Source organism: Thalassophryne amazonica, chromosome 14, assembly GCF_902500255.1.
Source record: "Thalassophryne amazonica chromosome 14, fThaAma1.1, whole genome shotgun sequence".
Taxonomy (NCBI): Eukaryota; Metazoa; Chordata; class Actinopteri; order Batrachoidiformes; family Batrachoididae; genus Thalassophryne; species Thalassophryne amazonica.
In genome coordinates, this window is record NC_047116.1 from 56,375,805 (window position 1) to 56,447,893 (window position 72,089).

General features: G+C 41.9%; 2 protein-coding genes across 3 annotated transcripts in view; both read right to left on the reverse strand.

Annotated features, from left to right (window-relative positions):
• Window positions 1–265: 265 nt before the first annotated feature.
• ccnt2a (cyclin T2a) lies at window positions 266–38,022 on the reverse strand. 2 transcript variants are annotated; one of them, XM_034185817.1, is made up of 10 exons: window positions 37,823–38,022; window positions 25,560–25,641; window positions 25,344–25,472; window positions 25,004–25,064; window positions 22,256–22,318; window positions 20,896–20,941; window positions 9,588–9,751; window positions 7,411–7,481; window positions 1,231–2,533; window positions 266–1,084 (listed from the first exon to the last, which is right to left on the reverse strand). In XM_034185817.1, exons 1-10 carry the CDS (start codon window positions 37,978–37,980, stop codon window positions 1,014–1,016), a joined length of 2,148 nt encoding a protein of 715 aa, XP_034041708.1. In that variant the 5' UTR covers window positions 37,981–38,022; the 3' UTR covers window positions 266–1,013. The 2 variants fall into 2 exon arrangements, with proteins under 2 accessions (XP_034041708.1, XP_034041709.1); XM_034185818.1 differs by lacking the exon at window positions 25,560–25,641 and adding an exon at window positions 37,151–37,222.
• Window positions 38,023–48,274: 10,252 nt separating this feature from the next.
• The window catches only part of acmsd (aminocarboxymuconate semialdehyde decarboxylase), a 39,209-nt gene continuing 15,394 nt past the window's right edge, over window positions 48,275–72,089 (reverse strand). Inside the window, exons 6-10 of the mRNA XM_034186487.1 lie at window positions 66,812–66,905; window positions 66,440–66,535; window positions 56,457–56,629; window positions 50,632–50,730; window positions 48,275–48,412 (exon numbers count right to left, since the gene is read on the reverse strand). Of these exons, the coding sequence (XP_034042378.1) occupies window positions 48,329–48,412; window positions 50,632–50,730; window positions 56,457–56,629; window positions 66,440–66,535; window positions 66,812–66,905 (546 nt within the window). The 3' untranslated portion in view covers window positions 48,275–48,328. The remainder of the gene's footprint in view (window positions 48,413–50,631; window positions 50,731–56,456; window positions 56,630–66,439; window positions 66,536–66,811; window positions 66,906–72,089) is intronic.

Here is a 72,089-nt window from a genome sequence, read left to right on the forward strand (position 1 = left end):
TTTTTTTTTTTTTTTTTTGAGGCACAACCTGAGACTTTGCTCAAGGTCTACCTGGAGGTCCAAAATTAGTTTTTGGTAGAAATTGCATCACAGAGACAACAGGCCTGGATGTGCCTGTGTTGTTGAGGGTTATGTATGGGTCAACTGTCATTTCCAGTGATGTGAATGCAAAAGTACAGTGCCCTCTGTAGGCAATCTCCAAGAAGCACATGCCACAGGAATGCTGCATTCATGCTCCTGGTGCCCAATTTCTTGATTTATTTTTAAAGATAAAATAGTTATCTTGTCATACTTACAAGCAGCAACAAACCTGAGTAGTCGTATATCTTTTTTACTTTAAACATACAAAAACGTATGTACAATTATCTCCATTTTCTGTAAACAGCAAGTTAGCGTTGTTTTAAATCCCTTTGATTGAAACATGCAAATCATATGCAAATACAAACCAAACAAAGGTATTTCGGGAGATGAAATTTTACACCTTAAAAAATAAGCGCAACATAAATGGAATGCCATCATCTCCAGCTGGCCACAGATTTCCTCCACACAACTCCAGAAATGTGTTCGAGTTAAATAACTAATTCAAATAAACATAAGAAAATGAAAGTGCACCCCTTCCATGCATTATTATTATTTTTTTGTTTTAATAATACAGGCAATACTTCTGTTTTGCGACATGGAGATTAGGGTGTACTCCCCTATGACAACAACCACTGGATAATTCCTAGACCCACGTGAACAGGAAGGAGGCAAAAGCAGCAAATTGACTCACAGACAGACACAACTGAGTGTCACCACTCAGTTCTGATGGTCAGGAAGCACTGGTTTTCATTTTTCAGGAATTAAATCCAACATGTCTGCAGATTCTTTTTTTCCTTCTTCTTCTACCATTCAGTAAAGGGTTTATCATCTCAGGGCACTTAACAAGGAATACAGCATATTCTGCACAAGTCTAAACTGTGGGTAGTTTGTTGTCATTTCTGTGTGCTGGTCGCGGCTGCGGAGCGGTGGACTCAATGTCTCTGGTCTCCCAACTCATGTGACAAGTCACTAGGCGGATACTGCTGTGAGGTCCGTAGCCCACCTGGGTGTGACAGGAAGGGAGGAGGAGAAACAAGAATAAGGAGGAGGGAGGGAGGTAAGGAGGTTAGCCATAGAGACGCAAGCCAGACCAGACACACTGCAGTACAGAAGGGGAGCAAGAAGGGAAAAGGGAAGAAAAAGAAGTACCTGCAGCAACACTGCTACCCTTGGAGATTTTGCTCACTTTGGAGCAAGAAGACGAGGATGAGGAAGAAGGGTGGTGGTTGACTTCAGCGTGTGGCCTCTTGCGGGATGACGATGTGGTGGACACCGGAGCAGCGGGGGCCCGTTCCATGCTAACAAGTCCCAGTGGACTCTGCAGCAGCACCCCACCTCCTCCGTGACCCTCGGGACCTCCTCGCCCGTTCCCGCTGTGTGTGTGACCGTGGCTATGCTTGTGGTGGCGGTGTGAGGCGTGCTCTGCTCCACGATACTGTTTGTCCTTGCTCACTAGAGGACTGGAATGTTTACTCTTGTTGTTGGCTGCCATGCCTTCGTCTGATGAGCTGTTGCGTTCAGATGACGAAACCTTGAGTTTCATCTTCAAGTCGTCCTTGCTTAGTTGTCCACTTTTATCTAACTGAGAGCTACTGGCAGACCCAGGAACGGCCAGACGAAGTTTGAGTGAGCTCGCCCCTTTGTCCCGTTTATCACTGTGGTGACGTCTATCTTGTCCTGTGGATGAGTGAGAAGGGACCTTTTTCATTGGGGAGGCAGTGCTGATGCTGCTACTACCATAGGCATGCTGGGATATTTGGTGGGTCTGTGAATGTTTTCTATGGTCTAACTGGCTTGCAGAGAATGGTGCGCATGTGGAGATGGAAGAAGAATCCTCCCTTGCATCGCACTCCATTAGTCCACCATGTTGCTCTTGCCTGCGTTTCTGTCCAGCTGCTACCAGCTCTGCAACATGTTTCTCTCTGTACTTCTCAAGGGAGAGCTTCTGAGCTGGAGAAGGCTGTGGTGGAGGGAGCTGAGTGGCAGCGAGTTGATGCTTTCCTGCTACACTCCCACCAGCTCCTTTTTGTTCATGCTTAACAGGGTTGAAGTCCATTTTCTCAGTCTTGTATAAAGGTGGATGATGAAGCAAAGAAGATGTGGAGGTTGGTAAGGGCAGTGTTGGCCCTTGGTGAGGAACGCTGACTGAATCCTGTTTTAAACATGTGGAAAGGTAAACTGCTTGACTTTGGTTGCCCTGGGGCCATTCGCTGTGGCAAGATGGATTGTACGTGCCAGCCATCGCGTCCAGAGACAGGGGCACACCTCCAGACTGGCCAGGCATGGACACAGGGAAGGCAGAGCCTGACTTGGAAAAGTTTGGGTTTGAAAAGGAGACTCCAGGGAGTGAAGAATCACTCAGGTTATGTTCTTGGAGTATGGAAGGCCCAACAAAGGAATTATCTCCCATCTGGGCAGTTTCAGTCTTGGGCTTTTTAGCAGCTTGTGTGGCCTAAAACAGAGCAACAGCAGATTTGTGAGACTAAAGATTACGGCTTTACGTGCTTTCAAATGGGGATAAATAGCAGCTTTACTACATCTGTCTTGCGATATTTAAGTTTAGACACAGCTGACTGTGAACAACCAACATCTTTTGCAACACTGCATGATGATTTACCCTCTTAAGAGTTTGATAATCCTCTCCTTTGTTTCAATTGACATCTCTCGTGTTGGAGCCATGATTTATGTCAGTCCACTTGGTGCAACAGCTCTCCAAGGTGTGATCACTCCTTTTTAGATGCAGACTAACGAGCAGATCTGATTTGATTCAGGTGTTAGTTTTGGGGATGAAAATTTACAGGGTGATTCCATAATTTATTCCTCAGAATTGAGTGATTCCATATTTTTTCCCTCTGCTTGGTCTAAAAAAGTAACCGTTACTGACTGCCACGATTTTTTTTCCTGATTTCTTAGTGTTTCTTAAAGCCAGAAAGTTGCCATCTGAAATGACTTTAGTTTTGTGTCATGTCTGTGATCTGCTTTTTTTTCTACAAAATTAAATAACTGAATGAACATCCTCCGAGTCCGGTGATTCCATAATTTTTTGCCAGGGGTTGTACATACATTATCCCGCAGCACATCAGATATTTACTGGGGTATATTTTAGAAGTGCGTGTGTAAAGAAAACCAGATGAGAAAGCGATAAGTTGTATCAAAAATTAATCCTCATATTTTCTTTTGTCCAACTACTTACAGGATCTGAAAGCAGGGGTGGTGGCCAAGTGGTTAGTGTACTTTATTTCAGTGTGGAAGGTTCTAAATTCAAACCCCACCCCTGCCACATTTCTCCATGTAATGTGGCATTGCATTAGGAAGCCTGTGCCAAATCAACATGCAGATCTACCTTGCATCTGCTGTGGCGACACGAGGGAGCAGCCGAAGAGACGGTCCCACCGAATAATGAAGGATGAAGAAGGAGCCACGCACCGTTTTTTTTGTTTCGTGAGCTATTGTGGCAGTATAGTGGCTCAGAGTGGCTCTTAGAGGCATTATCTTCAGTTAACGAGGTTCCTCTCTGAGCGTGGCGCTAATTTCAAGATGTTCAAAATTTAGCAACAACAGTGTGGCGCAGTTTGTGTTCGAGTTACTGCGACGGCTTAGAGGCATTTGCATGGTGCGAGTCTGCAAAAAGTCCATTATCCGTGCGCCTGGCACCTTCGCAGCACCTGAGAGGCTATTTTTGGAACAGCTCTCCTCTTGTGCACACAATTCCACCTGCTCTGTGCGCTGGACTCTATATAAAATAATTATTTTGTAGTGGATTAATCATTTTCTGCCAAACCTTGGATGCTGAAAACACCTCTTCCAGAATCAGAGGACTGTTTCATCTGGACGCTTTTTTTTTTCCTCTCTTTCCTGCTCCATGTGGAATGTATTTTGAACAGCTTAAGGTCATTATTTTTAATGTTTTTTAGAGCTTGATAAAACAGTTACTTGCTGTAAAAGTATGTCTGTATGTTGATGTCTGTTGTATGTAAAAGTATGTTGATTTAATATTTTGTTAATGGATCACAGGAGCTCCGCTGTGTGGGCGCACTGACGCAGTGACTCATCATCATGCTTCAAACGAGCATTTAGGCAGAACTCCAGCTCACAAAAGAGTGATATTTCAGTCAATATTGGACAAACACAAAGTTAACATTTGGGTGACTGCATGAAAGTGGAAGTGTGTTTAAAGTCATGGAAGATAACTCCAGTGGAGCAGCTAAGAGCAGGAGCTGTGCAGCAACACAGGTGGAGAGCGCGCAAAAGACCGATTTTGAAGACATAACACAAAGTTAAAAGTTGTATCATGATAACTTGTAAGCTGCGGAAGAAATAAAGAAATATATATATATATATATATATATATATATATATATATATATATATATATTTGAAAGTGATCCACAGGTGTATATAATAAAACAGCCACCTCATTCTGTATGCAGAACGGCACCGCGCGCAAAAGAGCGCTTTTGCAGAAATAAACGGACGAACACAAAGTTAAAAGTGGAATCACGTTGTAAAAATGACTGTGTTTAAAGCCAGGGAAAAAATAAAGCCAGCAAGCCATGGATGGAAAGGAAGCCACTTAGAAAGAGCACAGAGGCGGCTGTCCATGAAAGGACAACAGCAGGGCGCGCACAAAAGAGTGATTTTGCAGAAATAAACGGACAAAGTTTTGTGTGTTTAAAGCGCAGAAGAAAAGCCAGAGAGCCGCGGAGCCAGTGAGGAGCACAGAGGCGGCTCTCCAGGAACCCGTGGTTCGGGTCTAGCTGGTCTGTTGGTGGACAGGTGGACAGCAGCCTGGCGCATAGCACACAACTGCGGAACTGTGCTGGAGTGTCCATTTTTGGACTGCGTTTAAAAAAAAAAAAATGACATCTTTAAATGCTGCTGTGAATCTGTGAATTGAAAACCCACACTTTGAAGGGACCAGGTGTGGGAGGGCTGGAGGTTTGGACAAAACTCATGCCTAAACATGCGCCAACATGGTATTATCATGGCGCTATCATGGCACTACGTGGATTAGTGTGGCTGATGCGAGCCATTCGAAGCTGTATTGACAGGTCGGTCGTGGCTCACTAGAGGCTGCTACGCGGCACATGCGGGGTACAGAGAGGCACATAGTGGCACCTTCATAGTGGATACGTGATATATCAAAACGTGAGTCATTCTTCAAATAATCACCCCACACCCATGCGTGGCTCCTTCTTCAGCCTTCATTATTCAGTGGGACCAAGGCTTTACTCACTTACAGGGTCTGAAAATGGAGGAATGATGCATGCAGGTGTCTATTTCCTAAATGGTTACTGTAACATGTTTGTTAACCCGTTTATGCCCAGATTTTTTTTTATTAAGTGGAAAAAGTTGCATTAGTACCTTTGAGATTTTTTATTGTGAATAGAAAATGACAGTAATACACGTCAGCAACAACTGTTGCCAGTGGGGCAAAAAGGGTTAAACCTCTTGAATTACACTATTTACAATACAAAGATGGTTTTATTTCAACTCCATTATGTTGGTGTACATCCTGTATAATGGCAAAATTATAAAAATGGCCAATGTCCAAGTACTTATGGATCTGTCCATAAAACCCACGACAGTAGATGGTGACACTGGTTACATGATTAGTCGATTAACTCTAATAATTCGATTACAAAAATTGTTCGAGGCAGCAACTTTCATTTAATGGCAGGCCTGTGACTTAGGGGTTCCTGGGCTGTTCCAAAGCATCAAAATCAATTTCCTATCAGCTGAAGGTGAAAATTTGGGTCTTCTTTCAGACTTTGGCAAAAGTGCTACACTTACCAGTAACTTACATCAAAGTACAACTGCACAGATTATCATGGAATCTTGTTTAGAAATGACTCCAAGAGACATTCCTGACTGTGACAATGATCTTTCAGAGATCTGTACTGACATCCTTGGATACTTTCCATATTACTGTTGTACCAAGTGATGACAGCAAGCCAACAGACATGTCAGAAATTTCAACACCACTAATTCCTAATCTAAGTGGCTGTATGGCAGGGGTCACCAACCCTGTTCCTGGAGGGTACCTGCCTTGCATGTTTTCTAACTCTCCCTGTTCCACTCCCAGGGAATTAACTCTATCAAGTGTGCGCAGCCAATCAAGAGCTGGAAAACACTGCTCTAAAAAAAAATAATAATAATAATCAGGTGTGACTTGAGTAGGCAGATGTGGAAAACATTTGGACAGGTGCCCTCCAGGAACAGGGTTGGTGACCCCTGCTGTATGGAGTGACACTGTGGGTAAGTGGTTAAAAAGGTACCCAGGGAGGGTGTACCCTGCCTTTGGTCCAGTAACTGCTGGAGGAGGAGTACTCACATCCAGGTAACCAGCTGAGTGATTTGGAGTGATGAAGTGGAAAAATTAAGAGCACTCTTTAACAAGTAGGGTATACAGCTGCTCCAACAATCAAATCAAATAATTTAGAGGGCTGCAAATGAGGTATGCTTATGAACTCTACACTTCAGATTTGTCTGCAGGATTCCACTGTGTGCGTGCACTCCTGCATACCTGTGGCTTTTTCACACCAGATTTCACGACTCATGTTATTTCTGGATCAAGTCTCCATGTTTAGACGTTAATATATGCATTTTTACTCTGTTACAAACTTTGATGGGTAATTTGGTAATCAGCAATCATGACAAGTTGTGACAAGCTGAACCAAATTTACTTAGTAGAGTTTGCAAAGAAAAAGCAGAATTACTGAGGCAGACCTCGCACCCCAACTACTAAACATTTTACCACTTTGTTCCTTAGCCTAACCATATAGGGCACTAATGCCCACTAATTATCTTCGGATCCCAACACATCAAGTCTACAAGTGTTTACAACTTCCTCTGGATGGGTCACCAGTCTAACACACATTACTTCACCAGCCAACACCGTATCCATTTACAGCTGGATGGACTCTGACGATGTAGATTTAGCGTCTTGTCCAAGGACAAAGGCAGGTAGTGTAAGCAGGATTCAAACCCAGGTCTACATATGTATTTGTTGTAGACCATATAAGTATTGCTTGATGTAATTTCAGTTTCGAGCAGATGCGGGAAAACAAGTGGAAAATCTGCATCATGTCAGTCCATCCAGCTGTAAATGTGTATCAGTACTGGTTGGACTTTTGCCCGCTTTACACTCAGGTACAAGGGGAAAAGCACTGACCTGAGGAGCCGCACATCCTGTGTAGAACTTACTAAGTAATGCACAGAGACAGCTAAATGTAGCACTTTATTTTAAAATAATGAACAGATTTTTCTTTTAGTCTATTATACATTTGATCCGTAAACTGAATGAAGCAAAGCAGAAATATATCCTACCCTCCAGTTGCGTATCCTTTTTAATCGGCTCGGCGTCTTCTCCAGAATCTGCAGAAACTCGTGTGTCAACTCTGTAAAGACAAATGTGTATTACATAGCTGAGTAACTGCATAATATTGCCAACATTTTACCACAAAGGCAAAGGGCTGGGATTGTCCAATTTTAAAAAACAGATTCAATGTAACCATCATGTTTACACTTAGAACTGTATTCTGAGCTTTTCAACGGGTTAACACATTTAGATGCAACTGAGTGAATGTAGGGATGAACGATTAGTCGAGTAACTCGAATAATTTCGATTACAACATTGTTTGAGGCAAATTCTGTGCTTCGACGCGTCGTTTAACGTTGTAGTACATATGCCAGGCCTGTGTGTGGCGCTGTAACGCCCCCCCCCCAAAAAAAATCAATAAAACAAAAAACAGAACAAGACTAGAGCATGCGCTCAGGCCGTGTAAGCGCTCATCCATTTCATGCCAAAAGGTACCACTTTCCAACATGAAAGACTGAAATAAAGCCTTTGAGGAGAAAGATGGTCCACACTGATCATGTGAAATAGCTTAGTGAGCATTTAAAGAAAAAGTGTGGTTGTTTTTAAAAAACACTTTCGTCTGCTGGCTGCCTCTACGGGGAGTGGACTATTCATTGCGGCGGTCGGCTGCTGTCTTCTCTGCCTGTGTGAGGGGCTCTCAGGACTCCCCTCACACCGGGTTAGTCACAGCTCTGTCCCCAGCCACACTAAGTCTCAGCAGAATTCCACTCTTTCTTCTGTGTTTTGCTGATTCACACTGTTTCTTTCACTTTTTGGGGAACACAACACTTCACAAACACAGTAACTTCAATAAAATAATAATTTTAAAAAACTGACTGAGAGGCTTGCATGTTCAACCTCTAGCTGAAATGCATCTGCTGAATCGCAGCGAAAGAGGGATTAAAAAACTTAAAAATGGTTAAATTTTACAAGTTGGGGAAAACAAAAAACAGAAAGCCACATCCCATTGCCATTTCAGCAAAATGTCAAGACTTTGGCTTGACTTTGGCTGAGCTGACACCGGGAAAGATCCAAAACTTGTAAAGATGTGAAAAAACAAGGCACACACAGGCGACAGTGGTAAGGAAAAACTCCCTCTGATGTATTGAGGAAGAAACCTCAAGCAGACCAGACTCTAAGGGGTGACCCTCTGCTTGGGTCATGCTACAAACACTTAACACAAACTCAAATCCCATTATCATAAACATAAGTGAACACTGTCTTCGTCTACATACATATTTACATACATATACAGTATACATGTATACACACACATATACATATATACACACACATACACAAATGAATGTTACTGAACAAGTTCACAATTACAACTGACAACACAAAACTCATCGTACTTCATTAGATACATATCTTGAAAACATTTTTTTATATTGATTTTTAAACTGATTGCTATTTGGACATCGTTTGAGTTCATCCGTCAGGTTATTCCATAATCTAGGGCCACACATGGAGACACAGAAACCTTTCCTGGTCGTCCGAGCGCCAGCAATTTTAAAATGATACAAGCCCCGTAAATTATATTTTCCTTCCCTCTCAGTAAAATATTCCTGAATTCTAAATGGCACTTGTTTATTTTTCACTTTGTACATTAATTGAACAGTCTTGAACGAAATCATATCATTAAGTTTTAATATTTGAGATTTAATGAACAATGGGTTGGTGTGGTCTCGATAACCTGCATTTATGAATTGTCCTTAATGCTCTTTTTTGAAGAATGAATAATGGTTGCAATGTAGTTTTGTAATTGTAGCCCCAAACTTCAGCACAATAAGTAAAGCAGGGTGTAACCAATGAACAATACAGAGTATGCAGTGCTCTGCAATCAAGAACATGCTTTACTTTATTTAATTTACCCATGAAAACAGAAAGGGATACACTAAATTTGACAATCTGTGTGACGGCGCAGCGGGATTGTGCCATTGCTTAGGAAGAGCCCTGGACTGTTGATGTTATTTAAAAACGCAAAAGTACTTTTTATCCGATTACTCGATTAATTGCCAGAATAATCAATAGAATACTCGACTACTAAAATAATCGATAGCTTCAGCCTGAGTGAAATGCATTAATTTGACACAAATGACACACTGCAATATGACAATGGGAAACATTATTTCAGTCTTACCATCAAGCAGCTCCAGAGTGACAGAGTTGTCTACATATTCCCACCAGTGTTTCCCATCCGTGGAAACTGGAATCTCCCAGTTGGACCATTTACACGCCAGATGGATACATACACAGGCGATAACTGTGGGCTTGTACTGGAGGCAGAAGGTAGTCAGGAGTAGACTGCACAGTGTGTGGATGTATGAGCATGTAGAAAATGTATGTGTTGTGTGCGCGCATGTGTGTGAGTATAAATGTCAGATATGCAGGGGTATGTGAAGAGATGCGTTGTGTGCAGATTTGGGCCGGGCACGGTCAGGATCGGTCCAACATACGAAGGGAAAAAGAAACCACAAGGAGCACACAATTTTAATTTTGGGGGAAAACATGTCAATATAGAAAAACTTAGCAGAATAGTTCAAAGGTAAGTCATTTGAGTTCACAACAACGTAACAGCCTCGAGTCTAGTAACACCAAATTTTTGTGCAGTTTACAAAAAACTATTAACTAGTTAAAAGGACAACATTCTCAGTGTTTTTACGACTAAGGATCAATGATTTTGGCTAGTTTAAATATTGGGGCAATAAAGCATGTGTAGAAAGAGGAGACCAAATAAAAACTATTTACACCCGTATCTGTCAAGATCTTTTAAATAAATTATGGTTTTCTTAAAAGGTAAAATGTCACTTAGACGGCAATATTTGACATACTTCATGTGTGATGGCAGATGGAAACGTGTTAAGTCAGTTCAACAGCATATGTCACATTTCAGATCACTTAAAAAAAAATGGCTACCATCCAAGTACTTTCAGCAAAAATGCTACCAAGAATAAATAAAATTGTCACTGTCATTCTTGTGGTCCATTTTATCACTGTGTACATGTTCACAGTGAATTAGACTTAATATCATGGAAAACATACTGGCAATAAAGTAGGACCACTCCACTGTAAAACCAGATGGATGGTAACCATGCACATTAATAAAAGCACAGTGTCTGGAGTATTGCACCTTCAAATATAGCCAAAAGGCACATTTAATACCATTTGTCAAAACCAGTTATCAAACCTAGGGCTGCACGATATTTCTGTATCTGTATTCATCAATAAAGAGCTCACATTGGCAAATTAAATCACTTATGCAGGGTTTTCCCCTCTGAGGGTAGAAGCACAGCCTTCTCTAGTGCTGTTATGGTAGATACATTTGAAAGGTTTTGCCAAAATAGTAGTTCTTCTAACCCCATGTACCCATTTGCTCTCCCCCAGCAAATCTGCCCCTACCCCTAAAACCACGTTTCTGCAAAAATCTATGTATGTATGCAAGTTTATGTGTATGTATGGAGAGAGGGAGGGGTGAGGGGGAGAGGCAGAGAAAATTACAAATTTTTATGTGAATTCAGTGTTTTAGGAGTTTGCAATCAAACAATCAGCTGTATAACACTCATACACTGTGCGAGGAGACTCCAAGCACAACTGTCATTTTGTTCTGGTGTCATTTGTTTCAAACAAGGAGTAAATAAATGAAAAGACACCAGAAAAAAAGACTGTATTCAGAGTATAATAAATAATCTTGGCACCAATTATTAAAGTAATATTAAAGAAGTTTATTTCTCATTTTAACAGCTTAAGCTTGATGTAGAATGATAAAAGTTGTATATGCAACCACATTACTTCTATTTTGTTTCTGATTCATTCATGCTTTCATTTTCTGAAGCTTATCCGAGTCCAGGTAACAGTGACAGCAGACCAAGCAGCTCATTCCACACTCGCCCATTAACAGCCAAAGCCTGTAATTATTGCTGGTGTTCACAGATGTTCCAAAGCCAGCTGGAACATATAATTACCGCAACGTATTATGGGTCCTCCTCCTCTCAACTGGAGGTGCCAGGAGGACCTCCATGGGGAGTTGCATATAGCTACAATCTTGTTCTTTCGGTCATTACCCATCTGGCTCAGCTCTTTCTTCACCATGATGGTTTGGTACAGCGTCCAAATGATCTTGGGTGATCAAGCTGTCTAACTCACACTATCTTACCTCTACTCATGAACATGACCCAGAGATACAGTGAGGCAAATAAGTATTTGATCCAGTGTTGTTTTTGCAAGTTTTTTAATAATTTAAAATTTTTAATTAAATTAATAATTTATTAATAATAATTAATAATTTAATCTCCTCCAGCACTGTTTACAGTGCGGGTGGGGAGCTGTTGACCCTGACTGGGGATGTTGTCGGGCAGTGGAAGGAGTACTTCAAGGATCTCCTCAATCCCATCGTCACGTCTTCCGAAGAGGAAACAGAGACTGGGGACTCAGAGGCGGACTCATCCATTACCCAGGCCGAAGTCACCGAGGTGGTCAGAAAGCTCCTCGGTGGCAAGGCTCCTGGGGTGGATGAAATCCGTCCTGAGTACCTTAAGTCTCTTGATGTTGTGGGGCTGTCTTGGCTGACACGCCTCTGCAACATCGCGTGGCAATCGGGGACAGTGCCTCTGGATTGGCAGACCGGGGTGGTGGTCCCTCTGTTTAAGAAGGGGGACCGGAGGGTGTGTTCCAACTATAGGGGGATCACACTCCTCAGCCTCCCCAGTAAGCTCTATTCCAGAGTAATAGAGAGGAGAATTCAACCGATGGTCGAAACTCGGATTCAGGAGGAGCAGTGGGGTTTTCATCCTGGTCGCGGCACACTGGACCAGCTCTACAAGCTCCATCAGGTGCTCGAGGGTTCATGGGAGTTTGCCCGACCAGTCCACGTGTTTTGTGGATCTGGAGAAGGCGTTCGGCCGTGTCCCTCGGGGCACCCTGTGGGGAGTGCTCCGGGAGTACGGGTTCCGGGGTCCTTTGTTTAAGGGCTATCCGGTCCAACAACAACAACAACAGTCGTTTTCCCAAGCGTTTCGAGCCAAGTTTACATAGCTTTGAGGAAACATCCCAGCGCGCACTTGAATGGAATGTAGTTGCACACATTAAGAACAGTGCCGCAGATTAATTGCAAAGTTTACATAAGTGTGATGTCGTGTTATGATGACTCGTTTTAAGTGATAACTGTTCATTTTGATGCAGTCACTGTAAAAACAGCAGCTGCCCTCCACTGTGAGAAGACTTGGTGCGCATGCACATCCATTAGTCATGAATGCAGCCTATTAAAAACAGTCTCTTCTAGAGGCTCATCTTTGTGGACGCTTATAAGTGTTGTCATTAACGTAACTGAAAAATTTAAGAAATACATCTGTGTGATCAGGCAGCCTGAAAAACAGCAGAGAGCTCCACATTCGTGGTGGGAGCTATAACGGGGTTAAAACGGTGTGCTGCACAGCGTGCTGTACAGAGAACAGACTCAGCACTCATTGAAATCCAAAATCCAACATACTCTCTCAAATTAAATAAAATTAACAAAGCCTACCAGCTCCGTTGAGGAGAACAAAATGCAAAAGGAAAAAAAAAGGATCAGGGCACTCACCCACTTGTAGAACGATTTCCTAGAATAAATATGTAAAGTCCACCCCATCAAAGAAGTCATTGCGTACGGACCATGCGCAATTGCCAGCCAGCGAATAATGCACAACTCCACACCATCAAAGAGGTGCCGACTAGGAACATCATGCACGGATGGTGCGCGATCACCAGGCAGAGAACAATGTCCATGCCCAATCCATCACAGAGGTCCCGACTGGAACAGTCACACAATGATGCCGTGTGGTCATTAGCCAAAGAACCATGTCTAGGTCCACGCCATCCTCCTGCGGACAGATGTCCACCACAGTTCCGCTGTGTTTAAGTCCACCTCTGTGCATGGGAGGTGGCCATGGCTGCCAGCATGAGACGTTTTCCCATTGCGGTCCTGACTTAGAAGAAGAAAAAGGATAATCCCAGCTAGTGCGAACAGGTGTGTCTAGCCCACTGATCATGAGCCACAGCTGTACACGTTAGGATCCAAAATCTGACAGACTCTCACAAAATTAAGAGTTTTGGGGTGAAGCATGTCATTAGTGCAGCAGATAATATTTCCAGAGGAATCCTTCAAATCTGGTTACAAGCACCAAAGTTTGACTGTGTATACCTTTTAGGGCTGCCACAACTAGTCGACTAGTCACGTCAACGTCGACTAATTAAACCATCGACAACTAATTTAGTAGTCGACGAGTCATTTATTTTATTTAAGTCTGTTTTTCTCTCAATTCATAGTTTTAGGCAGCGAGTCATCCTGCCGTCATTTGAATGTTCAAACTTGGATAAGACGGCCAATTAAAACAGTGGCCGTCTTGTTCAACGCTGTCTAAAATGCGCAGTTTACCAGAGGAGCTGATGGTGTGTGTGCGCGCGCGCGGAGTCAACTCGCTGCAGATTTCGAACGGAGGCACGAGAATTTACATTCTGCCGAGAATCATCAGTGCATGTGACACAGCAAGCGCGGAGCAGAGAGAGGGGATTTTAACCCAAGTGAACATGTTAAGAAAAAAAAAAAGTGGAACTGCCTTTACTTTTCTCTGCTCTTTCTCTACCGGTGTTTTTGCTGATGGCACCGACCTGTTCACACCATGTGCGCGTCATATACTGAATTTATGAGATCATGAGATGAAATAAATAGTCAAATATCCTTAAAAAAATGAGAATATATAAATGAACTGAGGAAAAAATTACGAATTCACGGGTGAAAAAACCCTGCTGTGGAGAAGCTGCAGTGATGTTCAGAGGCACAGATCACAAAAAGCAGGTGAGAACTCTGAACTTTAAGAGGTGTTATTTTACAAAGGTATTTATTTGTTCAATCTAGTGTTCAAGCACAAAACGTGACTGATGAAGAGAAAAAAAATGACTTCATCACACTAAAATGAACTGGAGTCGGAATAAAAATACAAGCTGCTGATTTTTGTTATTTTTCAAAATTATTATAGGCTGCAGCTATATGTTTTATTCATTTCAAAGTGAGTTACCTCTTATTATATTCTGATTTCTTTATACAAAAATATGGAGAGTCAAATCAGCCTGCATTGCTCTGTTCAGTTTATATCAAAGTTTTCCTGCACATGTCTGTGTATTTTTCCTTCTTTATAAGAGTTTGGTGTATGCATTTGCTCCACAAAGTTTTAAAACACAATAGAATGTTCACACTTTTCTTTATAGCAGTTCTGTAATTTCAGAAATGCAACAGAAACAACCACAAATCAGAAAAAGTTGGGACTATAAGTAAAATCAATCAATCAATCAATCAATCAATTCAATCAATCAATTTTATTTATATAGCGCCAAATCACAACAAACAGTTGCCCCAAGGCGCTTTATATTGTAAGGCAAGGCCATACAATAATTACGTAAAAACCCCAACGGTCAAAACGACCCCCTGTGAGCAAGCACTTGGCGACAGTGGGAAGGAAAAACTCCCTTTTAACAGGAAGAAACCTCCAGCAGAACCAGGCTCAAGGGAGGGGCAGTCTTCTGCTGGGACTGGTTGGGGCTGAGGGAGAGAACCAGGAAAAAGACATGCTGTGGAGGGGAGCAGAGATCAATCACTAATGATTAAATGCAGAGTGGTGCATACAGAGCAAAAAGAGAAAGAAACACTCAGTGCATCATGGGAACCCCCCAGCCGACTAAGTCTATAGCAGCATAACTAAGGGATGGTTCAGGGTCACTTGATCCAGCCCTAACTATAAGCTTTAGCAAAAAGGAAAGTTTTAAGCCTAATCTTAAAAGTAGAGAGGGTGTCTGTCTCCCTGATCTGAATTGGGAGCTGGTTCCACAGGAGAGGAGCCTGAAAGCTGAAGGCTCTGCCTCCCATTCTACTCTTACAAACCCTAGGAACTATAAGTAAGCCTGCAGTCTGAGAGCGAAGCATTCTATTGGGGTGATATGGTACTATGAGGTCCCTAAGATAAGATGGGACCTGATTATTCAAAACCTTATAAGTAAGAAGAAGAATTTTAAATTCTATTCTAGAATTCACAAGAAGCCAATGAAGAGAGGCCAATATGGGTGAGATATGCTCTCTCCTTCTAGTCCCAGGTTAGTACTCTAGCTGCAGCATTTTGAATTAACTGAAGGCTTTTCAGGGAACTTTTAGGACAACCTGATAATAATGAATTACAATAGTCCAGCCTAGAGGAAATAAATGCATGAATTAGTTTTTCAGCATCACTCTGAGACAAGACCTTTCTAATTTTAGAGATATTGCGTAAATGCAAAAAAGCAGTCCTACATATTTGTTTAATATGCGCTTTGAATGACATATCCTGATCAAAAATGACTCCAAGATTTCTCACAGTATTACTAGAGGTCAGGGTAATGCCATCCAGAGTAAGGATCTGGTTAGACACCATGTTTCTAAGATTTGTGGGGCCAAGTGCAATAACTTCAGTTTTATCTGAGTTTAAAAGCAGAAAATTAGAGGTCATCCATGTCTTTATGTCTGTAAGACAATCCTGCAGTTTAGCTAATTGATGTGTGTCCTCTGGCTTCATGGATAGATAAAGCTGGGTATCATCTGCGTAACAATGAAAATTTAAGCAATGCCGTCTAATAATACTGCCTAAGGGAAGCATGTATAAAGTGAACAAAATTGGTCCTAGCACAGAACCTTGTGGAACTCCATAATTAACCTTAGTCTGTGAAGAAGATTCCCCATTTACATGAACAAATTGTAATCTATTAGATAAATATGATTCAGACCACCGCAGTGCAGTGCCTTTAATACCTATGGCATGCTGTAATCTCTGTAATAAAATTTTATGGTCAACAGTATCAAAAGCAGCACTGAGGTCTAACAGAACAAGCACAGAGATGAGTCCACTGTCCGAGGCCATAAGAAGATCATTTGTAACCTCACTAATGCTGTTCTGTACTATGATGAATTCTAAAACCTGACTGAAACTCTTCAAATAGACCATTCCTCTGCAGATGATCAGTTAGCTGTTTTACAACTACCCTTTCAAGAATTGAAGATAAAATGAAGATAAAAATAAAAATGTTGCACTATTCCCAGTTTCTCCACTCGCAGAAGCCAAACATTCTTCCAGAGTTGTGTCTTGGTGGCTTCCCATACTTGTCTACTTCTAGCATGGACATTTAGTTTTTGAGAACTGCCTACCTGACACACATTTAATATAAAGTACTACACTGTTTGTATTTCTGAATGATTGATGTAAATGAAGTCTAAGAAATAGTCACTGATTTGGAAATGTTCATGTTTTCATCCTGACGTTTCTTGGAAAATGCTGCAGGCCTTAATTTAGGAAATTATGTACGATCCGACTAGTTGACTAATCGCAAAAATAATCGACTAGTCGACTATCAAAATAGATTCATTAAAGTACAGATTAATTTTCCATTCAGTCCATTCAGACTTCATACATATTTAGTTAAGAATCAAAGGTCTTTCGTTCACTGATTTTAAAATGAAGGATGAAGGAGCACAGCTATCTATCACTGGGCCCATCCTGTTTTGCTTTCCTCACTAGCCTCCTTGTTTGCTCTGTTTTTGAGAACTACGTGCTGCAAAGTTAGATTCACGATACAGCAATGGTTATCAACCTAGTCTTCAAGTACTACCTATCCCCGACTGGGTAAGGAAGTTTAGAGTCCCTCCACCTCTTATTGTTAAGTATTTGTGTTAAGATGTTAGTGTTAAGCCGTGGTTGACAACCCACCCTACTTGGACGTGCGTGCAGACTACTTGCAAAAACATGGGCTATATTTGGAGATCCGTACGTCGTAAATCTGATAACTAGCTTTAACTTTTCAAGGCAAGTAAACACTCGTACAACTGACCGCTGCAGGCTGGACATGCTCATCATGCATCGCCGGATGCCGAAAACACCCTGCCGCTCCGGTCCCACTCATAAAAAAAGAAAAACCGTAGTGGCCGGTGGCATCCGCAGAAAACGTACGGCGAAAAAAAAAACGCGCGGTGGGTTGTGACCGGGGCTTTACTGATGCAGCAGAGTACTTAGTTATGCTTTTTAAATATGCTCTGTGGGTTTGTCATGTTTTAATTTTTTTATTTTTGTTTTTTGTGCGTATCTTGTTATATACAAAAACATTTTGTAAAAAAAGTACTACCAATCCTACACCTTTTCCATCTCTCACTGGTCTGTCAGAAGGTAATTGGCTCATTCATGTATAGGGATGGGTGTTAAGATTTTATCGATATCGGTGCCATTATCGATTCTGCTTATCGATCAGATTCCTTATAGATTCCCTTATCAATACCTCTTGTGAATTTTCTGTGGACTGAACGTAGGCTTTACAGGTTTTCCATGTCAACATTTTATTGAGCCTTAAAGTAAATAAATATGAAACTGGTAACAGAATCCTTGATTTCTGGACATAAAATCTACATGGTGGATCCTTGATCGCTGGACATAAATAGAAATAAACAAAATCTGTAGTTTTTGTCAAAAGCATTACCTTTCAGACATTAATGTCATGAATGTAACTCCATAGCCTCACAGCTGAGCTCAGCTGGCTGCACTGCACGTCAGCATCAATGTAATTCATAAAGAATGCAGGAAGTCTCATTTTGGGAGGACAAAGTCAACTGTAGTTTATTGATTGTATTACAACATTTGGAAAGAGGTGTCATTTGATTTAAAACAGTGATTCATTTTGACATTATTAATTCTGGCCAGACTCTAACGTGACTTGGCAGAGAGTGGTGCAGTGTTTGGAGCTGTGCGAATGGAGCTGAGGACAATTCTCGTTTCTTGCCTGCAACAAGAGTCCCAGTCAATCCGTACATCTTTAAATGGCTTTGAGAGGGGCTAATGAAGCGGACTTAACACATCTGAAAACCATCGAAGCAGAGAACCAAAGAAGCAGCGGGTCATAGTACTGCTTCGTTGGTTCAAGCTTCAAAGCAGAGCTGTTATAGAAGCGGTTGATTACAGACCCGCTGCAGGATCTGCAATCAACATAGAGAATTGATCATTTCCCCGACAAACACCCTCAAAAACAACGGCCGCTCTGAAAGACCCATAAAGGAATAGTTAAGCAAAAAGGCTATTGATGTTGGTGGATCGAATCATGTCTTAACGATTCTCAAAGAGAACCGGTTCCTGATACCCATCCCTATCCATTTATTTCTTAGTTCTTGATTGGCTGCACACATGAGTTAAACAGTTTGTGACAGAGCAGGGACAGATAAAAAAAATATATAGGTTACGTGGTACTTGAGGACCAGGCTGAGAACCACTGTCATACAGCACAAGCCCTGTGACAGAACTTACAGTGTACGATAATACCTGCATAACCTTTTATGTGATAAAGTGTCATATTGAGAGAGAGAGAGAGAGAGACTTTACTTTTTCCAAGTTTGGTTGGCAATGATCCTCCTCTCCTGGTTTATAACATCAAGCATAACTGTGCCTAAGACATGCAGAAATTTTTGCATGTGTCTCTCTCCTGTTTCTGTCAGCCATGCTGCTGTGTTAGCAGAGGAAGGAAGAGCGAGAACACCAGTCTACAGACACAAGTACATGCTGAGTGGAATGAGAACTGTAAGACTGCAGACTGTTTGCTGGAATGCATTAAAATCCACTCACTGTCCAGGCTTACTGGTGTTAAAGTGTGATGGTTTTCCACAATCTTCTACAAATAGTCTTGGTTACGTACGCAACTGCATGTACATGTACCAGTACAGTAGTGTTGCTCAGCTGTACCCTTGGTAAAACTGGCTGGCTTTAGCATAACAACGAGAGCAACAATAATCCAAGCTGGATTCAAAACAAATGCACCGGCGGCCTGCAGTACTGTTTCTAAGGCTACCGAACACCCAGATTTAAAAATCCTCCAGACAGATGAATTTGACACCTGTAAAATTTATGTCCTTAACTGACAGCAATGTTCTGATTTGCACAATCAGCAGTGATATGACTTTTGAACTTCTTTATATAAGATCACTGTCCACTAAATTGACAGTACCGAACTGTAATTCCAATAGTCACCTTTGCGATGAATGGGTAAGTCATGTTAAATATTCCATTTGTGCCCCACCCTACCACCAAAATACACATTTATATTAAGTGTATTTTCAATTTCCCAATTCAAATTGCAATTTAGCATTCATGGTTCAGCTCACACAATGGCAAGCCCAATGTCTGAAACTGAGAGCATCATGTCACCTTCCGATCGTTAATTTTTTTTTCTTTATCATAAACAGTTGTTGAAAATTTCTTTGAAATATCGTGATATAATTTTAAAGCTATTTTACCAATCCCAATAAATCAGCAGTTATTTTCAACAAAGACCAGCTAAATTGATTTTAAATGGTTAAATAAAGGGCCAAGTAAAATAAATAAATTTCTATAATTCATAAACTGTTTATTTTAATTTTTGGAACACCCCTTGAATTAAACCTAAGTCTGTACTGCAAACGCATCTTGATTGTTTCATTTTAACTCCATTTTGGTGATGTAAAACACAAAATTACAAAAATGGTCATCTTTAATTTGTATGGACCAGACTATAACATTACAAAACCCTGTTACCACCTCTCAATCACAAGTGACAATCACAGTATTTCCCATAATAATTGCAATATTTTTTCATCAAATCGTGCAGCCCTAGTTGAAGTTGTATAAGCTAAAATACATGTTCTTTTCACAACAGCAAACTTTAAAAACCTTTTAAGGACCCAACATGCCCGCTAAAAGATCACTTTTGTCAATCAACACAACTATCAACTACATTTTATAATATGTCTCAATGAAATGTCAAAAAACAAAAGAAATAAGTTACAGAATAGCTATATAACACGTTTCTTACACTAAGCACTGCAGGTCCATAATGGGCCATTAAGAGGTTTAAGTTCTCTCTCTGCACTTTGAGTGTTGTACAGATCCAAAAAGAAAAAAGCATGTCAAAACAAGAAAATCTGAGATAGTTGACAGCACTGAGAAAATGCATTTTAAACAGATTCGTTAACAAAAAATTAATCTGTGGTACTTACCGGAAGGACCTCTATGAGAAATGTTTACATCTTTGAAATCTTTAGCTGTTATTCAGGCTACCAAAGTGTCTTTGTTTTAGAATTATGCACTTTTTCGAAACCAAACAAACATGTGGGGTTCAAGCGCACCACTACACTTCGCATTTTGCATTCAACCCATCTGCGCCAACTCGTGGGCCCTTGTACAATACACCGCACTGCAACTGGGGCCAGTAACGCTGTAAACCACACTGCCCCACTCCAATCAGGGGAAAGGAGCTGAGGTAAGGAGGCAAGCGTCCCAACAGCCACCAGTGCAAGTAGGGCCCGTTGGACACTGAAAGGGTACCCTGCATTACAGGAAGCTATGGTGTGCAGTCAAAGTGCAACAAAGGAGTGGCTGGATAACAACCTGTTGGTAGCCATATAATAGGATGTCTGTGCCAGATCCTTGCTTGCTGTGGGGATAAAATAAGGAAAAAAGGACAAGAAAGAAACATGCATTAGCACTTCTACATGGTAACTGTTTTTAAAGTAAGTAGGAAAACAAGTAACTATTTACAACTTAGTTATAATCTACAATTCAAAGCACAGCAGACCCACTCCATAGTGAAAATATGCAGAACTTTCTTTTTTTTTTTTAAAGAAAACCACAACTGGTGTGCGTGTTTGTGGGTATTTGATTAAGAAAGTGTGTGTCCAAACTTTTGAATGGCACTGTATTTGAGGACAAAAAAAAAAAAAAAAAAAAAAAAAAAATCTAACAAGATGTGTGCATATTTTATTAAAGACCTGATTACTTTGTAGGTTGATAGTCCAATGCACATTTCAGAGACAAATGGGACATAATCAACAAATCAAATAATCAACACATTCTTGGAAAACAAGAGATACTTCACCTCAAAATAATTTGAACTGTAGCCAGAAAAGATAGTGAATTTTTAAAGTAATGTTTAAAATAATGTAACATTATAAGTTTGATGTTTTTTAAATCATGCTTAATTTTTTAACAGGTCTTATTTATGACAGTGATGGCTTTGGCAGATGATGTAAATGCAACTAACAGCAAATAATTGAAAGATGGGACTTTATTCAATGAAGACTAAAAAGACTAAAAATAATAGTAATCACCCTATCAATTTGGTTACTACAAACACCTAAACCCATTTTGTGGATCTCAGACTATACATACAAAATTCTGAGTACATAACACTTTTAAATCTTTACTAATGCACTTTCTTTGCAATGCAGCACATTTAGCAAATTTTGGTGACCTAATATTCATAAAACCTCACCCATCTATCACTTTGAGGGAGCTTTACTAGTCATGTGGTTTTCTAAATTGTGGTCACACTGTTGTGGATCCAGCCGTTGATGCTCCTACACTGACATGCCAATTTCTTGGAGGGGAAGATTTTCTTTTGTTTTAATAAAATTTAACAAGATGGCACATGCTATCATGTGAATTGATGTTCATGATTCTAGATGTGCAGCAAATTATCAACACAAAGAAACATCCCTACTCATGGCAAGACTGGTTTTACTTGATCAACTACAACCACCATGTGAGAAGTTTTTAACTGCATCATAAATGAGCTAACACTGAAACAATTTAAAACAGACAAATTTATAAATTTTATATGCATGTGGCTTTGGCTTAATATTAAAGATCATCAAAAAAATCAGATGTGTGGCTGCATAAAAGTGAAAATGATGTGAATGTACAACAGACAGGAGTAGAGGGCAGAAAGAGCAAAGAAGAAAGCCTCTACCTCTCACTAGCTGGGAACATTTCACCACATCAGTGTGTGGGTGATCAATAGTTATTTCAAAGCCTGAAAAAAAATACATGACAGATGAGATCAACACAGGCACAGATGGGAGGTGACATGTCATTTTATGCTTCACCAAATCGACCCAACTGTGTTTTCATAACAGCTCACAATCAAATATGCAATCATTTCCAATATATGTGAAAAGTGCAGACAATTATGTACAGACCAGGTCTAACTAGGGGCAAAGGAGCCATTGCAAGAAGGAAGGAGCTACTGTGGAAAAAAAAAGTGTTAATTTTACATTTTCAGCTAATGTGATTTATGTTGCAACCACAGAAGACACAGCCCTAATGCTCATGAATACAGTAAAACTCGCATATAATGGATTCAGGTGAACCCGCAAATTTTGTCTGTTATCAAAATATGTATATATGTATAATATGGACAAAATCTGTTTTTCTAAGTCCATTGTGGAGTGGTATCTTCGAATCTTAAAGCCGATTTATGTTTCTGCAACTCTGTAACTTTGTGGCCTTGCAATGATGTTGACACGCATGTGACCCTTTAAAGTTCTCTGTTGCGTCTTTATGCAATTTGCCGCAGGGACAGTGGAATTTCTGGATTAATTTGTCCCTCAATGAGCTCCATTTCTTTATGCAATCATCAACCTCCAAACCAACAGTACGGTATGAACAATTTTCCTCCATGAATTGCAGGTCATTTGAGCATCTTTTTCTGACTTTTTGTTGTGATGTTGCTCATATTTGTGGACTTTTTGCCAAACATATTTGATCCATAATCAAAATGTAATTCTGCGAGCACACTGTTAAAACTATTAAAATATGACAGGAAAGGAAGGAGTGAAACCAGAAAAGTGACCATTCACAGCCCTTGCAGTGTCCATCATTTAGCAGGTGCGCGTCAGGCTCTCGGAAGGGTTCACAGCCACGCAGAGGGCCCTGACCTAAAGCGGTTTGGCTCGCCACACCCAGGGATAGGTGTGAAACCTAACACTATATTACAGTGCAGGCAGCAAGTAGCATTTTGTTAATAATCACCAGCCTTGAATTACGCCCTGCCTCTTTTAGGTACTGGGTCTGAGCACGGTTTCAAAAAACAAATGGCCAGGCTTTTAATCAAGGAAATACAGTACCCACTTTCTTTGAATCGGAGAGTATCAGTACTGAAATTAATTTCGTACCTCTGTTCCTGGGTATGTCCAGACTGCTCTGTCTGGTACATGCGAGGGGTTTTTAATGGAATTACATTGCGATCGGATGGGACATTTTGTCCAATGTGACTGAAAATCCATTCTGCAAAATCTGTTATATACAGTGTTTGTTACATGGAAAATCAAACAAAAACATTAGTACTTTTGCTTTTGTCCGGTGAGTGTGAATATCTGGTTTATACAATGACTGTTTACATTCTATTATTTAGATCATGTGACTTTTTACATGGTGGCACGTCAATCGACCCCAGAGGGTTAAAAAAAAAAAAACTAGAAATGGACAGGTCTCAGTCTGTGTTTCATGGCCATTCAAGTTTTGCTGGTCTTTCTGTATGAGATATTTGTCAATACCTACATACAGGGGAACACTTGCTTGTTGCCGATGTCTCGATTTCCTAAACTTGACATATTCTTTCTGAATGGCCTCCCGTTCATTGTATTTTGTTCATACTACAAGGCAATTTGCAATGTGAGTGCATAAGAGAGCCACGAGTTCTTTCTTCCAATTTCCACCTATTTCATAGTTCCTTTTTTTGTGTGAAATTCTTTCAAAACGTCTACTTTCTAAATCTTCAATTATGACATTGCTGATGGCTCTTGTGTTTTGGGTACTTGTAAACTTTGACCCAGTCCAGCATGCAACCGCTGGACTGAGATGCTGACTTGGCTAGTTAATCTATTAAGAAACACCTCCCACCATCACCAGGACCCCGCCCCAAACACATGAATGGAATGCACACTGCCTGTTTGCCATGGACAGAGTGAGAGAGAGCGGAGTCACCCAATCTCTAAAGTTAATTTAATTTCTGAATGCTTCACAGTAGTCACAGCCACCCCTTCAAACAACGAACTTTTTTCCTTTAAAAAAAAAAAAAAAAAAAAAAAAAAAAAAAAATCAATCAATGCCATTGAAGGCGTCAGTTTTCTACTGCTAGTCCATCCCGATCTGTGGCCACACTATCAACTTTCATACACAGCCTACACAATATCGTATACTACAAGTTTCAGCATATCCCACGACCCTGTGGCTTGATTTCTGAACATACAGTAGGTCACAGATTACACAGATTACCTAGATTAACTTTGGAATTAATTTTTTCATCATTTTCTCGTACACCTGCACATACTTTATGCCATTCCTTTATTCTGTTTAGCGCAATTTATCAAAACAACCCAAAAGCTTTTCACTGACATGCGTAAGAAATCATATGACGGATGCAAGTTACAACAATGTACTGTTGTTCCCAAAGTTACATGGTACCAACAACCATGTACTGTGAGAATATATTGCAAGATTCCTTCAAACTAAGTCACTAAAGCAGAATACAATAGGAGATTGCATGACATGTCACCTTTCCATGATTTACAGAAGATAATGCATTTGACAAAGCCCACAAATCAGGTGCAAGAAATCAGTTATCAATTGCACTTCTTCTTCTACTTCTTATCGATAAAACATTGTTTATAACAAAGTGTGCTCTCTCAAGTCATCCACTCCAGTCAACACTACTTACCAAGAGTCTGCAGCACTATGGATTCAAGTATCACCAGCTCTTGAGCTTGCTGGAGGTATGCCTGAAGTTTGATAGACAGCCATTACATAACAATTTGTAATGAGTCTATTATTCTAAGCTCCTAATAACTGATTTCAAATTGGCTAAACTCCCAAGCTGAGAGGCTCGTTTCAATATCAGTGTCAGTATCAGTTGTAGCTGCAGGCCAGATGATGAAGCCCTGTGTGCAGGGCAAGAAACTTGGCACAGCATGTTACACATAGGAAAACCATTGCCACTTAGAAAACCAGAAACAGACATACAAAGAGTGAGAAACGTGCAATGCACTAATTCAACTTACATTACTTTTTGTGTCTAGAGGCAGCTCTTGGGGGTTTAAGCAAGCATGTGCAACTTTGATCACATGTTCGAGCTTTCGAGGTTGCTCCTCCACTTTAGCAGCCAAGAATAAGGTGGTAGGAGAAATTATCTGCACAAAAACAGAAAGACATTAAAACAACTGAAATGCAACAGTGCACTGCACATCAATGGCTGTGTCTGGTGTGTGAATACTTACATTCCTGTGAAATTTGGTAAAAGAGTGGTGCATATAAAATCTATGCATGTAAACAATAGCTGTATTTATTGTTAATTGAGAGCTGGAAGATTTGGTCAAGGAAGGTTGGTATGAATAGAAATTCACAGAACGTAAAAGTAACACTATACAGCAGAGAGCTAGGACATTAAATTAGCCACCCTCTCCACTCATCAATCACAGCTACATCCTAACACTGGACACTGATTCATGCTTCTGACACCAGCTGTGCTTTTCTCCACATCGCTTTTTCAGTTTAGTAGGAAATTTAGTTTAGCAGCAAATTTCCTAAATATATGTCTAAATGTTACAGACACGACTGTGTAACTGATGGACTGAAACGTGTGAAGTGAATTTGGTATGGAAGCATCCAAATAGGAAGTGAGGTAATATCTTAAATGGAGCGGCTACAGGCATGAAATTCATCTCAATCTTAAATAGCTATAGATTAGAGATGAGTGAGTACACCACTGTCTATATCTATATCTGTTCAACCATCTAAATGATCTGTATCTGTACTTGTAGTGGGCGGGGCCTAAACCAGAAGTGGGCGTGGTTCAACCCAAAATGGCTGGGGCTTAAATTAGTAAATTATTTTAAATCCGAAATTGATATGGATTGATTAGATGTTGCTATATTTAGATAGATATATACTTTTTTATGTCCCCATGGGGAAATTTGTCTTGGACTTCTCAAAAATCATGACCCATACAAAGATACAGAACAACACATAAACAGTTCATAACAAATAAATAAATACATAAATAAAGAATAAAAATAAATAAAAAAAACATACAAATACTAAAACCTCCTAATGTGCCCGATTGCTACATCTATTCAGTCTGCAATGGGGGACTCTGAAACGCCAGCCCGATGGTAGCAACTCGTATTGCGTGTGCAGAACATGGGAGGAGTCAGAAAGAATTCTGTCCGCTTGCTTCATCACGCACTGATCAAAAATTGACTGAGGATTGTTATACTGTTTCAAACCAATGATTTTCATTGCTGTGAAAACAAGGTAGTTTAATTTTGATCTTAGGGACACAGGAAGGTTCCCAAACCAAATGGTTATGCCATATCTTAGAATGCTTTCAAGAACTGCCTGATAAAACAGTAACATAATTTTTTGGTCGACTCCATGAAAACGCAAACGTTTTCATTCAAGCGGGAACATAACCAGTCAACATGAGTGTTCCATGTAAGGGAACTGTCTATACAGACACCAAGATATTTGTACGATTGCACCTGTGTGATTGGTTGCTGGTGTATAATTACAGGGTTGTGATTGCCAACTAACTTTGGATCAAAAATGACTTCCTCTGTCTTTTTAACATTTAAAGTAAGGTAACTGGAATCACACCACTCAACAAACTGCCTCACCTCTGAATGATAGATATTCAAATCATCATTCTGTTGAAGTAAGCACAGAAGTGCTGAGTCGTCTGAATATTTAAAAATATAGTTTCCAGGGTGCTTGGCTGAACACATTAGTATATAAAGTAAAAAGGACAGGTGAGCTCACACATCCCTGTGGTGCTCCAGTACTGATGTCTTTGATTTGGGACAGGTTAGAATTTACCTTAACCTGCTGTGTTCTGTTTGTCAAAAAAGAGTGAAACCACCGTATAAGTGACGGGTTGACATCCAACGCTTTAGGTTTCTGAATTAGTAAGTATGGCTGAAGCGTATTAAAGGCGGAGCTGAAGTCAATAAAAAGTAATCAGGCATATGATGACTTGTCATCAAGATGTTTTAAAACAAGATGCATGATGGTGGAAATCGCATCATCTGTGCATCGCCCTCGCCTGTAAGCAAACTGAAATGGATCTAATTTGCCATCTACATCTATTTTCAGCCTGCTCACAATGTATTTCTCAAAACATTTCATCACAACTGATGTCAATGCTATAGGCCTAAAATCATTGTCTTCGCTGGGGTTTGCCTTCTTGGGCACTGGGATGATCATAGAATGTTTCCACGGGGCAGGGACTGTATGGGTGTCTATAGACTGTTGAAAAACAGGACACCAAGCTGCAGTAAGCGCCTGTGCAAATGTTTTTAACAAAAATGATGAAATCCCATCTGGCCCTGCAGTCTTTTTTAACAGAGCACGCTGAAAGAGACGTTCGACCTGTTGTGGATCAATCCACAGTCTATGTGACGCATTATCAGAGGGGGGTAGGGAGTCCAGCTCCTTGTTACACTTTTCAGAGAAATCATGTGTCTCAAATCTCAAATAAAAATCATTTAACTCATTGGCCATTTTGGAGTCATCAAGTGATATAAAATGCTTTTTATAAGGGTTCATGTTTGTGATAGCCTTCATAGAATCCCAGACTCTCTTGGTGTCTGAAATATTAAGTTCTAAAAGCTCTTTCTGTTTTCTCCTTGCTACACGCAATTGCTGATTAAGTTCTTTTTGTGCTGATATCAGTGCAGCCTTATCATGAGTTTTAAAAGCAATTTTCTTTCTGTTAATACAGTCTTTGATTTGCTTAGTAATGAAGGGTTTGTTATTTGGATATATAACATCCTTTTTTATGACAACACTTTCAATACAGAAATGAATATAGTATGTAATTGCCTCTGTAGCAGAGTCAAGGTCCTGGCTGTGAAATATGTTCCAGTCTGTACTGAGAAAACAACCTTTTAGAGTCTCAATGCTGTCATTAGACCATAATGTTACCCGTTTTGTCTTTGGCTTAGAGCTCTTTAATACAGTCCTGTATGAAGATAATAAGTGAACAGTGCTATGGTCCGAGTTGGCTACAGGGGGCCTCAAGGTGGCAGTATAGGCATTTTTAACATTTCCGTAGCATTTGTCTAATATGCTGTTATTTCGTGTAGCACATCTAACATATTGTTCATAATCCGGTAGCAATAGTTCCAATTTACAGTGATTAAAGTCACCCAGAATAAAAACCGGCGCACCCGGTGTGCGTTGCAGTTGATCGTGTATACAGTAAGCTGTAAGACGTGCAGCCCTTGCTGCTTTCGCGCTGGGGGGGACGTATGCTGCACACAGGATAATATTCCCAAACTCCCTAGGTAAGTACCAGGGCCTCAAAGATAAGCAAAGGAGTTCAGCGTCAGTAGTACATACCATTGCTCTCGCCGTAACCTGTCGACACCATTTGTCATTCACGTAGACCACAATACCTCCGCCTCTGCTCTTTCCTGAGGCTGATGTTCTGTCCGCCCAAAAAAGTGAAAATCCATCCACTTCAACCAGGGAATCCGCGATGTCCGAATGCAACCAGGTCTCAGTAAACACCATAATGCCTGCTTCACGGTACTCATAGTAGGCTTTGGCGTTAATCCGAAGTTCGGTGATTTTGTGCTGCAGTGACCTTATGTTAGACAGGATCATTGACGGCAAGGGTGGTTTGTATCGACGCCGGCGAACCCGCTGTCTGATGCTTCCTCTGCGGCCTCTCCTCCGTTGGCGTCCGCCTGTGAACTGGGCTCTAATTTCATTAGGCAGGTCCGGAGCAGCGGAGATATTTGAGAACCGCAGGGACAAAAGGATATCTCTCGTGTATGTTAGCGGTGATACTGCAGTTGTGCCACATACTAACTGTTGACAAGAAGTTACCAGATATATCAGAAGCAAAGTGAGGAGGAAGAATACGGAACTGGGCGCCATGTCGTGCCCTGTAGGTCGACACTGGCAACGCCAATCCCTGCGCAGAAAAATGCTGGCAGTTCCTGGAGAACCACTGCTTGGAGCACCAACAAGCCACTCAGTCCCAAAAACAACACAATATATGACAAAAAGGAACAAAAGACAATAAACGATAGACAAACAATTGTGTTTCGGTCACAACAGCGAGAGCGAGAGCCCGAGTCGCCAGCAGAGCAGCGCCAAACAGGTTATCTGTTTGTAATTTATTAATGTGTAATTTGTATTTATTGTTTATTTGAAAACTATTTACAGAACAGCCTCAAAATTGAGATTCAAATCAATGTTTTTGATCACAAAAGTAAGAGAACTATTTACAGAACAAGTTTTTCATGAACTCAGAACATGAATATTCTTAAGCGTATGAATAAATAACAGAACAGCCTCAGAATTGACATTCAATGTAGTAGGAAATTATGAACTACCAAGTATGCATGAACAAGAGTTGTCATACTCAACACAACTTTTTTTAATTTTATGATCAAACTATGATTTTTTTCAATTATTTATTTATTTTTTCTACCTAATGTTCTTGATATTTTTTCCACACAAAGCTAAACAATATTGATTAAGGTGTGTGTGTGAGTGACTGTGTGAGAGGGAGAGGTTGTACAACTGACCAATTTATTTTTATGAAATGCAGTGAGAAAGTGCCAGATACTGCATGCTGCCATATTCAATAAAAATATTAATATAGACTATGTTGTGTGTTCAGCTATGTGTGTATGTGGTCTGTAAGACTTTATTTTTTTAATGATCTGTGTGAACTTGGTGATTCATGCAAACATCCAGTGATGGCAAACAGGGAAATAATATGCCAGCCTTGTCCACTGTATTCTTCTCAAAAGCACTGCGTTCAGTAGGAGCAAAGTTTTCCAACTGACTTTATATCACCCAAACAAACAAAGAGCAAGCAAACAGTTAAAAAAAACAAATAAATAAATAAAACCCGACTGGAGTGGAGGCAGTGACCAACACGGTAAGAGCCATTTTCAGCTCTGTCTTGTCAAAAGCACAGTGAACGAAACAAGTTCACCAAGTAACTTTAAATATCATACAAAGCGAAAAACAGGCAAGCTGAAGAACACTTAAAGAGTACTGAGAGAGCAACGTGAGGTAGAAATCAAGCCAAGCACAGAGAGAGAGAGAGAGAGAGAGAGATCAATTCCTGTGTGTGTGTGTGTGAGAAGCTGCAGAGAGACGTGTCTGTGTAGGGAGGGGTGGGTGCTGTGTGTGACTGGCCAATCACAGTGTGAGAAGACAGTCAGTTAGCCAATGAGAATTTTCCTTCAGCACGAGCACAGACATCGATGGGTTTTACTCGTATCATGCTCGTACTCGTCAAAAATGCTTTATCCATACCAGATACTCACCTGAAACAAGTATCCGGCTCAACCCTACTATAGATACAAGAGTTACTGGTAATGCAGAGTGTGTAGCACTCTAATACCATGCAGCAGCATCAGAACCCAGTAATGCCATACAGTGATTAATGTATTGCAGTATTTCTACTTTATGAGAGGTGTCTTTAAAAAAAATCTTTAACATAATACTGTTGATCTATTTTTGGAATGTGTCTCTCCAATTTGAATTACGAGGGTAGGCTGAAAAGTTCTAAGGCTCACTATAATGCAGTTAATGCATTACTCCTTCATGGGGAGCCTTAGAACTTTTCAGCCTACCCTCGTATATGCTGAAATGCCTCATACCTGTAGCTAGTACAATTTGGGGATACAAGTCCTGCACCTGTAACCACTTTGCTGTATCAAAACCAAACTTACAAGGGCTGACTGAGATGTTCTGAGCCTGACCCATAAAAAGTAGGACATATTTCTCCCTCTTTTGCATTCTAAAAAAAAAAAACAACATTTCACACACCAAGTCAAAACTTCTTAATTGTCTATCATTATTACCTGGGCCCGGGTGCCTATGTGAGGAAGTGCAAATAAATAAAGTGGTGGTGTTGCTATGATGTGCACGTAATGATGATATGATGGCAAGTTTCACATTAGCCACAAGTGACAGAGTCAAAGGGCGACAAGCAGCCAGCACTTATTGCTTGATAGATGTTCCTGGGGCATAACCAGCTCATGATTACTTGGTGAAAATGTGCACAATGTTTAATCATAGATTATGAAGGATGGGGAAAACCAAACACTGTGACCATGAGTTTTTCCTCCATGCCCGACAGCTTAATGGAATCAAAGTCGACTTTATTTGTTTTAGTCCAACATCTTTCACAGTAACCAGGGCTGTCCCCAGAAATTTACTGCATGATGGCGCTACTACCACCCCACCCACATCAGGAAGAAGCTCTTGCATCTTGCCCTTTTTCAAATACCAATGGAAGCCATTTCCAGCAATTTCAGCTTTACATGTCTAAAATTACAAACTAAGGCCTTGCTGACACAGATACTGATACAATCCTTTTCCTTTGTAGGTTTCAAAAAGTGTCCTGTAAACACGTTGTAGTCTATATGCCAGGCCTGTATGTAGCACTGTAGCATTCCCATAAAAAGGGAGAAAAACTATGTGGAACATGCACATAACTGGTGTAAGAGCTAATCAATGTTGCAGCAGAAGCTAAAACTTTACAAAGGAGCACACTGAGTAAAATAAAGCCTTTTAGGAGAAAGAGGGTTCACAATGATCATCTAAATCAGTGTCATCCAAAGTATCCCAGAAATCAATCAATCAATCAAATTTTTTTTTTATATAGCGCCAAATCACAACAAACAGTTGCCCCAAGGCGCTTTATATTGTAAGGCAAGGCCATACAATAATTATGTAAAACCCCAACGGTCAAAACGACCCCCTGTGAGCAAGCACTTGGCTACAGTGGGAAGGAAAAACTCCCTTTTAACAGGAAGAAACCTCCAGCAGAACCAGGCTCAGGGAGGGGCAGTCTTCTGCTGGGACTGGTTGGGGCTGAGGGAGAGAACCAGGAAAAAGACATGCTGTGGAGGGGAGCAGAGATCGATCACTAATGATTAAATGCAGAGTGGTGCATACAGAGCAAAAAGAGAAAGAAACAGTGCATCATGGGAACCCCCCAGCAGTCTACGTCTATAGCAGCATAACTAAGGGATGGTTCAGGGTCACCTGATCCAGCCCTAACTATAAGCTTTAGCAAAAAGGAAAGTTTTAAGCCTAATCTTAAAAGTAGAGAGGGTGTCTGTCTCCCTGATCTGAATTGGGAGCTGGTTCCACAGGAGAGGAGCCTGAAAGCTGAAGAGCCAAGAGGGTGCAGGTTTTCTCTGCAGCCACTGACTCCAGCAGGTGATTCCACTGAACTCATCCTATCTACTCAACGTGATGTTAATCAAAGAAAACCTGCACCCTCTTGGCCCTTTATGGAATACTTTGGACACCACTGATCTAAATAGACTTATTGCACATTTACAGCAAAGTAGTGTGTTCATGTATTTAAAAACAAAACAAAACACAGCACTGTGTGTTGAGACACTGGCTGCTCTCCACCTCGCAGATGAAGAGATAGGAGAGGTATTTTAAGTGAATCAAGTTTAACTATTAAAAAAAATGCCTTTATTCTGATTCGATTAGAGTTCTCATCAATTCATTACCAGGGTGCACAGCAGATTTAGCAATACAGCTTTTGTGGAAAAGCTGCACTCCACAGCCATTTTTCACAAGCTGCATTCACATGCACTCACAGCCTGCCTGACTCAGGATTTTGCCGACTCTTGGCGCTTACAGTGTGGGAAAGCTCTGAAAGAGAAGAGAGGCATCAGTCCCATCGTTAGGAGGGACAGCCACCCTGTCATTAGGATGGTGCTAACAAGAGCACGATAGGTGCTAATTAAAGCAATTGTTTAGTCACTAGCCAATAGCAGTCGGCCTCTCAGTCGGAGGGGTCTGGTTAGGTTTAAAACTCCAGCTTTTGTGGCTTCTGTTTGTTCTTCTCTACAAGGGTCTGACAGAAGCCAGACTACCAGAGCAAGAATTTTAGCTGAGAAAGCTTCTGCGAAACATCCTCGCGTCAAGCAACCCAGTCCAGTCGAAGATTCAAGCTTCTCTACTACAGAAACCACCTGGACAACTGAGAGCCTACACAGAAACTAAGAGCCTACACAGAAACAGAGCTCTGAAACTCATAACGCCGCACCACAGTCTCATTTGAGGGTGGGCGCTAAAGGGTTAAAATATGACACATATGATGCAATAATCCTACATCCAGGTACAGCAGCCCTCGTAGGTCCCCATCAGAAACATAGCACTTTCTTTGAGTTTTTGGGCAAATTACACAGCAAACAAAGTGAAACTGCAAAGAAAAAGTGACGATGCAGCGGAAAGCAGACATGTTGCAGTTTTTTGTGACCCAGAGCTCAAACATGCCAAGGCGGTTGTGCAGGCGAGGGAACACAGCTACTCTGGCTAGGTGTGTAGGCTAACAATTACCGACAGGATGTCTCCCATTTGCCTAGTTTTCGCTTCTCCACTGGGAACTAGGGATGGGTATTGATAAGATTTTATTGATATCAATACCATTATCAATTCTGCTTATCGATCCAATTCCTTATCAATACCTCTTGTGAATTTTCTGTGTACTAAAAGTAGGCTTTACAGGTTGTCTATGTCAACAACATTTTTATTGAGTCTTTAAAGTAAATAAATATGAAATTGGTCACTGGATCCTTGATCTCTGGACATAAACAGAAATAAAATCTGTAGTTTTTGTCAAAAGCATTTCCTTTTCATTTCCCGGAAAAAGTAAAAAAAAAACAAACAAAAAAAAAACATAAATAAGCAAGAGTGCTCCAAGAGCACAATATCCCCTGCTGGCAAATGCTGCTTTGGTACAGGTGCTTGCTACATTTTGATAACTTTTAAAGGTATGTGATATTTAATTTCAGAATGTAAACACCAAATCATGAAACTCGCAATGTCTTAACTTAAAACAAGGAGGAGCACAGCAGGATGATATTCTCTGTGACTGCAATGTGACAATTCGTTTGTCCAATCTGGTTTACACTTATTGGATGCAATTGTAATACTGCTGCACCAGTTACACTGCAACCGGGAGAAAAGTTGACTGTAAATCACTTCAAAATGAGGCAAATAATAACAATGTGCCCCCTACGGTGGCCCGAATGTGACTAAATGTAGTAGGGATAACTTCTAATTGAATACAAAATTTCCTGTACAGAGACAACCCAGAATGCAATGCGTCGTCAACGGGCAACTTTTTTTTTAGTCAATCAAGGCACTTCCGGTAGCAGTGATGATTTTGGCTCAGCAGCACGTGGCTAATGTGCTTTATTTTGTAATGATTTTTAGTGTTTGTTTACCGCTACTTTCAAATCCATGATCTCAAAGTCCGTCTTTGCGGAGAAGCGTGAAAAATTCAGAAATGCGACAGCCCCACAGGTGAAAACATTTGCTGCTGTAAGTGGTGTTCCCTGCCATGGAAAAATATGCCTGTGAGTTTTGCGAAGAAAACCGCACATTTATCTGATTTTGGATAACTGTGACCATGAAGAACTGAAGAGAAAGCCACAGCAAATGGCTCTATTCGCAATCTTGCAAACAGGAAAGCTGTGATGTTGACACGGGACTTGAAATAGCTACCAGCTGTTCGTCTTAGCGATGCTACCTGCTTATTGACAAATTAAAGAAATCAAGCAACACAAATATGCCGATGGCTATCGGATGTTTACTGACAGTCATGTGAAATTCATAGAACTTGGAAATATTAAAGCTGAAAATGACTACATACGAAGTCATGTGAAACTGGAGCAGCGTCAGACAGCTGAAAGATATTCAACATGGCTGGTGTTTGCTAACAAAAGAAATGAAATCAGTGGGAAGTAGTTGTGTTCCAAGGTATTTATGAGTACTTTGTTTGTACTTGGGGCAGCACGGTGGCTGAGTGGTTAGCACTGTTGGCTCACAGCGAGAAGGTCATGGGTTCAACTTCCGCCTGTTGCCTTTCTGTGTGGAGTTTGCATGTTCTCCCCGTGTTTGCGTGGGTTTCCTCTGGGTGCTCCGGTTTCCTCCCACATCCAAAGACATGCGGGTTAGGTGGATTGGTATCTTTATATTGTCCATAGGTGTGCGAGTGGGTGTGGATGTGTTTGTTGTCTGTTTGTGGCCCTGCGACAGATTGGCGTCCTGTCCTGGTGTACCCCGCCTCGCGCTCTATGACTGCTGGGATAGGCTCCAGCCCCCCGCAACCGCGGCTGAAGATGTGTGTGTGTGTGTGTGTGTAGTTGTTCAATGTTATTTAGACGTATTCGTTGTTGTTTTTCTGAATACACCGCAGGTTACAAAGGAGCCAGTGTCGCAGTCTTATTGGTCTCCCCCATCTGATTGGTCCCCCTGACTTTACCGCGCATGCACCATTTTGGAGCGTTCACAGCCATGAACGGATTACAGTAGTCCCTCGTTTATCGCAGGAGTTACGTTCTAAAAATAGCCCGCGATAGGCGAAATCCGCAAAGTGGCCAGCGTTATTTTTTATAATTATTATAGACATTTTAAAGCTGTAAAACCCCTCACTACACACTTTATACACTTTTCTCAACCAGGCATGAACATTTACTCACTTTTCTCTCGTGTGTAAACACTCTCAAAGTTCAAACCTGAGTAGAAAAATAAGACCAACCTGTTTTCAGGCCCAAACATTTGTTTGAGAAATAAAAACAGAACGTTTTCCTATAAATAATTATGATGGCTTTTAGAACTAACGAATTTAATTTTAACGATCAACGTACGCGGTTGGACACATAAGAAATTATTAATAATGACTGACCAGTATTTCACAGTTCCTCTGATCGCGCCTCTTCGTCCTGGCGCCGCTGCGCTGTCACATCTTTTTCCACTGACTCACACCTCGCTGCAGGTGTCTTTTTCCAAGTGTAGAACACAGTTATGGGTAGCTGTTGGCGCTCCTTTTTCTTCTGAGCGAGAAGATTTTTATAAACAGACATGCAGAACACAATGCGCGTGCTTTCCCTTCGCGGTGTCACGACCGGCTGCTTGACGAGGCCGCGGAACACAATGCACTGTAAAAAAAGCATGCAAAATTGGACTAAAAAAATCCGCGAAACAGCGAGGCCGCGAAAGGTGAACCGCGTTATAGCGAGGGACCACTGTATAGTCTCATTTCTGCTTAAAATTGACTTTAGAATGATTTAGGAGGTTTTACTTTGTCATGTGATAGCTAATAATCACATAATTCCCTTTGATCAGTTTGGGTGTAGAGAGTCAGACTCTGACACACTGGTTGCCCTGATCGGTCCCCCGTCTTTTATTATGAAATAATGCTGAATTTATGTGGAAATGACTGTTGTACAAAAGCCTCAGATCTGTTGCAAAACTAAATGACGACTGGAGTGCAGTTTTAAGCAGAAACAAGGCGATAACCAGTGAATCGCTGCTGATGCTCCGAAATGACACATGCGAAGTGAAGACAGGGGGAGACCAATCAGAAGGGGGCACCGTTCAAACTGGGACACTGGAAATACATTGGTGGGCAAACATTGGAAAATTCATACAAAAATAGTACGCCCCTTATGGCTGTACATACGTACCAATGGGTTGGCGCGGACTTGACCCGAGCACCCTCTGGTGGTCACTTTTGGCAGATGAAAACATTACCAAGCTGTATACAAATATATGTAATTTAATCACTTTTCAAAGGGGTCAGACTCGTCAATAAAGTCAATTTAACATACAATAGTTCATTTCAGCTCATTGTTCCAGGCAATGAGCACTATCAGCTGGCTGATAGAAGCACGACCAGCTGATTTCAACAAAGTAATACAGCTGAGCTTGTTTTCATCGGACGGCCAGTCGTGAAAGTATGAATTCTTGCCTTGGGACTCGCCACTTCACCAACCCATATGCGGTACGAAGAATTGTCGCTTACCTGTACTGCTGTCTGCCATGATGAGGGACATGTAACTATAGTTACGTGCACCTGTTCACGATTAATCGCAATCTGATTTTTTCTCATTAAAAGGTGTAACCCTAAATCATATGGCCTGTTAATAATTAGCCTTCAGAATGGATTTAAACTAACACAAACCAGGGAAGGTACGAAAACATGTTTTCAAAGATCAGTTCCGAATTTTAAGCTTTAAAAATGCTTCCAACGCTTCGGACATATTTAGGACTCAGGGAAAGAAAAGGGATCAATCACCAGGCTTGTTCTTTGACGAAAACGTAACTCCACAGTAAGCCAGGTAGCTATCTTAGTACTGCAACATAAAAGAAATTTCAACAACTGCAACAAATCTGATCACCACTTGATTACTTAGGACTTTGGTGATCTGCGATACAGCGCGCTGTATGTGATGTTGAGAACATTAAGCATAAACGGCCTTTTCGAAGTCAGCTCTTAGCTTGCCTGCTAACGCCCAACGATGGACCAAATTAAAACATTAACAATGAGGTTTCATTTCAATAATGCCTTAACGTAAATTTATCACACTTACAAAAGCACTAAAATTCTAAAAGTGCCTAATCTCGGAGGCATTAGCTTAGCTACCACCAGGCCTAAGCCAGCGCCATGTCCTCCGGTCTGGTTCCAAAAGGATACACGTTCAGTCTCTGACCCATTTCTTGAATCAGATTCGCCGCTTGTTGCCGGTATGAAAGCTCCCTGTCCGGTTCTATTCCGTACCGGCGTGACGGCGTGTTCTCCAGTTGTTCTCGGGTGAAAAACCATTTGGACGACGCACCCCGGCACGCCGCCATTACCGTCCACCTGCGTGCGGCCTACTTCTTCGTCGCTGTATTTTCTGAGTGGGGAGTTCAAATTACGTTAAGATGAATATCGCCACCTACTGTACTGGAGTGTACGCTACAGCTGACGCTTTTATCCAAAGCGAAGTGAGAAATCAGTCAAGCTACAGTTCAAAGGCAGCACAGAATTGAAGGGATACTTCAGCACAGTGGTGAATATCACCGTTACTTACATGTACGAACCACTTAGTGCCAGCGAAAAACATCTAAGTTGTTTGTTGTAAGTGAAGTTTGAGAAGGAAATGAGATGTTAGGAGCAGAGGTATTCTTGGAAGAATTAGGTTTTCGAGAGTTTCTTGAAAGTAGGGACTCCCCTGGTCTGATAGCACTTGGTAGTTTGTTCCACGATGAGAACAGCCTGAATTGTCTTGTGTATAGGATTGGGGTGGCAGATGCCATGACTGAGAGGAGTGGAGCGTTTGAGGGGTAGCATCAGCCTTCATAAGAGCAATTTAGTAGATGGTGCAGACCCACTAGTCGCTTTCCAGGCCAGCAATGATGACTTGAATTTGATAGTGAAGAAAAATTAAAGTATTCATTTCATTCATTCATTTTTTATACCCACTTACTCCAATCGAGAGTCATGGGGAGGATGAAACCTATACATCCCAGCACTCACGGGGCATGAGGAAAGGCACACCCCGGACAGGACACCAGTCTATCGCAGGGCCACATACAGACAAACAAATATACAGTTGTGCTCAAAAGTTTACATACCCTGGCTTTTTTTTTATTTGGCCATTTTTCAGAGAATATGAATGATAACAAAACCATTTTTTTTTTCACTCATGGATAGTGGTTGGGTGAAGTCATTTATTGTCAAACAACTGTGTTTACTCTTTTTAAGTCTTTTGTGGTGGTTGTGGACGAGGCTCTCTGATCGAAAAGCTGCCACTGAATATGTCTTGGACTTTATTTACATCAGTTCCGAAGAAATACAAACAGTATGGCAGTCTATGGCAAATCTGCATGGAGAAGACAGTTCTCAAAAACCGAGTGACTGTGCAAGAAGGAGAAGAGTGAGGAAAGCCACCAAGACACCCAGACAACCCAGAAGAAGTAATTGGCTTATGTGGCTGTGATTGGAGAAATTGTGCACAGTGCAAATTTTGCATTTTGTATTCATAGTGGAGTGAAGTACATTCTTTCACCAAAAATCGATCAAATTTAAGCTTGCATCTCAGATGTACTTTCTGGCAAATTGTAGCTAAAATTTCAGGTCTTCTTTTTAAGAAAATGCTCCTCTATACCACTTCATATTTTTGGCTTATGAATATATGAATTTATGAATATGAAAATGATTATGATTCTTGTGGTTAGTAATCGTATCAAACAAACGTAGGTTGTGATATCAATTGGATGAAAAAATAGTAAAAAAAAAAAAAAAAAAACAACTCCACAATGCATCCCTGGACATCAAAACCCAATTTTTTTGGAGGCCTTCAGTGGCCCCCAGACCTCCTGCTGACAAAGGTCCACTTTCACCAAAAAGACCCCTCCCCCAATCCCAATTTCAGATCCTGGCTACAGGCCTGAGATTTGAATTGGTATTGAATGATGTTAAAGCTCTAGAAAATCTGTCCCCTTATAATGTGTTTATCCTGAAGTATTTAAATAATGTGTAGGTTAAAGTCTTTCTACATATAATATGATGCTGCATTAGCAAAGAGCAGCAATGGTTAGTGAGTGAAATATAATCTTGTTCAGCAGGAGAACAATTTGCTGTTTTCTTAGCTGTCTCCACCTTGTTACCTCCACCAACTAAGCTGGAGGAGGTTATGTTTTCGCCTGTTTGTTTGTTTGTCTGTCTGTTTATTTGTGAACTGTTGTGGTCGCCTTTCTCCTTGCCCCGTCTGTCCCTTTTGTGTGTTGTTTGTCTGTTTTCCCTCCAGGTGGCACGCTGCAGAGTGGAAGAGCACCTGTAACTCATCATCTCTTTGCAACTGAGGCTCATGAGCTCCTGATCAGGAGCGGGTTACTTAAACCCTGGCTTTGAGCTCAGTCCTGGCCAGATTCTTCCACGACCTTGACCTCACCAGAATCTCAGCCAGATACTACTTTGAAATACTGTTACTTCGACTCTGACACCTCTATTTTCCTTAATAGAGCTCTTTGACCTTTGGTGCTTCCAAATGCCTTTCTGCGCAACTTCCATGTTGCAACATCCCCCAGCTTCCACGACACTGCCTGCACTACATTACTTTGGACTCGCAGCTGTGCCGCTGCTCCTCAGCACTCAGCCTCAGAGCGTGCTGCTCTGCTCTGTTCAGCTAAGCTCCTGCCGCCTCTGAGTTTGTGAGATTCCGTTTCTCATTCTGCTCCTGTCAGTGACTGTGCATTACCAAGAACTGTATGAACTGTTATGCAGAACAACTAAGAACTTCCAAGTCATTCCTGAAGCCAAGTCAAGCTTAACTGAACTGCATCATAAGACGCGCCGCTGCTGGCCTTTGACCTCTGAATAATTCCTGAACTGTGAATGTTTGCGGCATTATGCCTTCCTGTGAACATTCTGTTGTTAAACGCTTCCAGTGTTATGAGTGCAATCACTCAACTTTGTTCTCCTCGTTTCTCAGAACGGTCCTCCCTCTTCGGCTCTGAGCGTCCCACCTGGTTCTGGTTCCTGTACCACACTCCTGGGTTTCATCCCCACTCACTAAGTCTCAAGCCTGGCTCCATATGCATTGCAGCTCCCGGCTTGCCAACACTATAAGTGAGCCCTATCTCAGCTCTGCATGCACCAGCTCCAGCTTCAGCACTATTAAATCCTTTGTTAATCCAATATTATAAATAAATCTCCTTTCGTTCACTCCTGCCTTGTCCGTGCTCCCAGCATTTGAGTCCAGCGCCTGAACTGGTCTGATCTGGACCTCTAACCACAATTCTGCTTGCGTCTCCTCTATCTCTGCTCCAACCTTCAAAGTTCCTACTTCACCAGACTGTGAATTTTTCAAACTATACTGGATTATATATTGGATTAACCATGGAATTGATCAGCTGGCCTCTGAACGCTATTGACACCATTTTTCCAACAAGGAAATCAGGGCCGGGGGACCCTGTGTGCCCAGATGGAACTTACCCTGTGGGCTATGTTCTTGATGCCTGGGAGACATGGCGTGTTGCATGCTTGGTGCCATTCTCTGTGGAGAATGTTGAGGATCTATTTATATTTTTTTTTCTTTCTTTTTTTTCAATATTTATTTCATTCATTTAAAAGAAAAACAGAAAAGCAGAAATTAATATATTACAAGACATTTTAGCCATTATTTAAAAGATTACATTTTTAACAGGTTACATTTTGGACTTAAAACATTTTAGACATTATTAACAGATTATATTTTAGACTTTGTCACAACCCACTGACTTATTTCATAGTTTCATACTTACTTAATATATCTAGTTTAATACGTTTTTTTAAATAATTTAAGTGACCTTGATTCTTTGATTTCTTTGTTGAGGTTGTTCCATAATTTTACACCATTCACTGCAATACTCCGTTCCTTTACTTTGGTTCTGAATCTTGGTTTTTTAAAGACTTCTATTCCTTTCAAATTATAACTATTTACTTTTTTTTTAAACATATTTTGAATGTTTATTGGTAAGGTATTTTTATTAGCTTGGTACATTGTTTGTAATATTTTCAAATCAACTAAATCATGAAATTTAAGTACCCTATACTTGAATAATGGATTAGATGGATCTCTAAAATGACTATTGCTAATCATTTTTAAAGCTCTTTTCTGCAGAATAAATAATGGTTATGTATAAGTTTTACATGTTGATCCCCAGATTTCTACACAATAAGTTAAATATGGGGCAATCAATGAATTGTACAATGTTAATAAACCATAACTATTTAACGAAAATTTTACTTTATGCAAAACAGCAATGGCTTTCGCTATTTTTCCTTTTGTGTAATTTATGTGACTTCCATGTAAGATCATCAATCATGACTCCTAGAAATTTCGTTTCTTTTACCCTTTGTATGTCCATTCCATCTATTTTTAATGACATTTTTTTCCACTCTGTCATTAAACAATATGAAATTTGTCTTATTAAGATTTAGTGACAATCTGTTTATATCAAACCAATGTTTAACTTTTTCCAACTCTGTACTTATCACTTGTACTACTTCCTGTATATCTGATCCAGAGTAAAATAATGTTGTATCATCAGCAAATATAATATGCTGCCAAGTACTTTAGATATATTCACAAAGTCATTGATATACAAAATAAACAGTTTGGGTCCAAGTACCGACCCGTGGTACTCCATAAATAATGTTACACAATTCTGATTTAGTGTTATTTATCTGAACAAACTGTTTTCTATTTTCTAAGTAGCTTTTTACCCACTGATGTGCAATACCTCTAATTCCATATTGTTGTAACTTGTGAAGCAGTCTTGAGTGGTCGATAACATCAAAAGCTTTTTTCAGGTCGATAAAAATACTTACAAAATAATCCTTATTATCTATTGTTGATGATATTTTCTCTGTTAATTCCATAATTGCCATAACTGTCGAATGTTTTGTTCTGAATCCATACTGAGCATTATTTAAAATATGATGTTTCTCAATGAATTTGTCCAACCTTGTCACAAAAACTTTTTCCATAATTTTAGAAAACTGTGGAAGCAATGACACTGGCCTGTAATTTGAAAAATTATGTTTGTCTCCATTTTTATATAATGGGACTACCTTGGCAATTTTCATTTCATCTGGGAAAATTTCTGTTGACAGAGACAGATTACAAATGTAAGTGAATGGTTCAATAACAGTTTCTATTATACTTCTTACAGTCATCATGTCTAAATCTTCATAGTCAGTTGATCTTTTGCTTACAGTTTTTTTTTTTACAATATTTCTTATTTCATCTTTTTCCACATTGTCAAGGAAAATACTATTGACCGTATTTACAAGTGTATTTAATTTATCTTCTACTATTAGTTTATTTCCCACCAGACTTGATCCCACATTTGAAAAATAATCATTAAACTCATTTGCAACTTTTATGTCATATATCGCTTTATTTTCTGTTACAAAGTAATTTGGAAAAGTTGATTTCGCTCCATCACTTTCAATCACACTATTTATAATTCCCCATGTTGCCTTTATATTATCTTTACTCTTATTTAATTGTTCACTATAATAATCTTTTTTTTGTTTCCTAATTATTGTCAATAGTTTATTTTTATATTTTTTGTATCTGTGTTCTGTTTCCTTTGTTTGCATTTTTAAAAAGCACCTATATAAATAGTTTTTCTTTACACAAGCATTTTTTATTCCCTTAGTCAGCCATGGTTTATTTACTCTTTTCTTACTAATTTTTATTAATTTACAGTTTTTATTATATGATTTCATCAGTATTTTCATAAATGAATTATAAGCTACATTAACGTCGCTGACATAAACTTCTTCCCAATTTTGATTTTTAAGGTCATAATTTAATGCCTCTAAGGCTTTTATTGACTTATCTCTTTTAAAATTTACAAGTTTTTTCTTGTACCAATTTTTGTATTTAAATATTGAAAAAACTGGTAAATGATCACTAAGATCTGTCATCAAGATCCCATTCTTAATAATTTCATCTGTTCTATTTGTGAATATATTGTCAATTACAGTTGCACTTTGCGATGTAATTCTGGTTGGTTTTGTTATCAAGGGGAATAAACCCAAACTATACATTGAATTCACAAAATCACTTGTTCTTTGGCAGCTGGAGTTTTCTATATTAATGTTAAAGTCTCCACACATAAAAAGTGTTTTGTTTTTGATTTGATGGAATAATTCTATTATTTTAGCTGTAAATTTCACAATGCAACAGTCTGGTGCTCTGTATACACAACTGATTAGAATATTCTTAGATGTTTCATGTACAATTTTACAATTTCTATGACATCATCTATAATTGTCATTTCTTCTACAATTGTACATGTCAGATCTGTTTTTGTGTACAAACCAATACCGCCGCCTTTTTTTTTATCTCTTCTGTTTACAAAATACAGCGCCGTCCATTTGAACATCAGCCATGAGGTCATCTTTAAGCCAAGATTCTGTGATTGCAACAATGCTGAATCTATTTTTAAACTGATTTAAATAATCTTTTATTTTTGACATTTTACAATACAAGCTTCAGCTGTTTATATGTATGAGTGACAGGGTATCTTCTGTAATTTTTTCACTATTTAGCTGTTCTTCCATATAATACTCACAACCAATTGTTTTTAAGTCAAATATACTTTCATCAATGTTGGTGTCTATGTCATATATTTTATCATCTGTTTCCATGTTTGATCTGATTTTTGTTGGTCAAATTACCAACTGGCATCATACTTAATTGTCTATTCAGGTCTGTATTTTGTAAGGTCATCCATGTTTTTGATTTGTATACCATTTGTTCCTTCTTTCACTCTAATCCACACCCTACAGTTCCAGTCCCATGTAGCAACAATGTGTTTCTGTTTTTTTAGTAGTCTTGCTTCCCTAGCAATATCTACATTTTTTTTCGTTAGATGCTCATTTATATAGACACTTGTTCCTTTCAGATTCTTTGCCTGTCTTAATAATTCATTTTTGTATTTTCTGCTTGTAAATCATATAATAATGTTAGATAATTTATTTTTACCATCTTTGGATGGAATAGTATGACAGCCTGATATAGTGTCTTGATGGATGACAACACCTTTTTGAAATAAAAAATTTGTAACTTGTTGTTCCAATGTTTGAAGTTCTTCAGGTGGTGCATCCTCCCCATTGGCTCCACTAGAATCCACTACCCTTGCATAAGACCTATGTTTTGTTTCTAAACCAGATATTATAACATCGTCTTTTCTAGAGTATTGTTTAAGTTCATCCACACGTTGTTCAAGCTTCTTAATAATCTTGTCCTTCTCTTTAACAAGATTTTTGAGCTCTTTAATCTCCTCCGTCAACTTGCCTAGATTAGAAATGTCTTTTGATATACGGTTTAATGAGGTCTTTATCTTCTCTATGTCTTCCTCAAGTTTATCCATTTTCTTAGGTGGTACCATGTTGACTATTGTGGTTTAGTACTGGCCACTATTAATTGTGAAACAATTCTCACTTATAGTCTCCACCACCACAGGTCCGGTCGCCACACACCGACCCGCCCCGATGTTAACCTCGGATATAGCCACTACCAGCCTCGGTCGTAGCTGCCGTTAGCCTCGGATGTAGCCGCCGCCAACCTCGGATGTAGCCGCCGGTAGCCTCAGATGTAGCCGCCGCCAGCCTCAGTTGTAGCGGCCGTTAGCCTTGGATGTAGCTGCCGCCAAACTTCACTTTCTCCCCGAACGACATGAACAGGATCCTTCAATATGAAGAAGCAGCAGCTGTACCCTGAGTCCCTTTGGGATAGTCAAGCTTCTCACCCTGTCCTGGTGTGTAAGACCAGATACCCAAATGAGGAATCTGAATTTCATTTCATTGTCATTCATTTGTCATTCATTGACATTCATTTCATTGCTGGATTTATATGCAGACATTTCATTTGGTTTTATTGTAGGAGGGCTGGTACTTATTGGTTTATGTGCTGCCCTGACCTACCGGAGAATTGTCAAGACGGCTGCCACCAGAACCACGACCCCTCACCTGTCCGTCATGATTAATGAGTTGGGCAAGGCGATACATTCTCAGACTGTGTTAACCCTTGAACTCAGATGCAAATTGGATAAAATCTCGGAGCAAATGCATACCTTGCAAAGGAAGATGTCGGAGACCAGGGAATACTCATAAATTGGATCTGGTTGTTCATGTGAGCTGCAAATGTGTTTTTCACTGCTCAACCATAAACATGGCAGGCTTATCAGCCTCTTAAGGACAAAATGCCCCGTTGTTTTCCTCCAGAAGATTTTCTACGGCCTTGGTGAACCATTCGGCTGCCTTCTTTCTTATCCAGCACACACGGACAGAAACCAACTCATTTACCACTCACACATGGGCAGAGACTGATATGCATGCTGCCACCCTCCAACCCCCTCCTGTTCCCTTCCGCCACTCCATCCCGGCCCTCGCTCACGCCACTCCCTTCCCCCTCCGGGGTGCAGCGCAGTTTTAGCTGCTGTAGCTCCCCGTTCCCCCCCCAAGCTGGCGGCGGCGTGACCACATGTTGCTGCCCCCCCCCCCCCACACACACTCACATCACCTCAATTCGGAAAACGGACTGTTTCAAAGTTTAGTGCACATAAACAATGTCAAATGTATATGTGTTGTCTTGAATTCTGATGTGTCCCATTATTACGGTAAACAAGTAATAATTGTGGATTAATTGCTGTATCTTTTCTGTGGTAATTGGAGTGTGGATGTAATCTCATTGTTGTTGCACTCGTGTAATGACAATGACAATAAATCTCATCCATCCATCCAACAGTGAACAGCCTGGAGCCAATCTTTTCATATATATCATTATGAAAATTTTATGAAATTTTTACTGAAGATTCACATTCTGATACGCAAGAACTGATTAAATTTTCAAGGTCAAAGGGCAAAGTCAGGAAAAAGTTTCACTTCAAGTTTCAGTCAAGTTTCACTTTATATAGTCTTTAAAGGATTACGTCCAAACTACTTCATGGATTCTCACCAAATTTCCACCACGAATACATATGAGGCCATGGAAGACACCATTAAAATGTGGAGGTGATCTGGATCCGGATACTGGATCAAGATTTCATTTTATATACACTTTGAAAGATTACATCAAAACTACTTCACAGATTCTCAACAAACTTGATCTCTTGATCAAGATTTCAGTTGATAGACGCTTTGAAGGATTACGTCAAAACTACTTCATGGATTTTCAAAACAGATACATATTAGGCCATAGAAGACTCCATTAAAATTTGGAGATGATCTGGATCCGGATTCTGGATCAAAGTTCCCCTTTATATATGCTTTGAAAGATTACATCAAAACTCCTTCATGGATTCTCACCAAATTTGCACCATAGATAGATATTAGGGCATGGAAGAATCCATTAAAATGTGGAGGTGATCTGGATCACTTCCACATTTTAGGTATATGGATGATATGGATCAAAATTACACTTTATATATGCTTTGAAGGACTACATCAAAACTGACAGCATTTTCAACTCAGATACATATTAGGCCATGGAACACTCCATTAAATTTTGGAGGTGATCTGGATCTTGATTCTGGATCAAGTTTCAGTTTATATATTCTTTGAAGGATTATGTCAAAATTACACGGATTCTCACCACATTTTCACCACAGATTCATATTAGGCCATGGAAGACATCATTAAAATGTGGAGGTGATCTGGATCCGGATACTGGATCAAGATTTCACTTTATATACGCTTTGAAGGATTACATCAAAACTACTTCACAGATTCTCAACAAACTTGCACCACAGATAGATACTCGGGTATGGATGACTCCATTTAATTTTGGAGGTGATCCGGATCCAGATTCTGAATCAAGATTTCACTTTATATATGCTTTCAAGGATTACGTCAAAACTGCACTACGGATTTTGATGAAATTTTCAACACAAATACATATTAGGCCATGGAAAACTCTATTAAATTTTGGAGGTGATCTGGATATGGATCCGGTTTCTGGATCAAGTTTCACTTTATATAGGCTTTGAAAGATTATGTCAAAACTACTTCATGGATTCTCACCAAATTTGCACCACAGACAGATATTAGGGCATGGAAGACTCCACTGAATTTTGGAGGTGATCCGGATCTGGATTGGCGGACCTCAGAAATCTCTGATTGCTTTTGTATCTTAATCAAACATGTCTCAATCACTGGTATTTGAAAGTGTGGTTCAGACTGGCACTCACTGTCGCTTGATAAAATTTGTTCTGGATCTGATCTGTATTGTGGATTTTTTGGAAATATGAATTGAATATTGAAAAGCCCATTTGGTGTACATTTTGTATTATAGTTCAATCAAAATGACCTCAATCACTGTCACTGAGGTGTCACCTGGCACTCTGTATGAATAGACTAAGTTTGATCTGCATCTGATCCGTGTTGTGGATTTATTATTTTAACATTGAAAAGCTCCTTTGATCCATATTTGGATTTAGCTTATGAAAAACCACTTCTAAAAGGACTTCTACATTGAAAATGTTTTCCAAGGTAAAAATTGGTGGAACTGGAAACTAGTTGGCAGAGTTTGGTGGTGTTCTAGTTTTGCCTTAAATCCTAGGACGCGATCCCAAAAGGGATTCTATAAAAATTTGATGGCGAACAGCTTATGATTTTGGCATGAAAAATTTTCAGTCAGATTTTTTTTCTTTTTTTGATTTAATCTCTATTATTATCATGTTGCTGAAACAGCTCTCTTGTCAGGCCCAAGAATTCCATTGCATTTCCAGCAAGCAGTTTATCCTGCAGAGAGAGAGAGTGAGTGAGAGAGAGAGAGAGAGAGAGAGAGAGAGAGAGAGAGAGAGAGAGAGAGAGAGAGAGAGAGAGAGAGAAATAATAAAGTTTGAAATTACTGAAAATATTTATTATTACATGTGTTGAAAATATGCAAATTTGCAACTTGAAACGTATGTGTATGGCTTATACATTTTACAATGTATTTTCATATGTCCATGTTGACATATAATTATTGTGTTTATGAAATGAATAATATATTTATGGAAATAGTCCATATTACATTTCATCAAATTTACAGGTGTGGGTAGGCTGCAGAAGATTTTATGCTGCATTTACACATAACAACAACAAGTTACAAATGCCACGAAGTATACATTCTTGTCCACTCATCACAAATGTGATGATTTGAGGCAGAGGCATCAGGTGTCCTCAGGAACTGCTGCAATCTGTTACCACGTGTTACGATTAATGGCACGTGTTGCTGGAGAATTACCATGAACCATTATGCAGGGTCAAGGATTAATGTTCCGCACTGTTCCGCACTATTGGAACAGTGCATCGATAAATTCTGTCACATTGTGAATGAGGCAAAGTGTCTCCACACACACACACACACACACACACACACACACACACACACACACACACACACACACACACACACACACACACACACACACACACACACACACACACACACACACACACAATCATCCATCAGCTGCTGAACAATTCAGATCGCTCCAGTTTGCTCCTCAAAATCCACAGCAGAAGAACTTTGTGATTATATGCTTAGTTGGGCTCTGTGCCATGGAGTGGCGCAGAAAGGAGGAAGAGATGGAGAGAGCCAGATGTGTGGTTCCACTCGGCTCTCGTCTCACACATTTTGTTATGTGGGCCGCTGAAGAGGAGGTACTGCTGACCCACCACCACCAGAGGGCGCCCTGCTTGGAGTGCGGGCTCCAAGCACGAGAGGGCGCCAGACCCAGAAGAAGTGACAGCTGTCACTCATCCTCAGCACCAGCTGTCACTCGTTCATCATCATCATCATCACCATAAAGGCCGGACTGCAACTCCACCTCCTCGCCGAGAAATCGACTACCGAAGAGGTAATTTTCTCTGCTGACTCATATCGTTGAGTGATAATCTGAACTTCTTTTGCAGCCGTTATCCTGTGGTGTTCGTCCTTATCTGTGGGATTGGCGTTTGGTGTGACAGCGACGGCTTCGCCTCACACCCCAAACCAGATAAGTGGTTTAAACAGGAGCTGCACGAGTGTGTGATTGGAGGTGGAGGTGCTCCCTCCTAACTGAGTGCAGACTGTGGATTACTGAGTGTGCGGACTCACACTCATTCATCTTGTCTTTGTTTTCTGCCAGCAGTACCAAGGTCGACAGCTGAAGACAGAGGCCACCTGGGGACTCGGGACTTGGCGGCTCCGGTGTTCTTCAGACCGTTGGTGGTGGAAGCCGTGTGGGACGCGGCTTCTCTCTCGTCGGGGGTCTTCTATCTTCGAGCCTGCCCACACGTCACCTGGTGTTAATTGACTTTACAAATTTTGTGTATTTAGTTGTGTGTTGTCACAACATTAAATTGTTACTTTTTGGCTTATTCATTGTCCGTTCATTTGCGCCCCCTGTTGTGGGTCCGTGCTACGACACCTTCCCAACACATTTTCCCAAACATCAGGCACAGCAGCAGCAGCAGGTGGAACACCTGCAGGAGCACGCTGATGAGCATTGGAACGAGACTTTTAGCCGACTTCGTGTCACTGTCCTTCTTCAGCATACTGCAGCAATGAAACTGAATGCGGTGCAGCAGGGTTTAATTGTGCGCAAGTCAGAAAAGAACGCTGTCATGCTCTATTAAGGATCACCACTAATCAAGACAGATCAACACGCTCAGTTGTGACCTCCATGACATGAGACGAAATGAGGGTGGTGCGTGACATTCGTACAAGATTTTTTGACAGCCAAAAACATGCTCCACAAAAATCACGAATATCATGCACTAACACGCATTATTAAGAAACCTATTCAGATGCGTTAAGTCACATTAAGAATGTCAGGAATGTGCCAAGAATGATGCATATGACATTCGTAACGCGTCCTGCCTATGTGTAAACGCAGCATTAGATTTGAAAGTGGATCACAACATTCTTTGGAAATGGTAGTTTATGAAAGCAAAATACTCAAATCTGCATTGTTTCAATGAAATAAGATCACCTTCAGCACGTCATCAAATTCATCCATTGACTCAATCAGTGATCCAGGCTCCAGCTCACCCAGAGGGAAAGGATAATCTGTTCCCAGCATCACTTTATCCTAAATATGGAATACATGTTGTTGTTAATAATAATAACTTTATTGGTATCGCATTCTAGTGCAGATTATACATCGTGACAGTAATTTTCCGATTAAATGTAAAATATCGATAAATAATGTAGGTTCCTTCGGCTGCTCCCTTGTTTGCACTCGGGGTCGCCACAGCAAATCCAAGATGGATCTACATATTGAACTGGCACAAGTTATATACCATGCCCTCTGGAGCAGGTTTTCATCTAGGATGTCTCTGTACATTGCTGCATTCATATTTCCCTCAGTCCTGACTAGTCTCCCAGTTCCTGCTGCTAAAAAACATCCCCGCAGCATGATGCTGCCACCACCATGCTTCACTATAGGGATGGTGCCTGGTTTCCTCCAAACATGATGTCTGGCATTGACACCAAAGACTTTAATTTTTGTCTCATCAGACCAGAGGATTTTGTTTCTCATGGCCTGCAAGTCCTTCAGATGCCTTTTGGCAAACTCCAGGCAGGCTGCCAAGTATCACTAATGCTCCATTTACACTGGACTGAGACCTGTAGAAGACCTACAAGACCATGATATTTTGTCAGCTCTCACAAATCTTGGCTGGTCTCCGTTGTGATCTGTTATTTTGTTCTGTATTTATTCTATTATAGTTGGATAAAACCTGAATGTAAACTTTAATATACAACCCCAATTCCAATGAAGTTGGGACGTTGTGTAAAATGGAAATAAAAACAGAATACAGTGATTTGCAAATCCTCTTCAACCTATAGTCAATTGAATACACCACAAAGACAATATATTTAATGTTTAAACTGATAAACTTTATTGTTTTTGTGCAAATATTTGCTCATTTTGAAATGGATGCCTGCAACACGTTTCAAAAAAGCTGGGACAGTGGTATGTTTACCACTGTGTTATATCACCTTTCCTTCTAACAACACTCAATAAGTGTTTGGGAACTGAGGACAGTAATTGTTGAAGCTTTGTAGGTGGAATTCTTTCCCATTCTTGCTTGATGTACGGCTTCAGTTGTTCAACAGTCTGGGGTCTCCGTTGTTGTATTTGCGCTTCATAATGCGCCACACGTTTTCAATGGGTGACAGGTCTGGACTGCAGGCAGGCCAGTCTAGTACCCGCACTCTTTTACTACGGAAAGGTGATGTAACAAAATGCTAAACATACCACTGCCCCAGCTTTTCTGAAACATGTTGCAGGCATCTATCTTCCATTTATGGATGATGGAGGCCATTGTGCTCATCAACGCAGCAGAAATGTTTCTGTACCCTTCCCCAGATTTGTGCCTCCAGACAATCCTGTCTCACAGATGTCTAACACTGATGTGTAAAGCACTTTGTGCCTCTGATGCAGATGGAAAAGTGCTATATAAATGCAATCCATTTACCATTTATGGCTGCAGACAATTCCTTTGAATTCATGCTTGGTTTGTGCTCTGACATGCCCTGTCAGCTGTGGGAACCTACAGGTAGACAGGTGTGTGCCTTTCCAGTTCATGTCCAATCAACTGAATTTACCCCAGTTAAGCTGTAGAAACATCTCAAGGATGATTAGTGGAAACAGCATGCACCCAAGCTCAATTTTGAGCTTCATGGCAAAGGCTGTGAATATGTTACATGAAATTATTTAGCTTTTTTATTTTAATAAATTTGCAAAAATCTAAAAAACAAATAAACCTGTTTTCATATTGTCATTATGGGGTATTGTGTGTAGAATTTTGAGGAAATAAAATGAATTTCATAAATTTTGTAATAAGGCTGAAACATAATAAAATGTGGAAAAGTGAAGCACTGTGAATGCTTTCCGGATGCACTGTACAAGGGGCGAGTGAGACGTTTTGAGCCTGACCCAGAAAAAGTAGGGTGTGGTTCTCCATCTTTTGCAGTCTGAGAAATCAGCCAGCCCCTTCTGACCTTTGAATGGAGTAAGCGGGTATAGGAAATGAATGTGTTGGGATTCGGTTCTGTTGAGGTGCTTTTGTGTGCTTTTCTTGTGGTTACTGTCACCTATCATGTTTGTGTCCCTGCATGTTTGGGGTCAGCAAGTCAAGGTTGGTGGAAGTGTTTCTTTACCTAAAAAGTAATCAAACATGGTGTTCATGTCAGGTAGCCTCACTCCAATAATCCTATTGACCTTTGGGATTATAATGTAAAAGGAGAAGGTCAATCAAAGGGTTTTTTTTTATACTTGTTTGCTTTAAATCCTACAACTTGCCTGTGAGAATAATACCTTCTGCTTCGCACACCTCGTTGTTTCCAATTGTGGTAGGTTTACATGTCCTGTCCCCCAAAACCTGAATGATTTTGGGTTCATAATGTCAGTGTCACTGGAAATCTATTCATCCATCCATTTTCCATACCCACTTACACTAATTAAGGGTCACGGGGGTGGGGTGGTGGTAATGGAGCCTATCCTGTGTGAAGCGCTTTGAGGCAACTCTGTTGTGATTTGGCGCTATATAAATGAAAATAAATTGAAAATTGAAATTGAAAATATCCCAGCAGTCATGGGGCATGAGGCAGGCTACACCCTGGGAAGGACGCCAGTCTATCGCAGGGCTGCATATGGACAGACAAACACATTCACACTCACATGCATGCTTACAGACAATTTATAGTTTCCAATTCACCTAACTTGCATGTCTTTGGATGTGGGAGGAAGCCAGAGCACCCGCAGGGAACCCACACAAACGTGGGGAAACATGCAAACTGCACACAGGCCACAGGTGGGAATCTAATGACCCCGCCACACTTCGCACGGATGAGCAGGAATCAAGCCAAATCATCCAAAGGCAAACTCCGAGGTGCAGTCAGGAGGGACAGACATTCGGACAGCCGTATATGAATGCTGTTCGACTACTAAGAATATGGGCGGATCCCGCCTCGACTGATTCGTGCACAACCCATGCGTATGCTTATGAATGCAGTTCACATGTAGTTAGAACACAGTACAAATACTTAGATTGCTGTTAGCATGCAGTAAAAATATTAAAACACACTTTGAATGGTGTACGAATGCAATTGCCACCCAAAGACTGGTCGGAAAGCACACAGGGGGGATGGACAGAAGGGACCGTGCGCTGTCCTCTGCTGTTTTTACAAGACCTGCTGTTCCTGTCTCCTGCATTTCGAACGACATGCAACCAATGAACTGAAATCATGTCAACCAGGTACCTCTGAATAAGGTGAAGCAGCAGCACCACCTTCGTGGCTGGGACGACGGTGGGGATCGAACCCACGTGGCTCGCACAAAAGACCGTTCCTCTACCAGGTCAGCCAAAGGGGAACTCCCCGTTAGCCAAGCTAGCGGGAACGTCTTTTCAATTGGGACCCGGGACTTTCATCCCGCTACACATCTCCCCACCATTTTTGACTTCGTCCCAAAGTCACAGGTGCATGTTAGCATACTCTGTGATCCACATCCTGTTCGTGACGCCAGATTGAAGCAGCAGGACCTTCGTGGCCGGGACGACGGTGGGGATCGAACCCACGCAGCTCGCACAAAAGACCGTTCCTCTACCAGGTCAGCCAAAGGGGAACTCCCCGTTAGCCAAGCTAGCGGGAACGTCTTTTCAATTGGGACCTGGGACTTTCATCCCGCTACACATCTCCCCACCATTTTTGACTTCATCCCGAAGTCACAGGTGCATGTTAGCATACTCTGTGATCCACATCCTGTTCGTGACGCCAGATTGAAGCAGCAGGACCTTCGTGGCCGGGACCACGGTGGGGATCGAACCCACGCGGCTCACACAAAAGACCGTTCCTCTACCAGGTCAGCCAAAGGGGAACTCCCCGTTAGCCAAGCTAGCGGGAACGTCTTTTCAATTGGGACCCGGAACTTTCATCCCGCTACAAAGGCATCGCTGAAGTGCACATAGACGGAGCGATTAGAGCATTGCGGTCATCAGATCATGAAATATACATTAATCTATTGGTTCGTGATATTGTGATGAAAAGTGCCTCATTTTCGTCACAGCAGCACAAATTCATTCTAATTCATTCCGTGATGGCTGCACGAAATAAAAAATGGGGGGGGGGGGGGGGGGGGGGGGTTGGGGTGGTTATGGTTAGGGCTGGGGGAAGGAGTAGGGTTTGTAATAGTGAGTTAAAAAAAACCCCGTCACGAAAATTTGACTCATTTTGTGACAGGAACGCGCACACACACACACACACACAAATAAAATGTGACACTGGGCTGGCCATTTTGCAATGGGAGTGCATGTCCACATTTCCAGGTTGCCACAAACACCACCATAACATGCGTGATGTCCGGAATATACATTAATCATGTTCGAAGTCAGTTTGGATCAGTCAGCTCACTTTTGTTGGGTCGTTGCACCCAAATTGAAATGCACTGGAGGTGCAGATGTTGCATCTCCATTCTAACATGGAATTGTTCATGTAGCCACATCCTGACACGTCAAAGAGAAACTGGCTGTAAAGTTGATAATTTTGTTTTGTTATTATACAGGGTGCAGAGCAGGTAGCTCAGTAGATAAGGAGCTGGCCTGCCATTATGTAGACCAGGATTTGAATCCCAATATAGGCAGAAGGCCCTTAATCTGTTTGTTTCAGTGGACCCCCCTGTAAGAATAGGTACCGATCTTGGCTGGGGAAGGAACCTGCGATGGACTGGTGTCCAGTTAGAGTCATGGGCTCTCATCTGCTTCACGCCATGGAAAACGGCAATACATGTAAGCACCAACAAGGAGGGGCGCCACCAGGGAATTTGGGCCCCATAAAAAAAAAATGTTACTTGGCCACCCCCCATATTATTTTATCAGTATTATAATTGTATTAGGGGCCTCTCTGGATCCCTGTCAATCATGGGCCCCTAGAATCCTTCTCCTTTTTCTCCCCTTTTTGGCACCCCTGCCAACAGCTCTCAGGGCATATACAGTAAGGGCTTACTATTATAAAGGCTGTCATAGATACGAACTTCATTATTTTAACTTTGATGTTTTTATTTAATTTATATCATGTTGTGGAGATTTGTTTTTACTTTGTGTTTAAAGGACATAACTGTTGAGATTTTAGTGAAGAGAGGATAAATTATTTTATTAAAATTTGATGTCATAAAAAAGAAATATATGGTGTAAAAGCTCAAGGGCCCTCAAAGATTTTCCGTACTTTTTCACACCACTATGAGGTAGTCTGGCCACTTGAATGAACCCTGTTGATTTAGAGGTAATAAGCTCAAAGTTCAAGCTCATTGGAAGTGTAAGCGTGAGAGCACTATACCTTCTGCTGCACAGAACCATTTGTTATTGGACTTGGAAAGTATGTTATATAGTCTGAGACCAACAACCTTAGAGAAGTTACCAATTCCTGGCATGGTATGATGGGTTTTAGTTTGGATCAGGAAATTAACAATACATTTCTTAAACGTCACCAGACATGGTCTCTGCACAGGATGAGCAGCTGTACCAATAAGAGACACAAGTGTGCAGATTTTCATTGTAACTAATCCCTCATGTAGCCGATTCGACTGATGAGTGACTCTGCTTGACTCCATGTGGTTTTAACCAGTGAAATCACTCACTGAAATGATCCACTAGAACAATAACACACTGACTGTTGACCCTTCATGGCACCCTAGTGTCCATCCCTGGTCTATCAATCTGCAATATTCCTTCATATAGCGTCTAGTTTATTCATCAGCTCCTTGTGAACTTATGGAAATCAATGAAAAACCAGCAGTGTTGGATGAGTGCAGCTCACCTTTCCAATAACATCAGTGAGCATCTTCAGGGCAATGGGATCATGCACTAAGGAGTCTGTGTAGAAAGATCCAAGGTATTTTTTTGGATTAATCTTGTTGTCCACCGCACAAAGGTCTGGCCGAACTTTGTGGCCATGTTCAATCCTTCCAATTGTAAAAGGGAATGAGCCACCTGTAAGAATGTGGGACAAAGATAAACACACACACACACACACACACACACACACACACACACACACACACACACACACACACACACACACACACACACACACACACACACACACACACACACACACACACACACACACACACACACAGAATGTTTCATAGTTTGTATGCCTGTATTCTTGACAGAAATAGATCCTATATTGGCTCTGATGCCAATTGATGCCAGTGATTATCCATGGATTCTCTGACTTCAAGTGGATGAGAGACTATGACTCCCACTTGACACAACACCAGTCTGGCCGAGGATAGTTCCCCAACCAAAACCGGTACCAGTACAGATTTACAGCTTGGTGGACTGGGACAATGCAGATGAAATGTCTTGTCCAAGGACACAGATATGTGAAGTGGCCAGAACTCAGACCCAGGTCTATATATTAGTAGCCCAACTCCTTATCCCAATGAAATACCTGTTCTACACATAATATGACTGAAGCGTCACACAGTGGCACAAAGCTCGCTCATAGTACAGGGTGTCCTAAACAGGAAGTGCCAAATTTCAAATCCACAGTAAAACAGGAAATGTTCAAATGTCATTCACTTCCTGGATTGACAGACAAGATCCCATGGAATCTCATGGGAACTCAATGGCAAGCTCACACTCAAACAGGAAGTGTCAAATTTTCAGTCACAGTGAAACAGGAAATGCCCAATGTTGAACACTTCCTGGCATGGGTGGAGCTAGAGTGGAGGCCGCGGTTTCACTGGAATCCCCTGAAATCTGATTGGACACAGATGATTGACAGGTCACGGCACCACACGTCTGGTTGAAAGAGCTGCATTTTGAAATGAGTTAATCACATTGACTGCTAGGTTCCTCCTGTCCAGTAGTTTGTGCTGTGTACCACAAAAAGTTCTAATCCACCTTAGTAGAAGAAGAAAAATGTTTGCTCCAGATTTGAACTGAACACTTTGTTTGAATTATGGACTTCTAATCACACCAAACTTCTATTGGTGAGTAAACTACCATATTTTATGCCAGAAATGAGGTCCAGGTTGTTGAAAGCAGCATTTCTTTCTCTTTAATTCGGGTTGCCTTATATACACATGTTTAAGCTAACAGACAGCAGCTGGTTCATGCTCTGTTGGCTTATTAGTGCAGCAAATAACTGACACAATCCTTCAAATGGTGATACAAGCATCAAATTCACCACAAATACAGCTGGAGCAAAATTAATGGAGCAACTTTAACTTTTGACCCCTGTACAAACTGAAACTGACCTTTGTCACCATTCTTGCTGCTTTTGCCTCCTAACTCCATAACATTCAGTCGCAGATTGTCCAAACTATACCTTTTTGGTATCTGTACGATCAGACAAATAATGTGGTGTAGTTTTCTATATGATTGGAGCATCTTTTAATTTTGACCCTGTTTAATACCTCAATTGACCCCTACCTTGCTGCCTCTTGAAAATTCAAGTGGCCAATCAGTTTTTTCAAAAGAGTTCATGTCTATGGATTATTTGTGCCAAATTTGATGCTTGTATCACCATTTGCAGGATACCACTCTAAATATTCTCTTATCTGCTGCACTATATATGAGATGTAAGATGCTGCTCCTCAGTGTTTCTCAATTGCCCTCACACATTTTAATTTGTTTATTCCATTTCAAATACATCTTTTTTTCTGAAAAGTATCTTCCTTAACTCAAATTAAAAGCAAATCTCTACAATTTGATATAAATTAATTAAAAAAATATAAAATCCAGGTTCCTGATGAAGTTGTTGTGTGGGCCGCCAGAAGAGGAGGTACTGCTGGCCCACCACCAGAGGGCACCCTGTCTGGAGTGCGCGCTCCAGGCACCAGAGGGCGCAGCCGCCTCACAGGAGCAGCCAGGGTGACAGCTGTCACGCATCACCTGCAACAGCTGTTACCAATCACCTGATCAGCAGGGGTACATCAGCAGGACAACGTCTCCACCTCTTTGCCGAGATATCGTTCTACCTGGAAGGTAACGTTCTCAGCTGACCGTGAGATCTTTTCAGTAACCTTTTGTGACTTTTGTGCATTATATAGCAGACTCTTTCCAACGAGAGGTGGAGGTAGTTTCCCTGCCGTGTGGATTGCTGGGTGTAAACGTGCCCACATTTAATTGTTTTTTTTTTGTTCCTCGCCAGCAGTACCAGGTCCGACACGCGGAGGCAGTGGCCACCTGGGAGTTCGGGAATTGGCGGCTCCAGTATTCCCGGGGTCTGGTGGTGGAGGAAATCGTGTGGTTCTGGTTCTGCTTTGGACAGACGTCTTCTATCTTCGAGCCTGCCCACACGACACCTTCTGTGATTTGACTTGTTGTCTATTGTTGTAATCTGTTGTGTTTGTTGTGCTTCTTCACAACAGTAAAGTGTTGTTATTTGACTTCCTCCATTGTCCGTTCATTTGCGCCCCCTGTTGTGGGTCCGTGTACCTACACTTTCCCAACAGGATATCTCGGCCAACGTCATGGACCCCGAGGGGCGTCGACTGGCCGTTGAACGGCCAATGGAAGAGCAGGGTGCACAGGCGTCTGCAGGAGGAATGATCGGTGAGTTGCAGCGAATCCTCACCGCTTTTACGGCTCGGCTGGATCTGATGACCGAGCAGAATGTCCTCCTTAACCGCAGGGTGGAGGCTCTCGCCGCGCAGGTGGAAGCGCGCCCTCAGGGCGCTGCTGCGGCTCCCCCTCCTGTCGATCCTGTGCGCAATAGTGACGTTCCACAGGTCGTTCAACGACCCCTCCCACCTTCCCCTGAAGCATACATAAGCCCTCCAGAACCGTACGGGGGTTGTGTGGAGACATGCGCGGACTTTCTTATGCAGTGTTCGCTCGTCTTCGCACAACGTCCCGTCATGTACGCGACTGATGCTAGTAAGATAGCTTATGTGATTAATCTGCTTCGCGGCAAGGCACGCGCTTGGGCTACAGCGCTCTGGGAGCAAAATTCATGGCTCCTTCTGACATATGATGGGTTTGTGAGGGAGTTCAGAACAGTGTTCGATCACCCAAATACAGGAGAGACCGCTTCAGCCGTGCTGCTGTCAATGAAACAGGGGCGCCGGAGCGCAGCTGCTTATGCAGTCGACTTCCGCATCGCGGCTGCGAGGTCCGGCTGGAATAGCACTGCCCTCAGCGCCGCCTTCGTAAACGGACTATCGTTGGTCTTGAAGGAGCACCTGGTGGCTAAGGACGAACCGCGGGATTTGGACGGGCTTATTGATCTCGTTATACGATTAGACAATCGGTTAGAGGAACGCCGTCGGGAGCGAGGCGAAGGACGTGACCGGATACGCGCCGCCCCTCTCCCTTCCGGGTTCGAAAAGGGGCCGCCCTCCCCATGCTCCACAGCCGCAGCGCTTTGTGGGGCAACAGCTCCCCCTGTTGACGTTGTTAGGGAAACGCACAGGGCCAAAATGGGGAGGCTGATCCGTGGAGAGTGTTTTCTCTGCAGCTCAACAGAGCACACACAGAGAGACTGCCCCAAACGGCCAAGACGTGAACACTCGCCCTTAGAGACTGGGCTAAGGGGGGGTCAAGACATTCAAGTGAGACACACACAAATTGCCACACGACTCCCAGTCACAATCCTGAGTGGGGATTTAACCCTTCAAGCCCGAGCACTGGTGGACACGGGGTCAGAAGGGAATCTGCTAGACAGCGGATGGGCAAAGGAGGTAGGGCTCCCTCTGGTGGCGCTTCCTTCGCCATTGCAGGTGTGGGCACTAGATGGCACCCTCCTCCCTTTACTCACACACAAGACACAACCAGTAACTGAGTTCCCGTCCAGCAGGCTGTACAACCTCTCACGACCTGAGCGCGAATCAATGGAGACCTACATCCGGGACTCATTAGCTGCCGGGCTGATCCGGAACTCCACCTCCCCGATGGGGGCAGGTTTCTTTTTTGTGGGCAAGAAAGATGGCGGACTTCGTCCATGTATTGATTACAGTTGGCTGAATGACATTACGGTTCGCAACCGATACCCGTTGCTATTATTAGATTCCGTGTTCACCCCCCTGCATGGAGCCAAAATCTTTACTAAACTGGATCTTAGAAATGCGTATCACCTGGTTCGGATCCGGAAGGGAGACGAATGGAAGACGGCATTCAACACCCCATTAGGTCACTTTGAGTACCTGGTCATGCCGTTCGGCCTCACAAACGCCCCCGCGACGTTCCAAGCATTAGTTAATGATGTCTTGCGGGATTTCCTGCACCGATTCGTCTTCGTATATCTAGACGATATACTCATCTTTTCTCCGGATCCTGAGACTCATGTCTGGCATGTACTTCAGGTCCTGCAGCGGTTGTTGGAGAACCGGCTGTTTGTGAAGGGCGAGAAGTGTGAGTTTCACCGCACATCTTTGTCCTTCCTGGGGTTTATCATGTCCCCCAACTCCGTCGCTCCTGATCCGACCAAGGTTGCGGCGGTGAGAGACTGGCCCCAACCCACTAGCCGTAGGAAGCTGCAACAGTTCCTCGGCTTTGCAAATTTCTACAGGAGATTCATTAAGGGCTACAGTCAGGTAGTTAGCCCCCTGACAGCCCTGACCTCACCAAAAGTCCCCTTCACCTGGTCGGATCGTTGCGATGCCGTGTTCAAGGAGTTGAAACGGCGCTTCTCGTCTGCACCCGTTCTGGTGCAGCCCGATCCTAGTCGCCAGTTAGTGGTTGAAGTGGATGCCTCGGACTCAGGGATAGGAGCTGTGCTTTCCCAGAGCGGGAAGACCGATAAGGTCCTTCACCCGTGTGCCTATTTTTCCCGCAGGTTGACCCCGGCCGAACGGAACTATGACGTCGGCAATCGAGAACTCCTTGCGGTGAAAGAGGCTCTAGAAGAGTGGAGACATCTGTTGGAGGGAACGTCCGTGCCATTCACGGTTTTCACTGACCACCGGAACCTGGAGTATATCAGGACCGCCAAGCGGCTGAACCCCAGGCAAGCCCGCTGGTCACTGTTCTTCGGCCGTTTTGACTTCCGGATCACCTACCGTCCCGGGACCAAAAACCAGAGATCGGATGCCTTGTCCCGGGTACATGAAGATGAAGTCAAAGCGGAGTTGTCGGATCCACCGGAACCCATCATCCCGGAGTCCACTATCGTGGCCACCCTCACCTGGGACGTAGAGAGAACCGTCCAGGAGGCCCTGGCACGAAGCCCGGACCCCGGAACTGGGCCGAAGAACAAACTATACGTCCCACCAGAAGCTAGGGCTGCAGTCCTGGACTTCTGTCACGGCTCCAAGCTCTCCTGTCATCCAGGGGTGCGAAGAACCGTGGCAGTTGTCCAGCAGCGCTTCTGGTGGGCATCCCTAGAGGCCGACGTCCGGGATTATATCCAGGCCTGCACCACCTGCGCCAGGGGCAAGGCTGACCATCGCAGGGCATCAGGACTACTCCAGCCGCTGCCTGTGCCTCATCGCCCCTGGTCCCACATCGGCCTGGATTTTGTCACGGGCCTCCCGCCGTCCCAGGGTAACACCACCATCCTCACGATAGTGGACCGATTCTCCAAGGCGGCCCACTTCATGGCCCTCCCGAAGCTCCCAACAGCCCAGGAGACAGCGGACCTCTTGGTCCACCACGTCGTCCGGCTGCATGGGATTCCAACAGACATCGTCTCCGATCGCGGTCCCCAGTTCTCCTCGCAAGTCTGGAGGAGCTTCTGCCGGGAACTGGGGGCCACGGTGAGTCTCTCGTCCGGGTACCACTCTCAGACCAACGGGCAAGCAGAACGGGTAAACCAGGAGGTGGAACAGGCCTTGCGCTGCGTGACTGCCGCGCACCCGGCGGCCTGGAGTACCCATTTGGCCTGGATCGAGTATGCCCATAACAGCCAGGTGTCTTCAGCCACCGGCCTCTCCCCTTTTGAGATGTGTCTGGGGTATCAGCCCCTGTTGTTTCCGGTGGTTGAGGGAGAGGTCGGTGTGCCCTCGGTCCAGGCCCACCTACGGAAGTGCCGTCGGGTGTGGCGTGCCGCCCGTTCTGCTTTGCTAAAGGCCCGGACGAGGGCAAAAGCCCATGCAGACCGTCGGCAGACCCCGGCCCCTGCGTATCGGCCAGGGCAGGAGGTGTGGTTATCCACAAAGGACATTCCCCTCAAAGTGGACTCCCCCAAGCTACAGGACTGTTATATCGGCCCATTCAAGATCCTTAAGGTCATCAGTCCAGCCGCAGTGAGGCTTCAGCTTCCGGCCTCACTGCGGATCCATCCTGTGTTTCATGTATCCCGTGTCAAACCGCATCACACCTCACCCCTCTGTACTCCGGGTCCGGCACCGCCTCCTGCCCGGATCATCGATGGCGAGCCGGCTTGGACTGTACGCCGGCTCTTGGATGTCCGTAGGATGGGCCGGGGCTTCCAGTATTTGGTGGACTGGGAGGGGTACGGTCCCGAAGAACACTCCTGGGTGAAGAGGAGCTTCATCCTGGACCCGGCCCTCCTGGCCGATTTCTACCGCCGCCACCCGGACAAGCCTGGTCGGGCGCCAGGAGGTGGCCGTTGAGGGGGGGGTCCTGTTGTGTGGGCCGCCAGAAGAGGAGGTACTGCTGGCCCACCACCAGAGGGCGCCCTGTCTGGAGTGCGGGCTCCAGGCACCAGAGGGCGCAGCCACCTCACAGGAGCAGCCAGGGTGACAGCTGTCACGCATCACCTGCAACAGCTGTTACCAATCACCTGATCAGCAGGAGTACATCAGCAGGACGACGTCTCCACCTCTTTGCCGAGATATCGTTCTACCTGGAAGGTAACGTTCTCAGCTGACCGTGAGATCTTTTCAGTAACCTTTTGTGACTTTTGTGCATTATATAGCAGACTCTTTCCAATGAGAGGTGGAGGTAGTTTCCCTGCCGTGTGGATTGCTGGGTGTAAACGCGCCCACATTTAATTGTTTTTTTTTGTTCCTCACCAGCAGTACCAGGTCCGACACGCGGAGGCAGTGGCCACCTGGGAGTTCGGGACTTGGCGGCTCCAGTATTCCCGGGGTCTGGTGGTGGAGGAAATCGTGTGGTTCCGGTTCTGCTTTGGACAGACGTCTTCTATCTTCGAGCCTGCCCACACGACACCTTCTGTGATTTGACTTGTTGTCTATTGTTGTAATCTGTTGTGTTTGTTGTGCTTCTTCACAACAGTAAAGTGTTGTTATTTGACTTCCTCCATTGTCCGTTCATTTGCGCCCCCTGTTGTGGGTCCGTGTACCTACACTTTCCCAACAGAAGTGGTGTAGAGGAAGATTTTGTTAAAAAGAAGACCTGAAAGTTCAGCTACAATTTGACAGAAAGTACATTTGAGATGAAAGCCTAGATTTGATGTTTTGGTGAAATAAACATTTGTATTTCTTCATAATTGATGTAAATAAAGTCCAAGACACATTCAGTGACTTGGAAATGTTCATGTTTCCATCCCCTGACTTGTCTAAAGAAAACGGGCAATAAAACTGATTATTATTTACAGGTTTATCAATTTTTAGAAATTTACTTTCAGTTTGAGTTTGAGGAAGATAATTTTAGAAATTTTTATTCTTTATTTTTTTGTATTTCTTGTATTTAAAATGGCATAAACAAATTAAAATGTGTGAAATTCCAAGTGTTCCAATACTTTTGGAGGGCACAGTATCCTAACTTTATGATGAGTGCAAAATGAGTGTGATATTATTACTGTTTTTTTTAAGAATGTTTAATTTTCACTGTTGCTGCACTTTGTGTCAAATCATAGTCATATTGTATATCATATTGATATGAAAATTCATTAAGGTATGAGGTCTGTGAGAAAAGTATCGTACCTTTTTATTTTTTTCAAAAACTATATGGATTTGATTCATATGTTTGGATATATGTGGAAAAACTCACGCATGCGCACGAAGGTTCAAGCTTGGCTGACGTAAAAACATATGAATCAAATCCATATAGTTTTTGAAAAAATAAAAGCTACGATACTTTTCTCACAGACCTCGTATATCTTCTATTATACATTCCAAATCTAAGGTGGAACTCTACTAGTGTTCACTAAGGTACACCTAAATACTGTATCTTAAAAAAAAGAGGTAGAGTAGAGCCACTTTGGTGCCTGGTCTTGAGAACCAGGGATGGTAGGCTGAAAAGCTTTTTATTCCATGGGGACTCTCCCTACACACCTAAGCGGCTCAAGAATGTGGACAGCATGTATAAGCAGCAGCATATAAGTGACATTTACATGACAATTGATATGACAATATTGACATACGATAATTTGGCCATATTGTACAGCCGTACTGTCAACTATCTGAAAAATTTGAATATTAATTTACATCTACATTTAAAAAATGTTTAATGTGGCAGGGGGTTAAGAGACCTGTAATGAGGGGAGTCAGCTGAAAAGCAAAAAAAAAAAAAAAAAAAAAAAAAAAAAAAAAAAAAAAATGCTTAAAAAGGTGGAGAGTATGGGGCAGAGCCCCTCCAGAAGATGAAAGGCAAAATAAGGAGAATGCTTAAAAAGGCGGGGGGTCTGGGGGTGTTCTGAAAGGTTTTTGCCATGCTAATGCTCCTCTGAAGCATTTACTCAGAATAAAGTCTGAAGGACCTAAATGACATGGTGAGATGCTGACGAGCTTCGCTTGTTCATGTCCACGACATATACATTATGTCATGCGAGTATCCTTAAGTAACATATTAGTGTTCCTTGCGTTGAGTAGAGCATGCATCGGATGAATGGAGTCAGTCTGTTAGTCAGCAAGTGGGCTGGCAACATTTCTTAAAAGTAACACCATTAGAACTAATGCATATTCAGCTCTGTGTATGATGCTTATGTATAGGTTTTGGGTTCTGATAGGTACAGCTAAGAACCAGTGAACTTCCTATGTTTGTCCTATGTTTGGCTGTGTTGGCATCTTTTAACATGCATAATGACCATATCATAAAATAAAGACAGACAGACCTATCAGTTTGTGCATTAAGACTTAGGGTGGGAATATACATGCTTTTAACTATGAGTTTGCAGATGCATGGTGGCTGTCTCATGTGATCTGCATCCATTTGATGTGTTGTTGTGCGCATCCTCAGAAATTAGTGCAAAGCGTCCACAAAATGTATCAGACACATGAATGATAGGGACAGTATCAACTTGATCAGCAGCAACAAAAAAATAGTGTCAAGTTTTGAAGTGAATTTGGTTACCAAATCAGCACTGGGCTATTAGTATGAAATTTCTATGCATCACCAAAGTGGCTAAATGATATATTTTCTCATTAGCCAGAAATAGTTTTCTGGAGCCACATAATGTATTTGTAAATGATAACAATGGTATTAGCATCAAATTCACATATCAAAGGTTTGATAAAAGATTTCTGAATTACACATTTACTGAACAGTAACAGTAACTTACAGTTACAGTTATGAATTATACACCTGGTATGTAATTCATATGAATGATGTATAACCATGAAAAAGATTCTTAGCCACTATGGCTAAATGCAGAAAAAATTATTTTAGCTACATGGCTAACAGGTAGCGCTAGCCCAGCTGTAATCGCCAACATATGTGCAACAGCTGGCAAGAAATCGGTAAAATTTTAGAACTCAATCTGTGAAAATGTAATGGTCTGAGGACCCTCGTGTGCCCTCTGGTGGAATCCTCCAGTAACATGCATAGTTCATAGGCAAATCTTTGTACAACTACTGTCACAATGCAGCCGCTTGTCTACAAATGTAGTTAAAAAGGAAGTATATTTCTGCCCTTATATTTTTCAGCTGTGATTTTTCTGTCCTAAATTTTAAATTTATGTGCAACATTTGGTTTTCTCTGTACCTCCATGAGCAAAGCAGACCTTCAGCTTGGGAAATCTCTCAAAGACTCCTCCAAATATCATCGAACAGATAGCCACGGTTGTCTCTGAAGGCATGCCTTTTGGTATAGAAAAGGCATAAATTTTAGTCATTGTATTTTACAGTAAGTGCCATACAATTTTGCAAAGGGCAGGTTATTAATCAGACATCGAGTGATTTAGCATTGTCAAAAGTAAGGTCATGTTCTTTTGGTTTTCACTTATTTCAGGCAACAGTGGGCACAGTTTTAGACATTGACCAGTTAATTACAGTTCTACACAGTTTCACAGACGTATTTCAGACGTCCCAAAGGAGCTTATTCAATATCTCTTGCTTCCTTCTCCATCTCCCTCACCCACCAACCAGGGCAGCCAATACTTAGCCATCCTCCCATCTGTCTGCATGTCCCAGGGGTGGACAAATATGGAGCACTCCAGCTCCTCAGCTGCCTGCAAAAGAAAATATAATGCAATGCTAAAATACCCTCAGCCGTATGAGCATAAAAATAGGAAACAGAATGTGACCTTTTGACCTCTTAAAATAGGTCAAGTTTAGCCATCTTTGAACTTGTCTAAGATCTGTGTCCCCAGAATGTTTCCTGAATTTAAAGACCCTGGCAGTAATAGGAATGGACTTATGCTGTTGGTCGTATGAGAATAACAATAGGAAACAGAATGGGACCTTTTGACCGCTTAAAATAGGTCAAGGTTAGCCATCTTTGAACTTGTCCAAGGTTTGTGTCCCACGAATAATCCCTGTGAATTTGAAGACCCTGACAATAATATGAATGGACTTATGCTGAGCTCAGAGAGACGAACGGACAGACGGATGCAGTCTTCACAATAACCCGATGGCCATATTTTGACCTCATCTAATGGCAAGCTCTCATTGAATTAGGACTTCACTTATGAATACAGGATTGAAGAAATACAGACAACCGTTACTCTCCTATTGTTGGTTTTTGACATCCAATTGTATACATTTTTGCACCCCCCCAACCCCCCAAAATTCCCTATAATTTGTTGTATAGTAGCATTGTAGAACACTGTGACCAATTAGGAAGGTTTTGAATATGTTTAAAAATTTTATGAGTCACAGAAGTGAATAATTGGACTTATATAATGGCTGATCTGCGTGCACACACACACACACACACAACGCAAACACACACAGAGACAAAACAAATCCATTGTGCTGTAAGCCATCTGATGTGATTTTTTTTTGCTGCACTGAGGAAATACACAGTCTTTTTTTTTTGGTAGTACATGTGCACACAAGTGCCTTCCTCCCTGTGTGAGTGCGCACCGCGTGCACACTCACTCACAGAAGCCGGACGGTGCTAAGTTTAAAACAAACATGGCGGAGTTTGTTTTGCTGATGGATGACGATTTGATGCACGGCATTGCAGACTTCATCATCAGAATTATTTTTGGACTCGTATTTAAAGTTTGTGTTAGATTGTGCAGCAGTGATACACCAAAGCTGCATTAATTTCTGACATGATTTTTTTGCTGCACTGAGGAGGTACCAAAATGTAAGTCCCTTTTCTGTTGTTTCTAAATTAATATAAAATGACAAAGATCTATTTTAGCCATTATATAAAACAAATAATGAATGTTTTTACATTCTTTCAATGTAACAAATATTTAATTTGGTTTAAGCTGGAACATCTTTGAATGGTATGTTCCAGCTTTCATCTCATAAAATATTTGTACCACTGAACTCATAAACATTCATTATTTGTATAATAATTTGTGCAGAAGGAGGCAATATGCTGTCATGGTTTGAGTTTTGTTTGGTTATTTGTTTTTATTTCTTATTTTTCGTTTGTTATTTTTCGTATTTCATTGGCTTTTGTTTGTCTATTCTCTTGCTGGGTTTTTCTGCTTGGGTCTGTCAGTCTCTGCTTCTCTTGTCTTTCTCATGGTTCTTGGTGAAGGGTGTTTCTCTCTCTCTCTGGCCATACCCTTGTTCTGGTGCTTTCCATGCACACCTGTTTCTGATTTGCTGATTATCACCTGGGGTTATAAAACCTCACTGGGTGTGTTAGTTCCTTGCCAGTTTGTCGTGCCTTGTGCCTTCATTCTAGCTCTGTACATTCCATAGTTCTGCTTGCCTGCTTGTGTGTTCCTGACCTCTAGCCTGTTGTAACGACCACACCTTTTTGCCTGATGATTTTTGTACTGATACTTTTCTTTAACTGCCTACTCATGGACCAAACTATGCTATCCACTACAGTAAAGTCTTCTAAAACTCAGAGCTGTTTGTTCGAGCCGTGCATCTGTGTCCAGCAATTCCTGACCATCCAGCCTGATATATGCATATTTTACTGTAAATTTACAGATGGCTTTGGTTTTTATTTCATTAGTGTGTCTTGAAATAAATCATTGCTGTTTGAATGTGGATTTGACTGCTCAGTTATTTTGATGCTGGGCTACAATTAAAGGCTAAAATTAAAATACCATGCAGATTGTATCAAGTGGTAAGTGAAGGTTCCTGACTGGTGGGGGCAGCAATTGTGCACAACAGTGTGCATGGGGGAGCAGGGGGAGATGAGCACTGCTATGTGAGACACACAGTGCCTCAGAGCCGATGCACACAGCAGGTTTATGAGATGCACATCAGCTATGTGAGACACACACATCGGCTCTATGTCAAGGTATGCAGCAGCTCTGTGAGATGCACAGCAGCTGCCAAGGTGTACACTAGTCCACGAGATGCGCAGCAGCTCCAAGCTGAGGCATGCAGCGGATTCATGCTAAGGTGTACAGCCTCACTCATTGCCCTGGCAAAAGCACTGCGGAGGTTGTCACGCTGGCTGTATGAAGTATTTCTTCCGTACCTGACCAGTACTGGACCGAGCACGCCATGCATCTATTTTTTTTTTTTTTTGGCAAATGACTATTATTTCTGATGATTTCCTTATTATTTCATCAGTGGCTCTTGAATTAAATATTTTCTGCTTGAATGTGGATTGCGCAACTTAGTTATTTTATTGGCACCTTATAATGTAAACTAAAATAAAAATACAATGCAGATTGTGTTATTTGTGAAGCAGGGTGGTGGGTGATTTACTTGCAGCAGAGTAAAATGACCCAACCAGGCAGCAGTCAGTGTGTGGGTGCAGGGTGGTGTGTTCAAAGACTCATTTTTCATTGACCTTTTTAAATCCCCTCTGAAAATATACATGCAATGAGGAAAATAAGTATTTTAACACCCTGCGATTTTGCAAGCTCTCTCACTTAGAAATCATGGAGGGGTCTGAAATTTTCATCTTAGGTGCATGTCCACTGTGAGAGACATAATCTAAAAAAAAAAAAAAAATTCTGGAAATCACAATGTATGATTTTTTAATTAATTTATTTGTATGTTACTGCTGCAATAAAGTATTTGAACACCTGTGAAAATCAATGTTAATATTTGGTACAGTAGTTTTTGTTTGCAATTACAGAGGTCAAACGTTTCCTGTAGTTCTTGACCAAGTTTTCACACACTGCAGCAGGGATTTTGGTTCACTTCTCCACACAGATCTTCTCCAAATCTTTCAGGTTTGGAGTTTCAGCTCCCTCCAAAGATTTTCTATGGAGTTCAGGTCTGGAGTCTGGCCAGGCCACTCCAGGACCTTGAAATGCTTCTTATGGAGCCCCTCCTTAGTTACCCTGGCTGTGTGTTTGGGGTCATTGTCATGCTGGAAGACCCAGCCATGACCCATCTTCAATGCTCTTACTGAGGGAAGGAGGTTGTTTGCCAAAATCTCACAATACATGACCCCATCCATCCTCCCTTCAATACGGTGCAGTCATCCTGTCCCCTTTGCAGAAGAGCACCCCCAGAGTATGATGTTTCCACCCCCATGCTTCACGGTTGGGATGGTTTTCTTGGGGTTGTTCTCATTCTCTAAACATGGTAAGTGGAGTTGATTCCAAAAAGCTCTATTTTGGTCTCATCTGACCACATGACCTTCTCCCATGCCTCCGCTGGATCATCCAGATGGTCACTGGCGAACTTCAAACGGGCCTGGACATGTGCTGGCTTGAGCAGGGGGACCTTCCTGCCCTGCAGGATTTTAAACCATGACAACATCATGTGTTACTAATGTAATCTTTGTGACTGTGGTCCCAGCTCTCTTCAGGTCATTGACCAGGTCCTCCTGTGTAGTTCTGAGCTTTCTCAGAATCATCCATACCCCACAAAGTGAGATCTTGCATGGAATCCCAGACCGCGGGAGATTGACAGTCATCTTGTGTTTCTTCCACTTTCTAATAAATAATCATAACAGTTGTTGTCTTCTACCAAGCTGCTTGCCTGTTGTCCTGTAGTCCATCCCAGCCTTGTGCAGGTCTACAGTTTTGTCCCTGGTGTCCTTAGACAGCTCTTTGGTCTTGGCTATGGTGGACAGGTTGGAGTGTGATTGATTGAGTGTTTGAACAGGTGTCTTTTATACAGGTAACAAGTTCAAACAGGTGCAATTAATACAGGAAAAGAGTGCAAAATAAGAGGGCTTCTTAAAGAAAAATTAACAGGTCTGAGTGAGCCAGAATTCTTGCTGGTTGGTAGGTGTTCAAATACTTATTTGCAGCAGTAACATAAAAATAAATTATTAAAAAAATCATACATTGTGATTTCTGGATTTTTTTTTCTTTTTTTAGATTATGTCTCTCACAGTGGACATGCACCTAAGATGAAAATTTCATAGCCCTCCATGATTTCGAAGTGGCCGCTGAAGAGGAGGTACTGCTGGCCCACCACCAGAGGGGCGCCCTGCCTGAAGTGCGGGCTTCAGGCACGAGAGGGCGCAGCCGCCTCACGGGAGCAGCCGGGAGTGACAGCTGTCTCTCATCACCACCTGACAGCTGTCACTCATCACCATCTCCATAAAAGCCGGACAGCAACTCCACCTCCCTGCCGAGATATCTTCAAGCCAAGAAGGTAAACTCTCAGCTGTTTGACTGTGCCGTACGCACGTGATCTTTTTCTGAATGTTTGCAGGAGGTCCTGGTGACTGCTTTCAGCTGGTGCTGAGTTTTGTGGTCCGTGTAGGAGTGACATTCTTCACCCCTCACGCCAAAACGGATAGGTAGCTCTCAGGCTCTGCACTACTGTGTTACTGTGTTGGAGGTGGAGGTGTTTTTTCCCACCTGGAGAAAACCTACAGACTGTTTTGTTGACTGTTTGCTGGGTGTGTGCTCACACCCACCCTTAATTGTTTCTGCTTCCTGCCAGCAGTACCAGATCCGACAGCCGGAGACGGTGATCACCTGGGGACTCAGGACTTGGCGGCTCCAGTATTCTCCGGGTTCGGTGGCAGTGGAAATCGTGTGGGTGCCGGCTCCTCTCTGGACGGACGTCTTCTATCCTCAAGCCTGCCCACACGTCACCTTGTATATTTTGATTGTAACCCAAATTCTGTGTTTGTCTGTATTCTCGTTGTGTACATTTCACAACAGTAAAGTGTTGTATTTTGGCTCATCTGTTGTCCGTTCATTTACGCCCCCTGTTGTGGGTCCGTGTCATTACACTTTCTCAACAGGATATCTTGGCCAACGTCATGGATTCCGAGGGGCATCAACCATCTGTTGAACAGCCAATGGAAGAGCAGGGTGCACAGGCGCCAGCAGGAGGCGTGTTAGGTG

Bases quoted from the DNA above. Each gene is read 5' to 3' on its own strand.
- ccnt2a (XM_034185817.1), bottom strand. From the start codon at position 37,980: ATGGCGGCGTGCCGGGGTGCGTCGTCCAAATGGTTTTTCACCCGAGAA. The intron at 22,319-25,003 runs GTAAGTAGTGTT...ATTTTTTTTCAG, and splicing joins CATAGTGCTGCAGACTCTTG to GCTTTGAAATAACTATTGAT. The intron at 7,482-9,587 runs GTAAGACTGAAA...TTGTCTTTACAG, and splicing joins CACTCTGGAGCTGCTTGATG to AGTTGACACACGAGTTTCTG.